At 43.8% G+C, this 72,089-nt stretch overlaps 1 protein-coding gene across 1 annotated transcript; it reads right to left on the bottom strand.

Moving 5' to 3' along the window:
• Positions 1-23,019: 23,019 nt before the first annotated feature.
• RAP2A (RAP2A, member of RAS oncogene family) lies at positions 23,020-53,664 on the bottom strand. Its single transcript, XM_040336124.1, has 2 exons — positions 53,095-53,664; positions 23,020-26,009 (listed from the first exon to the last, which is right to left on the bottom strand). The coding sequence occupies exons 1-2, from the start codon at positions 53,406-53,408 to the stop codon at positions 25,772-25,774; spliced, it is 552 nt and encodes a 183-aa protein (XP_040192058.1). The 5' UTR covers positions 53,409-53,664; the 3' UTR covers positions 23,020-25,771.
• Positions 53,665-72,089: the final 18,425 nt, after the last annotated feature.

Genomic DNA, 72,089 nt, shown 5'->3' with positions numbered 1-72,089 from the left:
ACAATGAAGAACGGGGAAGGTGTGTTTACACACACCTCTCCCCGTTCTTCAGCTCCGGTGACCGAACGCGGGACACCGGCGGCAATCGGGTTTCGCGGGTCCCACGGGCACGGTCACGGAGCTTCGGACCCCACGGCTGGGCACTTAAAGTGGACTACAGGTATGTGCTTGTGCCCAGCCGTGCCATTCTGCCGACGTATATCGGCATGAAGGGGTCCTTAAGTGGTTAAGGAGAAGTCGTCTGTACACATAGGCATGCACACAGGGTGTGCCTGGGCACACCCTAATCACCCTGTGTGGCGCAGATTCCTCCGGGTTTAAACCCCTGACATTCTGGGTCCCGGGGTTGGGATTGAGAAAATAAGATTCGGAGGGCCATTGGTTGGTCCAATTACATGTGACAGTATACTTGCGAATTATCATAACTGTTATCCGAGGAACAAAAACAGGTGATACCCTTAAAAACATCCAAGGCGTATATAACATTTGTGGTTGGTAAGTGTACATTTTGTACACACTGTGGTGGAGCACTAATTGAAGGAGTTTTTCTGCACTTAAAAACCAGAAGACACAGTGGTTGGAGATTCTTATAAAAGGACTATTCACAGTTTTTTTTTATGGATTTTTTTTCACTATCTACAAATTAATTGATGTATAGCACATATTATGTCTGTGTTTTATGTTGGATTTGCTTTGAGAATCTGAGGTTGTGTGACTTTCTTATTCACTTTTTTGTTTTGAGATTGGTATCCACTTAAAGTGGCAGCTTTACATATTTATTCTATTTAAGTTGGCACCACATTATACACACATTATTTTACAAATTTTTGGGGGCAAAGGCTGCCAGAATTATAGAAACTTCAGCGTCAGCAGGGGCTTTAATACTTTGTTGGCTGAGAGTGGAACATTTTGATTGTAGAGATTTGGCGGACCTTGAGGAGTGTCTCAGGCCTCGTACACACAACCGAGGAACTCGTCGGAAAAGACACATCAATTTCCTCGACGAGTTCCTTGTTAGGCTTGTCGAGAAACTTGACAAGCTTTCTTTGCGTACACACTGTCAAGACCAAATCTCCTCGTTCTCAAACTCGGTGACGTACAACACATACAACGGTAGGGGAAGTTTGATTCCACTGGCACAATCCTTGGGGCTGCTTTTGCTAATCTCATGTTACTGCGTGTTAAGTAAAAGTTTGGTAAGAGAAGATTTGCACTATTCAGTCTGTTACAGCGTGACAAATGTGCTATCTCCATTACAAACGCTACTTTTACCAAAGGTGCGCTCCCGTCTCATACTTTATTCTGAGCATGCGCAGGTTTCTAAGCATACACACAAACATGTTTCTAGTCGAAAACCAGTCCGACGAGGAACACGACGAATAAATTGAGACTCCCGTCGAGGAAAAAGAGAACTTGTTCTCTTTTTTTCTCGTCGAGTTCCTTGACAGTTTTCTCGATGAAAAACATACACACAACCGTTTTCCTCGGGAAAAAAGCTCTGCCACCAAGTTTCTTGATGGATTCTGTCGAGGAAAATGGTTGTGTGTATGAGGCCTCACAGATGAAGAAGGATGAGGTTGAGATTCATGAAGTTGTACTATTCTCAGAAATTAGATTTCTAACAGAAAAAACACTGCACAGAAACAATATAAGTGTAAATGCTGCCAAGTACCAAAAATTGTAGATACAAATTAAAGAACACGTGAAAAAGAATAGGTACAGCGCAAAAACTAATGGTGATTGATGGTGATACCTACGCTATGAACACAGGTATGTATATAAAAAACACAAACAATAAAAAGATTACATATGATTATGCAAAGTTTCCAATAGTGCAGGAAAACAAAAGTTCATAATGAATGAGAACTGTGTAAATAAATACAGTCCGTACATATATAGTGGTGAATAATTGTGAATAATTAGAAGATCCAAAGAGTGCAAAAATCCGATGTGAATCGCCAATACAATATTCAAGATGTGACATCCAAAATAATCCAAACGATCTATCCACCAAAAAACACCCATGTGATGAAGTGTTGTAATCTGCTTACCGAAGCTATTGACCACTACAGCGGTCAGTATGGGCCCAGGATATTTTTATAGTCTCCCAACGAGACTAAGGCCCCGTACACACGAGAGGATCCATCTGCTGGAATTGATCCGCGGACCGGCTCCAGCGGATAGATCCCCTGGTGTGTACAATCCAGCGGATCTGTTTCCGCGGATTTTTATCCCCTGGGATGGATTTCCAGCGGATAAAAATTTTAAGACATGCGTTAAAATCTATCCGCTTGAATCCATCCCAACGGATTGATCCGCTGGTCTGTACAGACTCACCGGATCAATCCGTCCGAATGAATCCCCCGCATGCGTCGTAATGATTCGACGCATGCGTGGAATTCCTTATATGACAGCGTCGCGCACGTCGCCGCGTCATCATCGCGGCGACGGCGCGACACGTCATCGCGATGGGATTTCGGCGCGGATTTCGATCCGATGGTGAGTACACTCCATCGGATCGAAATCCTCGAGAGGATTTATCCGTGGATCAATCCTCTCGTGTGTACCCGGCATTAGGGGTATCCGGTTCCTAGATCCTAGGTGGTGCCTTCAAAAGTGTCTCTTCTTTAATTTTGCCCTGCAAAGTGAAGTTTTTCTGCTTTGAAAGTGCCATTTCCTGTGCCTCCTCTCATTCATTTCCACCGGTTTCCCAGCCGTTTTTCAAGGTGGAAAGCATGACGTCCACAACGTGCTCGCCCCCTCTCTCTGCCTACGTGCTCCCGCGCCGGACGTTCTGCGCATGCTCCGTTCGCAATTTTCCCGACGTGCTTTGCGCGAACTTGCGCTGGCCCGATGTGTTTGTGAATCGCGACGTGCGTAACGTACTTACGCCGGAAAAAAATAATAATTCAAAAGCGACGCGGGAACGACGGCCATACTTTAACATGGTGGAGTCATTTTACACCATGTTAATAGCACACCTAACTTTGCGACGGGAAAAAAAGACTTGCGCCGACGTAACGACGGGAAAAAACCTTTGTGGATCGCCGTAAATCCTCATTTGGATACCCGATGCTGGAATACGACGCAAACTCCCCCCAGCGGCGGCCGAGGTACTGCATCCTAAGATCCGACGGTGTAAGTCAATTACACCTGTCGGATCTTAGGGCTATCTATGTGGAACTGATTCTATGAATCAGTCGCATAGATACACTATCAGAGATACACGGTCGTATCTCTTCTGTGAATCTGGCCCGCAGTCCTTTGCAGTGCAGTGTGAAATGTAAAAGGGCCCTAAGAATTTAAACATATCTGTTCAGTTTTCTGTGCTTACAAACAACAAAGCACATGTATCAGCATTTAATAGTCTAACCTCACTACACTGCTGAGGTTATTGGTTGCAAAGGTTTCTACATTTCATTATGCCATTAAATACATTCTCATTTACTTTTCAGCCCCCATTCACATCTTTGCACTGACAGCTTGTGGCAGTTGTCCATTGCAGCAGACTGCATTGTTCATCTGTTAATGTAACTTTTTGACTAAATTGATTTCAAAGCAATATATAAAATATGCAACAGGAAGGCAAAGCTGTCATGAGTTTATCAGTTTTATGTTTTAAAGTCACCGAAAGCATAAATGGTTTAAGTTTGCAGGGAAATTCTATTGAAGAGAAATACTTATGTAGGTTTAGAATAAACCTACATATCTGTTTAAGCCCAGGTTCACACTGGGCTGCGGGAGTAAAGCCGTGCAAGTTCAGCTGAACTCGCACAATTTCACTCCCGCTGGCAGTCCTGATTTCGCCCGCGATTATAGAGACATGCGTGCAGGTTTCGTAAATTTGTAAATCGCGTGCCCAAATCGCAAAAAGTAGTACAGAAACCACTTTTTGAAATCAGTGCAGTGCCGCAGATGCGGCGTCGCACCAATTAGGACGGTACCATTGCTGGCAATTTGCGGCAAATACCGACGTTTTGACATGCCAAATCGCATGTCAAAATGCACCAGTGTGAACCAGCCCTAAATTAGATCTTTAATAGGCTATATACTTCTCTATGAAAAGCAAGTAAATGGGAAGTTACTTGGAATGCCATACAACATACTAAGTAAATCTATGATTGGCGTTTAACATTGCCTATAATCTGAATGAATTAGACCACCTATGATTGTGCCGAACAAATATTTTGATTACTGTTAGTAGGTCAGTGACTTATGGGCAGATCGGACCTTAAAGTTAAAAAAGGAGTATGGGAAAAAAAAGAATATATACAGTATATTCATACTCACCTAGATGGCTGCAGCATTACTTAGCAGAGAGCCGGTGACTGTCAATCACTGGCTCTCTGCTCTTTCCCTCAAGCGTTTACTGAAGCGCCGGACTGTGGAGGGGGCAGGAGTGGCTTGCTCAGGCTCTTAGCAGCAGGCTGAGAGGCTAAACCAGCTGATGGACAGGCATCTGGGCAGAGCAGAGAACCAGTGACTGACAGTCACCGGCTCTCTGCTTACTGATGCTGCAGCCATCTAGGTGAGTATGAATATACTGTATATATTATTTTTATTCTCATACTCCTTTTTTAACTTCAAGCCTAAGGTCCGATCTGCCCAGAAGTCACTGACTTTGCTTTAGCCCACTGTCGGCTGAATATGGGTCCCAGAGTGCAGAACTAAGTGCACTCCTGTGATCCAGAGAAATATGGCCAAAATAGCTTGGGCCTTATAGTACTTTTACTTTAACCTGTGCCCAGAGCATTCACAACAAAGTAATTATATATTCTGAGCAAACAGTAAAAGCCCATCTGTAGCTATAGGCATTATGGAGGGATTCATTGTAAAAGTTCACAAGAGAGGCCCTTAAATATAAGCGCTTTCCGTGTTACTTTCTGTTGCTACAGAACCTTGGCAGTCTGTCAGCCCTTTAATGTAAACACACAACAGGTGTTTCTAAGCTGTTGGAACAGCTGAAACCTAATTTCAGAGTACTTTGATTTTCATCTTTAAACCCCTTCCATACAGGGCATTTTCACCACCTTCCTGCCCAGACCAATTTTTAGTTTTCAGCGCTGTTGCACTTTGAATGACAATTGTGTGGTCATGCAACACTGTACCCAAACTAAATCTTTATGTTTTTTTCCCCCCACAAATAGAGCTTTCTTTTGGTGGTATTTGATCATCTCTGCGGTTTTTATTTTTTGCGCTATAAACAAAAGAAGAGCGACAAGTTAAAAAAAAAACACAATATTTTTTACTTTTTTATTTAATAAATATCACAATTATACAGCGATTAATGCTATAAATATGCATTGATTACTGTGTAAATGTGACTGGCAGGGAAGGGGTTAACCACTAGGGGGCGTTGAAGGGGTTAATATGTTCCCTAAGGTGTGTTATAACTGTAGGGGGGAGGGGACTCTCAAGGGGAGGAGACCGATGTGTGTTCCTCTGTACTGGGAACACACATTGGTCTCCTCACCGCTGACAGGAGGTGGACCTGTGTGTTTACACACACAGATCCACACTCCTGCCGTGATTACCAACAATCGCGGGCACCCGGCGGCAATCGTGGGCGCCGGGCACCCGCGCCGGGTCACGAGCATCGCCGCGGGCGCGTGCCGCCGGCGGCGCCCACGCGCGCCCTAGATCGCCGGGAACACAGGACGTCATATGACGTCCACCCTGATCAGCGAGGGGTTCCTGCCGCCGTCATTTTACAATGACGCGGTATGGAAGTGGTTAAGGACCTTTGAAAAGGAATTATTCACAGCACGTGCAGCTAGAGAGGTTAGTTATGGCTTGTTTTTAATCTCTTCTACTGCTTTCTAAAAATATGTAACAACTTTCCTGTCCATAGTCTGGGCAGAGGTGCACTTTGGGGATTACAAATAAAAACCAAAAAAGCCCCACTCCGATCAAAAGTTTTGTTTTTTATCTGGATTGAGTGGGGGAGGGTGCAAATCTCTGTAAGATTTTAATACTGGCCGTTCCTATGCCAGCAATGGAGGTTAGAGGAAACCCTTCTAACAAAAAAATTAAAATAATGCATTTGGGTGGCAAAAATATGAATGCAATCTATTCACTAGGGGGAGAACCTCTGGGGGAATCCAGGATAAAAAAGGATCTAGGGGTCCTAGTAGATGATAGGCTCAGCAAAGGCATGCAATGTCAAGCTGCTGCTAACAAAGCAAACATAATATTGACATGCATTAAAAAGGGAAATAAACTCAAGAGATAAAGCGATAATTCTGCAAGACTCTGGTCCGGCCGCACCTAGAGTATGCTGTCCAGTTCTAGGCACCAGTTCTCAGGAAGGATGTACTGGAAATGGAGCGAGTACAAAGAAGGGTAACAAAGCTAATAAAGGGACTGGAGGATATTGGTTATGAAGAAAGGTTGCGAGCACAGAACTTGTTCTCTCCGGAGAGGAGACACTTGAGAGGGGATATGATTTCAATTTACACATACCATACTGGTGACCCTACAATAGGGATAAAACTTTTAAGCAAAAGAGAGTTTAATAAGACACGTGGCCACTTATTAAAATTAAGAGAAAAGAGGTTTAACATTAAACTGCGTAGAGGGTTTTTTACTGTAAGAGCGGCAAGGATGCGGCAAGGATGTGGAATTCACTTCCACAAACGGGGTCTCAGGGAGCATTGATAGTTTAAAAAAACTGTTAGATAAGCACCTAAACGACCACAACATACAGGGATATACAATGTACTACTGACATATAATCACACCTACTATGTAACTATGAGTTGGACTTTAAGGTACTTTGAAGAGAAACATTTGAATTAAAATGAACCAATTATTTGGGTTAATTCACTTGAAAGCTTTGACACCTTAGCCCTTAAAGATAAACACATATGAACTACATTGGTTTTATGACCGACTGAGGTTAAAACTGAATGTCTTACTTGCATTTTATTATAGAGAATGAGCACATGTCCCTGAATGCATAGGGATCTTGACTTACCTGTAAATTCCATATTGTAGAGTACAGTATCTGTTCACTAATGTATCTATTCACTATTCAAAACCGGAAAGCTTTTGAGGACACACCCTCCCTCCTATAATTCTTCCTCAATCTATAAATCTTTAGTTTTGTACAAAGCAATGCAGAGTAACCCAGGAATAAGGGGGAGGGGTTTCTGTGTCCTGTACTGTATTTCAAGATATGGAATTCACAGGTAATTCAAAATCCCCTTTATCTTAATCATACAGTACAGGACACAGGCTGAGTATTCATAACTCTGGGATGTCCCCAAGCAATGAATGAGAAGGGTGGCCAGCCAACAATTGGGCAAATAGAACTGTATCAACTTGCCAAACAACAAGGGTCAACATACCCAACTTCAGAGCCTTGTGGCTGAAAGCTGCATCCTCAGAAGACTGGACGCCCACATGTTGAAAATTGTATTGGTATCCACAGAGGACCAGGTGGTGGCCTTACAAAGTTGGGCCACAGAGGCCTGGTGCCAGAATGCCCAGGAAAACATTCAGGCTGTAAGCTCTTTGGATGTTGCTTATTCATCTAGCAATTGTAGACATTGAAGCAGGATGTGCCTTGCAAGGTCCTGGGGGTAGAGTGAATAGGGAGTCCGCTTTCCTAATAGAAGTTGTTGCTTTGAGGTAGACTCTGATAGCTTTGATTATGTCCAGGCAGTGAAGAGCAATTTCCTTTGGGTGTTTTGGAGCAGGAAAAAAGGACGCCTTCATTGAGGTGGAGAATGATACGCGCTGGGCCCGCTAATCAGCGGCCCCAGCAGACGCGATGTCTGCCGAGAACCCAGCGATCGATCGTAGAGAGCCAGAACGGTGGTAAACAAAGGCAGATCGCCATTGTGCTAGCAAGAAAGACAGAGATTTTTGGCCAGATCCACGTACCTCGGCGCATATATAGGCCTGGCGTAGCGTATCTCAGATACACTACGCCGCCATAACTTAGAGCGGAGGTTCCTTATCCACAAATAATTTGCACCGTAAGTTACGGTGGCGTTGTGTAAATGTGTCGGCGTAAGGGCGCGAAATTCAAATGACTAAGATGTGGGCGTGTTTTATGTTAATTCCTCTTGACCCCACGTAAATTACGTTTTTTTGAACGGCGCATGCGCCGTCCGTGGGGGTATCCCAGTGCGCATACTCGAAATCACGTCGCAGTCAACGCTTTCGACGTGAAAGTAATTTACGCAAACCGCAAACGACGTAAAACAACGGAAAATTCGACGTTGGCCCGACGTCCATACTTAACATTTCGTACGCCTCATAGAGCAGGGGTAACTATACGCGTAAATATGCACCTGAGATCCAACGGCGTACTAAGACGTATGTCAGTCGGATCTAGCCCACATTCAGGCGTATCTTGTTTTGTGGATACAAAACAAAGATACGCCAGCGCATCGTAGAACTTACGTGGCGTATCAATAGATACGCCGCCGTAAGTTCTTCGTGGATCTGGCCCCTTGTGTTTCTGCTAAGCAGAAATAATATGAATCATTGTCTTTCTTCAGTTAAGCACATCCCCCCACAGTCAGAGAACACTCAATGGGCACGCAGTGCGACTCGAGCATGCGCATCAGGAAACAGACTTTGAAGTCTTTCCCTTAGTAAGAATGCAGAGATTCTGTCAAAATAGCTAATTCATCAAGATCAACAATTATGTCACTTCTGGTTTCGGTAAACCTTCATTAACCACTTGCCGACTGTCGCACGACTATTTACTTCGGCAGAATGGCACGGCTGTGCAAAGGGACGTACCGCGGACTCGATGTCCATCGGGTGCCTGCGATTGTGTCATGGAGCGGCAGAGGGGAGATGCCCATGTAAACAAGGCATTTCCCTGTTCTGCCTAGCAACATGACAGAGATCTACTGCTCCCTGTCATCGGGAGTAATGATCACTGTCGTGTCACTTGTAGCCCAGCCCCCCCCAGTTAGAATCGCTCCCTAGGACACACTTAACCCCTTGATCGCCCCCTAGTGTTTAACCCCATCCCTGCCAGTGTCATTTACACAGTAATCAGTGCATTTTTATAGCACTGGTCGCTGTATAAATGACAGTGGTCCCAAAAGAGTGTCAAAAGTGTCCGATGTGTCGGCCATAATGTCGCAGTCACAATAAAAATCACAGATCGCCGACATTACTAAAAATTATAATAAAATGCCATATGCCTATTTTGAAGACGCTATGACTTTTGCGCAAACCAATCAATATACGCTTATTGCGTTTTTGTTTTTTTACTAGAAATATGTAGAAGAATACATATCGGCCTAAACTGAGAAAGAAATTATTTTTTTTATATTTTTGGGGGGATATTTATTACAGCAAATAATAAAAAATATTGCTTTTTTTTCAAAATTGATGCTCTTTTTTTTGTTTATAGCGCAAAAAATAACCACTGAGGTGATCAAATACCACCAAAAGAAAGCTCTATTTGTGGGAAAAAAAATGACATAAATTTTGTTTGGGTGCAACTACGCATGACCGTGTAATTGTCAGTTAAAGCGACACAGTGCCGAATCGCAAAAAGTGCTCTGGTCAGGAAGGGGGTCAATTCTTCCAGGGCTGAAGTGATTAAATGGAGATTTTGATGACTTGCCATTTTGACATAATACCGGCAAGCATGTACACAAAGACTATCAATATCCGCTCATAATCAGTGTTGCTAATCTTCCTTTAAAAAAGTAATTAGTTACAATTACAAGTTACTTGTCCGAAAAAGTAATTGAGTTAGTGACTCAGTTACTTTATTGGCAAAGTAACTAGTTACTCGGCAAAGTAACTGAGATTTTTTTTTATATTCTACAATGCAATTACGGTTAATCATATGCCTTTTTTTTCTTTGTGTGACTTTTCTACTGCAGGGCATGTTTTTTTAAAATCTATACCAAACCTAGAAATCTAGAAAGGATTTTAAAGGTTGTCCCGATACCACTTTTTTAGGACCGAGTACAAGTACTGATACTTTTTTTCAAGTACTCGCCGATACCGAATACCGATACTTTTTTTTAAATGTGTCCCCAAATACAGCCATGTCCCCCACAGATGCAGCCATGTCCCCCACATATGCAGCCATGTCCCCCATATGCAGCCATGTCCCCCACATATGCAGCCATGTCCCCCACATATGCAGCCATGTCCCCCACATATGCAGCCATGTCCCCCATATATGCAGCCATGTCCCCCATATATGCAGCCATGTCCCCCACATATGCAGCCATGTCCCCCACATATGCAGCCATGTCCCCCACATATGCAGCCATGTCCCCCACATATGCAGCCATGTCCCCCACATATGGAGCTATGTCCCCACATATGCAGCCATGGCCCCCACATATGCAGCCATGTCCCCCCACAGATGCAGCCATGTCTCCCCATACCTAGGTGACGCCGCCTAGTTAATCAGCATGCGGGGAACATTACAGCTTTCATTTGAATAGCTGTCTGTTCCCCGCCGCGTATAGACACTCCCCCTTGCTCGGGATTGGACTGGTGATCTGCACTTTGATAGACAGATCACCCGTCCAATCCCAAGCAAGGGGCACAGACGGCGGCGTTGCAGTATGCGGTGTCGGCGGCGCGTGGGGGGGGGAGTATCGGATCTGGCATCGGGGGCATTTGCGGGAGTACAAGTACTCCCGCAAATGCTCAGTATCGGTAATCTCGGTAACGCCGCCCATGTAGTGGGAACGGCGTTGCCGAGAGGGTAAAAGTAATCAGGTAGATTACTAGTTTTCCCTGCAGGAGGCCAATCGTTACGTAACGGCGTTTATTTAAACGCCGTTACTTGCAACACTGCTCATAATACCGTGTACCGGAGTGTATACGGTTTGCCGGTGTGGTGTCATAACAGCAAGTCCTCCAAATCTCCAATTACTGATGGTTTACAGTAACCTGAAGTGACGTAATTGGAGAGCTTGATGCATTGGCTATTTTGACAGAAAACCAAGTGTTGACATGCATTTTGATATGTTTCTATTGATTTTAATGGAAAACGCATCAGGAGAAAAAACACAGGTGTGCTTTGAGCATTATAGAGGCTCCGGGCTCAATTTTGACAGAAATTCCTGGCTCTGTTATTCCCATTTTAACAAACATAACAATAACAAGTGTGCCAAATCACCCAGTCCCCTCGGCTAAAATAGACCGTGTGGTTAAGAAAAAACTGTGAAAGAAAAGCGCCACTGCCTCTTATAGCAATGAGATTCCTTCTGACATTTTTAGCACAGGTTAAGGAATTAAAGGCAGCATCTTGACTGCCAGCAGGCATTTTCTTTTCAGATTTGTTTGAGACAAACATATATGATGACTAAAACAGCATTAACTGTGCTCACCAGTAGAATTGTCGTAGTAAGGGTTACAGGAGTCAGAAAATGCCCCATTATCAGATGCATGTGCAGTGCCTAATGCACAATAAATAGTTGTTGAAAGTAGGTGTCTGCACAATACAATTTTGCAGCAATTAGCACTGTTCATTGCCTCTTCATGGATAATGAATGTGCAATCACAGTACCCACGATTATCAGTAATAGTTCAGCTCGGCAAACTGCAGAATCACTCACCACATTTTTTTTCCATCTTATCATATTTCAATATAATATTGAATAAAGATCTATTAAAATAGGTGCTCTGTTCACAGTGAATGGCAATCTGGAAGCACCTGTTTCAACAGAACATATTTATATAAAGGTGGTTCATACAGGTGGTATTTGTAAACCTAGATACAAATGGATAGGAGCTATATATGGCAGGACCAGACAGACAAGCACTTTTCTTTAAAAAAAAATTATAGTAGTTTGGGGGTACAATTTCTTTTTTTTTTTTAAATGTATGTATTATTATTTTATTGTATACTAGCTGAATACCCGGCGTTGCCCGGTCTTCCTATCTTAACCTTTTGGGGAGGAAAATCATAGTAATATAAATATACCCATCTTTTATATAAGGGTGTAGGTAAGGGTTAATGTAACTGTCATATATTTTTATTTGGCATATAAGTAATATGTGTACCAGGTATTCATTCGGTTCATTCTCATTGGACCAAACCAACCGTGTGTACGGGGCCTTAGACTTTAGGAGGGCCGGATTGTGCCCAGCGGGGGCAGAAAGTGTCCCGGGCCCGGCATCAGTGAAAATAAATATGGCCTCAGGGTTGGTGGTCAATAGGAGGAGTAGTGTCCTTTATTGGTAAGAGGAGTAGTATCCCATCATTGGTACTGTTGGAAGAAATAGTGCTCCATTGTTGGTGTCAGTGGGAGGAATAGTGCCCCAATGGCCAGATAAAGGCTAGCAAAGGGCCACATTTGGCCAGTGGGTTTGCATAACAGCCATAGACATATTTAGAAGGAGAGAGAGAGAGAGCGGGACTTTAAATGAAGCATGTGCAGGGATCAGATTACAATGGATAGGGGGAAAATAATAAATCTGGAATAAGTTATAAGTTATTAATTTCAAAACTTTCAAATAATGTTGTTCCCCACTTCAGAAACATCCTGCGGAATGCCAATTACCATCTAAGGCTCCTCAGAAAAGTAAAACATCTATTCACCCAAAATAACAGATCACTACTTGCCCAGGCTTTTATCCATTCCCGGTTAGACGGGGCAAACGTATTCCTATTGGGTGCCCCGCAGAAATGGGCCCATAAGCTTCAGGTGGTTCAGAACCACACTGCTCGCTTTGTACTCGGTCTAGCGAGAAGAGACCATATTAGCCTGGCCAGGAGATCACTTCATTGGCTCCCTATCGAGCAGAGAGTGATCTTTAAAACGCTCTGCATCTTCTTCCGTGCATACTGGGGACAGGGTCCCAAGTACTTACACAGCTTGGCGGTGCACTATGAACCCTCGCGCCCATTAAGATCCAAGACCCAACATTTAGCCACAGTCATTCCATCTAAACTTTCTTCCATGGGAGGCAAACGACTCCAGAGTAGGGGTGCCATGCTGTGGAATGCCCTCTCCTTGGAACTTAAGATGACATCTAACCTGCTCCTCTTCAGAAAAAAACTAAAGACGGAACTGTTCATCCAGGCCTATGGTTAAATTTATATTCTTTTCCCTCTTACAGTCCGCCCCCTCATTGAAGGGGCCACTTGCCTCTCTAATAACTATGATGTCTTCTACCCCTCCTCTAGTATCCCCACTGTTCCTTTTTCTTTTATATTTTTTCTCATACACTTCACGGCTCTTTCCTCTTGCTCCCCTAAGGGCTGGATACCCTTTCCTTTTACCGCCCTCTCTTCTCTTTTCTCTCTCTTCTTCACCACGGATTGATTCAAAGTTACATCTCACCAGCGGCGCTTAGACGCTCACTTCACAGTGGGCATTTGGCGCCTAATTAAGCTCAAATATCAATCAATCAATCAATCAATCAATCAATAATGCACCATCCATGACTATATTGCATTATTAAAGAAATTTGGTAAACATATATACTTGACAGAAAAAAATGGGGTATTTAATACAGAAAGGGGGGGGGGGTTTATTTGGGGCTATAAATAAGATGCCTTTTTAGACAGATTGTAATACAGGTGAAACAATAAACATTTCTGACCAGGTTCATCCTTACCACCCAAACAGCAAGCCAAGTTCAACAGTCTAACTATGTATGTTAAAAGCAGAGGATTAGTTGCACGCATTTGCAAATACATGTTTTAAGCTGCAGAGCCGTCGCCAAGGCTCCCTGCGATTCTGGGGCTAAAAAGGCATCTTATTCATAGCCCCAAATAAACCCCCCCCCCTTTTTTCTGTATTAAATACCCCAGTTTTTTCTGTCAAGTATATATGTTTACCAAATTTCTTTAATAATGCAATATAGTCATGGACGATGCATTATTTGAAAGTTTTGAAATGAATAACTTATAACTTATTCCAGATTTATTATTTTCCCCCTATCCATTGTAATCTGATCCCTGCACATGCTTTATTTAAAGTCCCGCTCTCTCTTTCTCTCTTTATTATACAACTAGGGATGGAGGTGGTTTACTAACCACCTCATCTAAAGTCCCAAATTTAACCCTTAACCCCCCCCCCCCCCTTTCCATATTTAGAAGGAGGTAGCAACAGCAACGCCAATAATTCCTCTAGTGAAAGGTTTACTTTGCAGGTTCATTACAACCAAAAATAATGTTTTTGGCAGAGGTTGAAACTATCTGACAGCTGATTCCTGTCGGTCCTGACATTCTCTCAGGCCGCGTACACACGATCGGTCCAAACCGATGAAAACGGACTGAAGTTCAGTTTCATCGGTCCAAACCGACCGTGTGTACGGCCCATCGGTCTGTTGTTCTTCGGTCCAAAAAAAGAGAACTTGCTTTAAAATCGAACCTATGGACGGCTGACCGATAGGTCAAAACCGTTGGTTAGTACGCAAAAGCATCGGTTCAAAACCCACGCATGCTCAGAATCAAGTCGACGCATGCTTGGGGCACACTTAACCCCTTCAGCGCCCCCTACAGGTTAACCCCTTAACTGCCAGTATCATTTAAACAGTAATCAGTGCATTTGTATAGCACTGATTGCTGTAAAAATGACAATGGTCCCAAAATAGTGTCAAAAGTGTCCGATGTGTCCGCCATAAAAAAAAGTAAAAAAATACATAATAAAAAAAAAGGCCATAAAACGATCCCCTATTTTGTAGACGCTATAACTTTTGCGCAAACCATTTAATAAACGCTTATTGCTATTTTTTTACCAAAAATGTGTAGAACTTTTTTTATATATTTTTGGAGGTTATTTATTATAGAAAAAAGTAAAAAATATTTTATTTATTTTTTTAAATTGTCGCTCTATTTTTTTTTATAGCGCAAAAAATAAAAACCGCAGAGGTGATCAAATACTACCAAAAGAAAGCTCTATTTGTAGAAAAAAAGGACGTCAATTTTGTTTGGAAGCCACGTCCTGCAGAGGCGCATTGCGGGCGGTATGGTCGTGGTTTCCCATTGTTTTAAATGGGAAGGAGCGGTGAAGGAGCGGTATACAATACCGCTCCTCTCACCGCTCCAAAGATGCTGCTGACAGGAGATTTTTTTCTCTCCTGCCAGCGCATCGCCTCAGTGTGAAAGTCCTCTGGCTTTCACATTGAGGTTGCTGGGCAGGAGTTTTTCAGGTGGGATAGCAGCGCTATTTTTAGCGCTGTACCGCCTGAAAAACTCCTCAGTGTGAAAGGGGTCTAAGTATGATCCATTTAGATGAACAGTACAAAGTGGGAGAATCATTTAAAATGATATTTTTGCACACAGCTTTGTTAGCAAAGCAGGAATGAGCAAGTTTTTCATAGTGCCAGCGTGTATTATTCAGCTGGTCTTTTTGGGCTTGTGCACACCTGTTGTATTATGCTATTGTTCTAGTTATTGTTTTTGAAAACTGCATTAACTACAATTGCTGTTTATCCATACACATTTTCTCTTGGTCTTGATTGACATAGACCCAAAATAAATTAGGGAGAACTGCAGCACTCTATGCATGTCCCTGGCTTTTCTCTCCAGCTTGTTTTTTGAAGCCCTGAAACAGACCTATGCATACAGAACTATTGTCCACTATGGCAGGAGTTGCCAAACTTTCCAAAGAAAGGGCCAGTTTACTTTTCTTGAAAATCTAGGGGGGGGGGCAGACTGTGCCCAGTGGAAGTAAACAATGCCTGATCCTTGGTATTCGGAGCGGAAATAGTTGGTGTCAGTGGGAAGATTAATGCCCCATTTTTGTTGTCAGTGGAAGGAATTTTGCCCCATCGTTGGTGTCAGTGGAAGGAATAGTGACCCATCAGTGTCAGTGGAAGAAATAGTGACCCATCGTTGGTGTCAGTGCAAGAATTATGCTCCATTGTTGGTGTCAGTGGAAGGGATAATGCCTCAGGGGCTGGATAAAAAAAGAAAAGTGAAAAGTAGGGCTGGATAAAGGCAGACAAACGGCCACAACTGGCCCCAGGGCCACAGCTTCTTAGGCCCATTTTTTCTTTGTGTGTGATGGGATAAACAAGAGTTGTAGCCTTTTCCTTAAAATGTCAATATACAACTTTCATTATACCTCTATATCTTCATGTATTGCACGCTTCCAATGTATCAGGTGACTTGTATGTATATTTTTGTTACCAGTACAATGCAGACTTTAGTCACTGGCTTCAGTGAGTCACCATTTATTCCATATATAATCACAGCTTTAGATTTTCTAAGTGCCGTGGATTAATAAAATGAGACGCAAATTAAAACATAAGTGGTATGTAGGTTGTACTTTTGATGTGAGGCACTTCAGGCACAGAACAAATTTGGACAAAAAAGCTGTTTAAATCTGTGCTGAAACCAGACCAAGATCATGGAAAAAGGTACAGTACTGTATGTGTTTGTACCTCAGCTGCAAAATAGGTACAAGCAAAGCTTAAGGCTGGGTTCACACCTATGCAAAGTAGTTGCAGGTTTCCTTGCATCCAGTTTGCATGACAGGAGATTGTGAGCGGCTCTCTATGAAGCCGGTTTACATACCTCTGATGCGGCTGCGGAGCAGGTTGCACAGGAACGCAAATCAGGCAAAAATGCAGCCCTGAAACGGAGAGCAGGGATGCACCAGACCCCTGCTGCGAGCTGAATATGTCGGAGGTGTAAACCCAGCCTAAAAGGGTGTCTTTTTTTTGCATTGGCTCTGGTTGTTCTGTCCAGGTAAAATAGTGTACAGTGGAACCTTGGATTGCAAGTAATGCGATTTACAAGCGGTTCGCAATACGAGCTGTTTTAAAAAAACAAATCCTGACTCGCTTTGCAGGATTCAAGCCACTGGGGTGTGCAGCATTGCATTTGGCCAGAGGTGCGGGGGCGTCGGTGACGCTAAGAAATACTCCATTGCTGAGTGTCTTCAAGCGGTCTCCGAGTGTTTTTACAGGACCCCCGCACCTCTGGCCACATGCGGTACTGCATAAACAAACAGTGGCTGTGGATTGGATTATCTGAGTTTCCATTATTTCCTATGCGAAAACTCACTTTGATACACGAGTGCTTTGGGTTATAAGCATTCTTCTGGAACAAATTATGTTCGTAATACAAGGTATTACTGTACAGGCGGTCCCCGGTTATGAAGTTAGGGACTGTAGGTTTTTTCTTATGTCGAATCAGAACAGAACTCCAGCCTGTGCAGTGATGTGGGATGTTCCGGGTGCTTCTGCGCACACAGTCACGTTATTTGCTTGTTGCCATGCAGTGTGGGATGTGTCCGGCGCAGCAAAATGGTTGCTCGGCGGTATCCGGGACCAGTGTGGAGTGCAAACAGCCAGCAGTGATGTCACGTCACCTCCGTTCATAAGTAGGAGTTGTTTGCAACTCGGATGTTCGTAACTCAGGGACTGCCTGTATTGGTTTTCTTTGCATAGACTTCTGGCTGTCCTATTCACTTAAAAGCACTTGACCTCTGGAAGATGTAGCCCCCTTCGTGACCGGGCCATTTTTTGCAATATGGCACTATGTTATTTATAACTGATAATTACGCAGTCATGCAAAGTTGTACCCAAATAAAATGTATGTCCTTTTTCTTCCCCACAAATAGAGCTTTCTTTTGATGTTATTTGATCACCACTGCGGTTTTTTATTTTTTGCGCTATAAACAAAAAAATCACAAAGAATTGAAAAAAAAAACCCAATATTTATTACTTTCTGCTATAAAATATATCTAAAAAAAATAAACAAAATCTGATTTATTTAAAAAAAGTAGGCCTTGCTGATCCTTCAAAAAATGAAGGAAAATGGGTCCCCAGGTCTATTCCTGTCGATAGATGCCGAGAAGGCCTTTAGACAGGGTAGACTGGGGACTCATGTTACAAACCTTAGAAAACATGGGCTTCGGCCTGAGGATGCTAGACTGGATTAGAGCCCTTTATCGGTCACCAACGGCAAAAATAAAAGTAAACGGTAGCCTTTCAAAATCATTCACGATGAAGAACGGCACAAGGCAAGGTTGCCCCTTATCCCCACTTCTATTTGTATTATCTCTAGAACCTTTATTGGCTAGGATACGCAAAAACCCAAGCATAGAGGGAGTCAAAATCGATCAAGAAGAACATAAGCTATCTGCATTCGCGGACAATGTCCTCTTTTATGTTGTGAACCCTATAACATCAATCCCTAAGCTCCTGAACTTATGCAAGGAATATGGAGAAATCTCAAACTTTAAATTAAATCTTACTAAAACAGAAATCCTAAATGTAAACATCAATGGAATAGAGGAAAGACTGTTAAGAACGGTGCTCCGACTTCCATGGGTAAAGGAACTCAAATACCTAGGGATCCGGTTGGCAAATACAATCAGGAAAATCTACGAGATCAACTATGTACCTCTACTGGATGAAATTAAGGGTGAAATCAAAAGGGTAAAAAACCGACAAATTTCATGGATTGGGAGAATAAACTTCTGTAAAATGGTCCTATTGCCCAAAATCGTATACAAATTCCAAATGATTCCCATGGCCCTTCCAAAGCCGCTCCTTAATATGTTAAAAAAACGTATTATGAATTACATATGGAATTTTAAGAAGCATAGAATCTTCCTACAGACTCTAAAACAACCAAAAAATAAGGGGGGACTCGCAGTGCCGGATATAAAAAAATATTATGAAGCAGTGGTGATATCCCGCGTAGTAGAGTGGGCCAGAGTCAACAAAGAAAAAAGGTGGGTCAGTCTAGAGAGCGCACTATCTAAAGTGAGATTAGACACAATAATATGGAATCCCCCTCAACACAGAAAATTTAGCACGAAAATACACGTAATAACAAAAAATGCACTTAAAATCTGGGACACAGTAAATAAAAAAATGGACAGTAAGTATAACTCACCCCTTATAGCACTAAAAAATAACGAATACTTTGCACCAGGGAAAACACAAGTGGGAGGGAACTGGATAAAGAATGACACAGCACGACTAAGAGACGTAATTAAAGATGGACACTTGATAACATATGCAGAGTTAAAACGGAAAGAAACCCTGATGGAAATTAATGAGTGGAGATACCAACAACTCAGTCGGTTTGTCCTGAAATTACCATCCCCATTGAGAACAGGGGAACAGTTAACAGAAATGGAAAAATTATGTACAATGGAAAACGCCAAAGGCACCATATCAAAAATATATAGAATACTATTGCAGACCGACGAGAGGGAGATACCACCATTCATTGAAAAATGGGAAAAGGAACTCAAATCACAGCATGATAGGACCCAACTACAGAAAATTTTGAAACTGACACACTCCTCAGCAGTAGATAGCCGAACGGCAGAAACGAACTATAAATGTATGGCCAGATGGTATATAACCCCTAACAAATTAAGCAAATTTAAAGAGGACCAATCCGAAAACTGCTGGAGAGGCTGCGAGACCCTAGGAACCATGGCACATCTATGGTGGGAATGCCCTAAAGTAAAGATTTTTTGGGAGAAGATCTTGAAGTATATAGAAGAGATAACAAAAAATAAAATAAAAAAAGATCCCTGGACGGTTCTATTCCACGGAGGCGATATAGGCATAAGAAGATACAAGGAATCAATGGTGCCACACTTACTGAACGCGGCAAAAAGGTTAATCCCCAGAAGATGGCAAGAGACAGAATGCCCCATGATTTGGGAGTGGATTGACGCCGTTGAAGAGACATATAGGATGGAAGATCTAAGGAATGGGCTGGAGGGGAACAATATAAGTAAAAGTAAAAAATGGGATGATTGAAGAAAATTTAAGAGGTCATGGAGCTATGCCGAAAATCTGAGGGCCGGTACAGAAATCCCTGAGAAGACTTGATAAAGTGGCCATATCTGGTGAGGAGGGGGGGGGGGGGAATTAGGGGGAGGGAGGGTAGGGGGAAATTAAATAGAAAAATATATTTTGTCTGTATTCAAAATAATTAAATTATAATAATATACATAAACAAAATAAGGAAAAAAAAAAATTAAAAACAAGAAATAATATCAAGAAACTAAAATGAGCACAAAACAAATTAAAAGTCCCCCTTTACTAATGATGTAAAACCAAATAGAGACGCTATGTGGGCTGGCAAAAACGAAAGCTGAGCGCTCTAAAGAAACTCTAGGAGGTGGAACCTGAAGTAAAGGGAAAAAAAAAAAAAAAGTAGGCCAATATGTGTTCTGCTACATATTTTTGTCAAAAAAAATCCCAATAAGCGTAACTGGATTGGTTTGTGCAAAAGTTATAGCGTCTACAAACAATAGTATACATACTGGAATTTTTATAATTCTAATATAGTGATCCGTGCCTTGTTTACGTAGGCAGAGCTTTGTTCTGTGTCTCTGCCCGTCAATCGGTGCGTGCCAGCAGACATATAGTGCCCGGCGCCTGTAGATCGGCTTCTGCTGGGAGTGATCACAGCAGAAGCAGCCCGCCAGCCACCTAGGTGGAAGTGCAGAATGACGTATGTACACATGATTCTGCGCAGGAGGGCTACTCTGTAGCAGTATATCTACTATGAGGCAGTTCGGAAGTGGTTAACACTGTTCTTAGCCAAAAGTTAGTGCAAAATTGCCCACTTGAGTCCCCAGGGCTTTTTCTCCAAGTCCCAGAGCATTTTTAATTCCACCTATTATATCTTTTAGCATTTGTAGTCAACCCTAATGTATTATACAAGAGGTAAAACATCAGCACTATGGTAAAATTGACAGGCTGCTAGCAACATTAAAGGGGTTGTAAACCCTTGTGTTTTTTCACCTTAATGCGTCCTATGTATCGTACCATTACTAGTATTAGTATCGGGAACAATACCGAGCATTTGTGCCTAATCCGATACCTGGAACCAGAAGTCGGCGGGCGGAGTGGAGATCGGTCTGGCAGCGGTGGAAATAGGGGTAAGCTGGCTGGGGCAGGGTGCCACCGCAAATTCCATCTGAGTGTCGTGCTTGCCCCCTCCCTTGGACTACAGGAGAGTCAGGATGCTCTCTACGTTGCAGATAGAGAAAGGAGCTGTTTGTTAGTGGGCGTCCTGACTCTCCTGTAGTCCAAGGGAGGGGGCGAGCACGACACTCCACACCATGGAGAAAGCCTCACATTACTGCGTGTAGTTACAGACAGAAGAACAGGAAGTCAGGATTTCTCAAAAGAAATAAGGACATTTAAAAGCAAAATCAAAGGATGAGGTAAGAGAAGGAAGACTGCACTAAGGTAAAGGAAGCTAGTTAGGAAAAAAAAATTGTACCTTTACGGGACACAGGATGAAATATTCAGGTACATCGGGTTATCCTGCTGGCGTTAGGAGATTGCACACTGACAAACAAAGCAGTAAAGACAGCCCCATATAACATATAAAAAAAACATTTTTGACTTACAAGTAAATTCCATATCTTGGCATATAGTACATGAAAAAAGGCAACATATTCATACTTCATGTGTTGTAAGCGCATACCGCCAGGTAATTGGACACTGAGGACATGGCCCTTGGGGTGCCTCCTCTGTAACCCTAACCCACTCTGTGAGCGATGCATTTTGTAGCAAGCAATGCAGAGTAAACCAAGGAAAGCAAGGGAGTGTGTCCTGTACTGCACTCCAAAATATGGAATTTACAAATTTATAAAACATAACAAAAAAAACTAGAAGCATTAATATATATATATATATATATATATATATATATATACTGCTCAAAAAATCAAAGTAACACTTTTCAATGAGAACTCCTGGGATATTGATCTGGTCAGTTAAGTAGCAGAGGGGGTTGTTAATTTCAGTTAACAGCAAAGCAGCTGTAACTGATTAACAACAGGTGCACTAGATAGGCAACAATGAGACGACCGCCAAAACATGAATGTTTTTCAGGTGGAGGGGTCTGACATTTTTTTTCCTACTCATCTTTTCTGACTGTTTTTCTCTAGTTTTGCATTTGGCTAGGGTCAGTGTCACTACTGTTAGCACAAGGCAATACTTGGACCCTTAGCACAAGGCAATACTTGGACCCTATAAAGGTTGCACAGGCAGTCCAACTCTTTCAGGATGTCACATCAATACGTGTCATTGCCAGAAGGTTTGCCGTGTCTCCCAGCACAGTCTCAAGAGCATGGAGGAGGTTCTAGGAGACAGGCAGTTACTCTAGGAGAGCTGAACACAGCCGTAGAAGGTCCTTAACCCATCAGCAGGACCGGTATCTGCAAGGAGTAACAGGATGAGCACTGCCAGAGCCCTACAAAATTACCTCCAGCAGGCCACTGGTGTGAATGTCTCTGACCAATCAGAAACAGACTTCATGGGGGTGGCCTGACGTCCTCTAGTGTGCTCACTGCCGGACACTGCAGAGCTCGATTGGCATTTTCAATTGAACACCAGAATTGGCAGGTCCGCCACTGGTGCCCCATGCTTTTCACAGATGAGAGCAGGTTCACCCTAAAGCATATGTGACAGACGTGAAAGGGTCTGGAGAAGCCGCAGAGAACTTTATGCTGTCTGTAACATCGTTCAGCATGACCAGTTTGGTGGTGGGTCAGTGATGGTCTGGGGAGGCATATACATGGAGGGACGCACAGACCTCTACAGGCTACACAATGGCACCCTGACTGCCATTATATATCGGGATGAAATCCTTGGACCCATTGTCAGACCCTACACTGGTGCAGTGGGTCCTGGGCTCCTCCTGGTGAACGACCATGCCTGGCCTTGTGTGGCGAGAGCATGCAGCCAGTTCCTGGAGGATGAAGAAACTGATACCATTGAATGGCCCCCGCGCTCACCTGACCTAAATCCAAAAGAACACCTCTGGGACATTATGTTTAGCCTCCTAAATATTCTGCATTTCATTTTAGTTTGATGTGCCTGATTTGAACAGATACTGTATTGCAATGCATAACAAAAAAAAGTCTGAACTTCTACCATAGGGGGTGGCGGTGTTCTCCTTTGCAAGATATCAAGCGAAGACAAACCCTTTAATATTTGATAAAATTATACAAACACATCTAATAACATGTTATCATGGCTTTTCAAGATTTATTTTACAGCTTTCTGGATTTGGCAATTAAAACAAAGGAATGTGGTTTATTTAAATGGAAACAAGCAAAACCAAGTTAAATATATAGTTTATTGCCAGCTGTCAACAATGGTACTGCATAAACCAGTAACAGCTGTTTCTCAAATGATTTTATGAACACTGACATCACCGTAATTTCTTCCCTTACACAATCTCCAAATTAAACAGACTACTTATAATTCTGCAGCTTGGCGCAAATACCAGGATCACTGCCCAGGCTCCCAAAATAGGATGGTCAAACTATCCCACCTTTTGTTGCTTGGGCCATGTAGTCAAATTATTTTACCCATTTGCACAAAAACAAATGAATGCAGCTCATTAGCAGTCATCACCAGGCTGTATTTTCCAACTTACCCAGTATTAATGCAGCCCCACTGAATGAATTATTATTCGGCACTGATCTTGTCTTTGGACCAAGTCATGTTGTCATTCTGGACCAGTATCAACCTAAAGGCCAACAATTTGGTAGCACTAAGGCTGGATTCACACCTATGCATCTTTAGTGCTTTTTGCACTACAGAATGTGACCCATAGGAAACCATGTTAGATGGACTGTAGCGCAAATCTGCAAAATGCACTAAAAATACATACAGCCTTAGGATCCCATTACTCAGTCATTCTAAGCAGAAGACAAAGTACAACTAAACCCTCTAGCCGTACCATTTCCACGAAATGACTTAACTCAAAAAAGCATTATTGTATTAGAAAAAAAAAATGCACATTTACTCACATTTGAATAATTTTAGTTGTTAGTGCCAAACACAGCGCTGCTGCTCATTGCCACACCTTCCAGTAGGAGCGTGGACTCATGCATGACATTGAAGAATCAAAAAATCTAACCATTCTCTCTCCAGGATGCCTTGCCAATCATATCTGTAGTGGGCAATCCCGAGTGGGGTGTTTCAGGATTGCAGTAAAGGATGACGCTTACTGTATCAGCAGTTGTTGAACCAGCACATCCTTTCGTGGTCCACCTTTGGAACGTTCATTTAGTGTGACAGCACTTCATTTAGAGCACTCTGACACAAAATGTGGCCTGGGGCACTTTTAAAGTTTGTTTTTCTTTTTAAACAGACACTGTGGGCCTGAAGACAAAAAGACATTCACATACAAGGAAAATAACTTTTTGGGCTTTTTTTTCAATGAGGGTTTAGATGCACTTTAAAAAATAGAGAACTTTGTTTTGTGTTTCATGCCCATCCTACATTCCATATACTGAATTATGGATTACAAAAAATGCACTTTAATATAACAAATATTGTGTTTTTAGTAAACTTTTTTTCCTGTTTACGCATTAAAATATCTTCAAGAAAAGTTCATACAGAGAATAAATCAGTGCTTTAAAATGACTTCAATGTTGAAAGGGAGATTCTGTTACATGTGCAAAATACAAGATGTGACTGTAATGTCTTTACACAAAACAAAAAGTACATAGGCAAACAACAGTGTATATTTTGTTAAGTTTCACCACACTGTTCAAAAACAAAATGCAAAAAATGTAATAAATTATTACTGGTGATTTGATGGGACTCAGTAGACCCATCAGAGAGCAAAACAAACTGTGTATATTGAAAAACAAAAGAAGAATTCTAAAATTTGTTAGATACCTACATCCTTGTCCAGGCAGATATGAACAAACTGTGTGCTTGTTCTGTGTACAAGAAGTAGCACATTGTATTAAGTCACATAAAAAAAAAAAAAAGCACTTTTTTTTTATTCTGGGATAATTCAGTGTATATATTTAACGCTGTGGAGCAAATACAAAGAACCACAGCTCAAATACAAGAACTGGAAACCAGCATACATAGTTACTGTACATTCACACTGCTTCTCACTCCCACAAAAGAAATGGACACTATTTCTATCAAATATTCAGAATATGGATCTTATTTTTTTTTTTCCCATGACGCTATAGAAGACTTTTTTGGGGTTTTCTGATCTCAAATTAGAAATCCTTTAAAATGTTGTTTTGTGGACGCATTTGTGCGCAGCTGCCCATGCAAATAAGTATACTTGGTTCAATTCATATTAAATGCCAGGACATCAGCACCTTGTCACAGCAACATTCACTTCACAATAGCCTAATCAGCATTAGTCAAAAATAAAAATAGTCGGAACTGAACTTTTGAATCAAATTGTTATGCTAAAGTATAATAAGCCAATAACATTTTCTAAGAGTTTATTGAGGTCCAATGATTGTTAGGAAGCATGCAGAAATTGACAGCTTGCTCCCTCATCTAGATGAAACATGGCTTCATTTTCCAAAACAAGACTGCGTGCATTTCCATTTCTTCATACATATCCAGCTGCATCTCCTTGTTGATGTCTTGGTAGGCAGGGTTTTTTTTTTTTTTAATGGTTGTTTTTTTTTTTTTTTTTTGCAGATGTACAGGCGTTATTACGTTGTCCAGCTGTCTGCCCAACGCTGTCCAGTTCAGGAAGAAAAGAATACTTTAAAAACACTGGTGAAATCTCAGTCTAGTTAGTGGGGTTGAAGTTTCGAAAGCCTTTTATTGAATAAAAGACAACTCTTTCCACTGTAATGTGGCAAAAAGATGATGGCTGTGACAGCCACAAACACAATGCCACAAGTTACATATTAATGTAGCAAAATGGTGAATCTTAAAATATTATTTTTGACAAATCATACTTCCATTTCACAACTTTTGCAAGGGTTTCACTCAATGTTTCTCTTTGGGAAAATCACAGGAAAAAAAAAAAAAAACTTTTTTAAACCATTGGTGCTAAAATATAGTCATGTCTACCTAAAGTTACATAAAAGCGCTATTGTATATTGCACGCAGAACAGCAAGGGTCATCTTTATCAGGCTGGGCTGCATAGTTCATTTGCCGAACAATCTCTGCAAAAAGCTCATCCACCATTGTTTTACTCTTTGCTGATGTTTCCATAAAAGGGCATCCCCAGTCTTCTGCCAAGGCGCGTCCCTCGTTAGATGACACTTCACGCTCACTTTCTAGGTCAACTTTGTTGCCAACCAAGATTACTGGCACCTTTTCATATCTGCGTAAAAAAAAGAAAAACACATTAGCAAAATGTACATTACTGTTGATTATGCAATTTTTTTTTTTTTTTTAATGCGCATACATTTAAAGGGGACCAGTAATACAGGCTTCTACTTATAAAAGATGATTCCAAACAGGAGACCAATGGCTTACTTCCTCAAACTGGCATATTATATTGAATTAATTTAGTCTCTAGTGCTAGTAGAGAGCCTCAAACCAACAGGTGATCCAGAATAACATTTTAATTGTCTGGCTCAGAAAAAAAAAAAAAATCACTGGTGGAAGAACTCAAAAACCAAAAAAGGACAGAATTGCAATAAACATGATTATTTTCTGTACAGAGATAAGGGTAAAGGGACATACTCTATTAGGGTTCTCATATATCCAGATCATGGTATAAATAATAGTTAATAACATTCAACAGGACATTTTCTTTAACGTTGATGATATTTCACTACTTTTCCCGAATAACTTTGGATTTGCATTTTACTTGGATTATGTAACTAACAAAACAAGGTGGGTTCACAAATTTTCCCATCTTGTTTGTGGCCATTCATCATCTGCTTCGATACATTCCACTGTGAATGGATTAAGATATCTAAGTTATCCCTGTGGCTATAAATGCTTGGGTATACTTGTGAGATGTAGAACTAAGGAAGTTACTTGGATGTTTAGAACATCACAAAATGATTCAAGTGGAATGTGACCAAAGCTGGCCATACACTAATATATTTGCAAATAAAAGCTTGGACATTCCGACAACAAACCCGTGGATACATTTTCGATGGATGTTGGCTTAAACTTGTCTTGCATACACATGGTCACACAGAAATTCTGAACATCAAGAACGATGTGACGTACAACACTACGACGAGCCGAGAAAAATGAACTACAATGATTCCGAGCATGCGTCGGACTGATTCCGAGCATACGTAGAAGTTTTGTGCGTTGAATCGTGTACACATGGTTGGAATTTCCGACAAGAACTTTTGTCGTCAGAAAATTTGAGAACCAGCTCTCAAAATTTTTGTTGTCGGAAATTCCTGACAGCAAATGTCCGATGGAGCATTCACACAGTTGGATTTTACAAGCAGCTCACAGCGAACATTTGTTGTCGGAAATTCCGACCGTGTGTACGCGGCATTAGTAGATTTGATGACTTGACAAATGTCGTCCGACAGTATGTCAAGATTGTGTTTGTTTTCAACATTTGATAATAGAACAAATTGACTTTTCTGGATGAAAATCGCATTTAATGTCAAAAACAATTGTTTGTTTTCACCCTGCTACTTAAAATTTTTCTTCTCTCTGTAGTCCAAATTGGACATTGATTTGCCACCAATAATGATTAGAAAAATGGTCACGCATTCTTAAAATTAAAAAACTTGGAAGTAAATTCTACTGGTGTATAGCTAGCTTAAGGGTGATGTCACAAAGGCAACTAACCAGCGCTACCTTCACTTTGCTACCCATGAGGAATCACTTCCTCACAGACCCTGAACGTTGACTAATTTCGCTCACTAGTGAGCAATATCTTGCGGTCCCAGCTAAAAAGGGAGCAATTTTATACAGATTGGCTAAAAGGGATGGTCCGGAACTCAATGGGGGCTATGGAGCATTACCATGGCACCCCAGCTCCATGTGCAGTAGGTTGTATACACACACAGGAAGAGCAAATAGCTTTTTTTGGTAGCAGAGACACAAATGTTTCTTCTACCAAAAACACTTTAAAAATGCAACTTCAGACAAAACCTACTAGATAAAAATTAAAAGCTCATCGAAAAATAAAATTTAACTAGCCGCCGTAAGTTAAGAGGCAAGTGCTTTGTGAACACAGCACTTGCCTCTCTAACTTACGGCGGCGCAGCGTAAATACGATACGCTGCGCCGCTGTAACAATAGGCAAAACTACCTGAATCTAGCCCTCTGTGTCCAGGGTTGCATGTCTGAACAAGTGTTTGCAGCTACTAATGTTTATCTATATACAGCCACATGTTCTTTATGCTGTATGGCCCTCATTGTGGCAGGGTGGATGAGAACTTAAAAGAGAAGAAGCAGCAGCACAGCGATGTCCTCAGCCTACGGTCACTCTGCTGCTTGTCAGATGGGTTCCTTGTACTGCTTCATTCTTTCATACTCCAGCCCCATTGTACAGGGACTGCAAGAGGCTGACATCAGGTCAAATTCAGGTACTTACAATGCTGAGATTTAACGATGTAATCATGATTAAAAAGCTGCATTAATTTGTGTCAAAGTGCCAGGCTAGATGTAGTAGTTAGAACTTAGTGACAAAAGTCATTTCTAATATTCCAGTGTACACTAGACTATCAATGGGCATTTGCACCTGCGCGTCACAGAACAGGAAAGTCCACTTATATCCAGTCTAATCATCGAATCCCCCACATTCTACCAGTATTATGCTTAAACCAGTGTCATTACTTTTGTCTCCAAAATGCCAAGCCTTTAATCAATTGTGGAATGTGCTACGAATTACCACAATAATACTAAGCTTGGGTCTCTTTGGCAAAGAAATAAGGTCCAGACAGGTTTCCACATGCTAGCAGGTTATTATGCAGTACTTATCTCAGCGCTGCCCATTACTGCATTGAACCTACAGTGGACATAAAAAGTCTGCACACCCCTGTAAAATGTCAGGTTTCTGTGATGTAAAAAAAATAAATAAAAAACAGACAAAAGATAAATAATTTCAGAGCTTTTTCCATCTTTAAACACTAAAGGACCGCCTCCCGCACATATACGTCGGCAGAATGGCACGGCTGGGCACAGGCACGTACAGGTATGTCGCCTTTAAGAGCCCAACCGTGGGGCGCACGCCCGCGACCCGGTCCGAAGCTCCGGGACCTGATCGCCGCCGGTGTCCTGCGATCGGTCACAGGAGCTGAAGAACGGGGAGAGGTGTGTGTAAACACACCTTCCCCATTCTTCACAGTGGCACAGTCATTGATTGTCTGTTCCCCGATATAGGGAAAGACGATCAATGACGTCACACTCCCCGCCCCCTAGTTAGAAACACACATGAGGTCACACCTAACCCCTACAGCACCCCCTAGTGGTTAACTCCTAGTGGCCCCCCCGCCAGAACACCCCGATCAGCGCTCTCTGCCATTGGCTGAGTCGGTTGGCTGCTGATTTTTTTAGCATGCAGGTCCGACAGAAGACACTTCTGTCAGACAGACTGACATACACACGGGCCCAATGTCAGACTTTTGTTTTTGTAAAAAAAGACAGTGGAAGCCCCTTACGTGTACAGTTTATTAGAAGAGAAGGTCTAAACAAGCTTTTATTGTAGAGGATTTCTGCTGTTTGGATAGCACACTGCATTCCTTATGCATGGTTGCCTACAAAAATAGAAGTCTGGGTTGCTTTTGTATTAGTGTCACAACTTTAGATACAACACGACTGATTCTCAATCTTGGATCCCTACACTTAAAACTGCACTATAATATTTACAATAGGAGAAAAGGCATTTTCTTGGTGAGGATATACAGTGCCTTGGAAAAGTATTCACACCCCCTTGAAATTTTCCACATTTTGCAATCAAAAAACTTAAATGTATTTTATTGGGAATTTATGTGATTGTTAGTCTATCACATAAATTCCCAATAAAATACATTTAAGTTTTTGGTTGTAACATGACAAAATATGAAACATTTCAAGGGGTATGAATACTTTAAGGCACTGTATTTAAAGTGTTAGTTCACCTTTACAGAGAAACTGTAAAACATGTCATAATACTGGACCCCCTCCCCAATGTACTTACCATTGGCGATCATCAGCTGTCAGGACGCCTGCACCCGCTCCACTGATCCAGAAGCCCTGACAGCTGCAGATCGCCAGCATTAAGTACAGCAGGGACCAGGGTGGGATGGGGAGGGGGTCCAGTGTTAGGTTGTCTTTACAGATTTTCTATAAAGGTGAACTTTAACTTGCTTTGTTGTCCAAGACTTTACCCTGTCAGGACTGCAGAGTGGGTGGAGTTGGGAATCCTTGGTTTTTAGAATCAAAGATTGGATGTTCTCAGAACACAAGGTTACTGGAACCCTGAGGACACTGCACTAAATACCATTCAGGGATGAAAAACAAAATACGCACACAGAAAATAGGCGGTGCCCTCTGCATTTCCAGCTAAAAGCTCAAGTGTGCCTAAAATGCATTGTAGATGACTACAATAATATTTTAGTGAGCTGGAACATGAGTCATAGGAAGATCAAACAGCAATGTAAAATTAGTGGGTGGAAGGAGCTCCTTCCTTATTGTTTAAACGTTTGAAGCTGTGCTGTACCAAGGAAAACAAAGTTATAATTAGCATATACACTTGTGTGCCCAGCAACACCAGCTTTTCAGCCACTGGATATTTTTAATACAAATACAAGCAAAGCCATGCCTTGTATAATTACAATAGTAACCACTGAGCTCAAACTATAACAAGAACGAGCCATGGCACTGTGACCCTAAAGAACGAGCAATGGCACTGTGCCCCTCCACATATCACTTGAAGATTGGGATACTCATCATGTTTGGGTCATGGACCACCACTTCCTGCCCATGTAAAAATAGACAAAATGTAGCCATTTATTATGTAAAATTTTACCAGCCATTAGCCTCTTGTAACTTACTGTACTGCAGGACCAAGACAAGGAGACAACGGACCGTACTGTAGTGCTCATGTGCCAACAAGGAACATGTTGACAGTATGAGAGACCTGAATGACACTCAGTCTCCTGATGCTCCATCACTGGTTGGGTAAGGACAAACCTGCAATTGTCTTTGTACATTTCAGCAGTTTATTTGTTTGCTTGGGGTTCAGTTTTAAAGATGCCTACAGACACTAGATCAGTGGTCATCAACCCTGCCCTACAGGGCCCACTAACAGGCCAGGTTTGCAAGATAACTGAAATACATCACAGATGATATCATTTGCTGCTCAGTGATTGCAGTATTCTAGAATGCATCTCCCCAAGGTAATACATAAAACCTGGCCTGTTAGTGGGCCCTGAAGGGCAGGGTTGATGACCACTGCACTAGATGACCAAAAGTGTAATCAAGATCCAGCTTCCAAGAGATCTTTTGTATAAAAGGGCTTTCCACGAATCCGCCATTGTCGTGTCTTGAAGGGAAGAGATAGTGATCAGAGGGGTTTAAAAAAAACAAAAAAAAAATGTATGTACAGTGCCTTGCGAAAGTATTCGGCCCTCTTGAACTTTGCGACCTTTTGCCATATTTCAGGCTTCAAACATAAAGATATAAAACTGTAATTTGTTTTGAAGAATCAACAAGTGGGACACAATCATGAAGTAGAACAAAATTTATTGGATATTTCAAACTTTAACAAATAAAAAAACGGAAAAATTGGGTGTGCAAAATTATTCAGCCCCTTTACTTTCAGCGCAGCAAACTCTCTCCAGAAGTTCAGTGAGGATCTCTGAATGATCCAATGTTGAACGAAATGACTAATGATGATAAATAGAATCCACCTGTGTGTAATCAAGTCTCTGTATAAATACACCTGCACTGTGATAGTCTCAGAGGTCCGTTTAAAGCGCAGAGAGCATCATGAAGAACAAGGAACACACCAGGCAGGTCCGAGATACTGTTGTGGAGAAGTTTAAAGCCGGATTTGGATACAAAAAGATTTCCCAAGCTTTAAACATCCCAAGGAGCACTGTGCAAGCGATTAATATTGAAATGGAAGGAGGATCAGAACACTGCAAATCTACGAAGACCTGGCCGTCCCTCTAAACTTTCAGCTCATACAAGGAGAAGACTGATCAGAGATGCAGCCAAGAGGCCCATGATCACTCTGGATGAACTGCAGAGATCTACAGCTGAGGTGGGAGACTCTGTCCATAGGACAACAATCAGTCGTATACTGCACAAATCTGGCCTTTATGGAAGAGTGGCAAGAAGAAAGCCATTTCTTAAAGATATCCATAAAAAGTGTTGTTTAAGTTTGCCACAAGCTACCTGGGAGACACACCAAACATGTGGAAGAAGGTGTTCTGGTCAGATGAAACCAAAATCGAACTTTTTGGCAACAATGCAAAACGTTATGTTTGGCAGAAAAGCAACACAGCTCATCACCCTGAACACACCATCCCCACTGTGAAACATGGTGGTGGCAACATCATGGTTTGGGCCTGCTTTTCTTCAGCAGGGACAGGGAAGATGGTTAAAAATGATGGGAAGATGGATGGAGCCAAATACAGGACCATTTTGGAAGAAAACCTGATGGAGTCTGCAAAAGACCTGAGACTGGGACGGAGATTTGTCTTCCAACAAGACAATGATCCAAAACAAAGCAAAATCTACAATGGAATGGTTCACAAATAAACATATCCAGGTGTTAGAATGGCCAAGTCAAAGTCCAGACCTGAATCCAATCGAGAATCTGTGGAAAGAACTGAAAACTGCTGTTCACAAACGCTCTCCATCCAACCTCACTGAGCTTGAGCGGTTTTGCAAGGAGGAATGGGCAGAAATGTCAGTCTCTCGATGTGCAAAACTGATAGAGACATACCCCAAGCGACTTACAGCTGTAATCGCAGCAAAAAGTGGCGCTACAAAGTATTAACTTAAGGGGGCTGAATAATTTTGCACGCCCAATTTTTCAGTTTTTTATTTGTTAAAAAAGTTTGAAATATCCAATAAATTTCGTTCCACTTCATGATTGTGTCCCACTTGTTGTTGATTCTTCAAAAAAAATTACAGTTTTATATCTTTATGTTTGAAGCCTGAAATGTGGCAAAAGGTCGCAAAGTTCAAGGGGGCCGAATACTTTCGCAAGGCACTGTATGTATGTATGTATGTATGTGTATATATATATATATATATATATATATATATATATATATATATATATATAAAAAAATCCAGCTTGGCTGATTCACTTTCCCATGGAGATGGCTGGACCTTGAGTTAAGGCTTGGCTGGATCAGACAAAATGTATTTAATATCTGAAGGCACCTTTAAAGCAGACCTTGAATCAAAATGCACATTGTGCTTATTGTTAAGATATCGGTCTCCCAATGCCCCGTCCGCCATGAATTTCATGTAAACACTGATTTGGGGGGGGGGGAATCTTAACATTTTCCTATTCTATGAATAACACAGGCTCTTTGAATGGAAGGGGCAGAGTGTTGATGGGGGAAGTAGAGGGATTTTCTTTCCTGCAACCCGTGGTTGCAGGAAAGAAAAAGATAAAAATAAAAATCACATAATCCATGGTCTACTCAACCTAGTTATTGAACCTTCTGTTTTTAGTTTTGGCTAAACTTTGTCTTTAATACAATTAGCTAATACAATTTTCATTGTTCGAGAGAGCATGCCAACTGTCTTGGCAGGAAGAGCACTAGACTAACGTAATTACTTTCTGTCCGTGCTATAGCCAAAAGATGGGTACAGAGCAGGCTTCCAGTGCCAGGAGGGTGTCAATAGATGTCCTTCTCTGCTCGCATGGCTGGCGCGCTCTGATCTTCACGTCCTTTGGGCTCGGCTGATCACAGAACAGGGGAACGGGCCAATCGCAGCAGCCTTAAACATGTGATCAGCTGATAATGGAAGTAATTTTTGGCTTCTGTTACAGGGACATTAGTCCCAATCTGTGCCCGCCAGTGCCAACCATGCCCACCAGTGTGGCCCACTAGCGCCACCCCATCAGTGAATTAGAAAAATTACATATTTGCTAAATTGTATAACAAAACGATAAAAAAGTTTTTTGTTTTTTTTAATTTTGTAAAAAATACAGTGTTTATTAAATACCACCAAAAGAAAGCTCTATTTGTGTGAAAAAAAATTATAGAAATGTAGTTTGGGTACAGTATTACATGACCGTACAATTGGCATTCAAAGTGCAACAGCACTGAAAGCTGGCCTGGGCAGGAAGGGGGTGAAAGTGCCCTGTAAGCAAGTGGTTAGAGCTGAAGTTTATACTGCTTATATATTGCCTAATCTAAAATGCTAAATAGGATGCTTAAATAAAACTTTATTTTTTTTTATAGTTCTTATTTTAAACCCAGTGATATCACTGGGTCTCTGTTTATACAATAAAGACATACCTGTATCATGGCTGGTGGGAGGCAGCATGGCTTCCTAAAAACATCAGAGCTACCCTGCCTCAGTACTGCTCTCCTTAGCCCTAATGCAAGCAGCAGGCTTACATAGGAGGAGCTTTGCAAATATCGAAGTACCTTCAGGCCCTGTACACACGATCGGACAAAACCGATGAAAACTGACTGAAGTTCAGTTTCATCGGTCCAAACCGACCGTGTGTGTGGGCCCCATCGGTCAGTTATCCTTCGGTCCAAAAATTTAGAACTTGCTTTAAAATTCAACCGATGGACGCCTAATCGATAGGTCAAAACCGATGGTTAGTACGCAAAAGCATTGGTTCAAAACCTGCGCATGCTCAGAATCAAGTCGACGCATGCTTGGAAGCATTGAACTTCATTTTTCTCTGCACATCGTTGTGTTTTTTACGTCACCGCGTTGGACTCGATCGGTTTTTTAACGGATGGTGTGTAGGCACATCAGACTATCAGTCTGCTTCATCGGTTAACCGATGAAAACGGTCCTTCGGACCGCTCTCATCGGATGGACTGACCGTGTGTACGCGGCCTCAGAGGTGGATGTCAGTCTGGTGGCATGGGGCTTTCTAGGCAGACTGCATTTGAATACAGATCACCCTGGGTAACACAAACACACGTGCTGTGCAGCCTAAATGGTTGAAAGAACTGAAATCCGATAAATGGAAGGGATAGGCCAGGGCCTGTAAGGCTGGGGAGAGAGGTGCTAGATTATGCTGGACATCCACCACCCAGGAAACGAGGCAGGCTCCGAGCTGTTGCATCTACTAATACCCACTATGAGAAGCTCGATGTGCAATGAACTTGGAATAAGTATTTTCAGTTCACGTCCGTTTTCAATAGTATTTAAGAGTAAAAATTATATATAAATAATACACAAAATCGATTTATATATTTTGGGAAAATCCTCTTCTTCCCCCCCCCCCCATCTCAGAGATGCAACAGTTAGGGCTCCTTTACACTTGCAGTTGGAGGCATAGTTTTACGGCCCAATTAAGCTGCGAAGGCAGCCAGACCGGGCTGTACACGTGCAATGCTACTCCACCTATTATTGCAGCAAAAATTATACCCCAACGCATAGGTGTGCACCCCAAAACACAGACATGTGTGTATATATATATATATATATATATATTAGTGCTGTCAAATGATTAAAATTTTTAATCGTGATTAATCGCATTAATGTCATAGTTAACTCACGATTAATCTATCTAATTTATGACGAATTTCCCCACAAATATCGCACAATTCTGCAAGTGATTATAATTTATGATCGCTGTTTTCTAGCTGATCTAAAACCATTTTTGACATAAAGGGACACTTTTGGACAATCTACAGTTTTCAGGCAGAAAGAATAGTTTTTATTTTATGAAAGTACATGTAGGACACTGGGCAGACCACTAGGGACAAGGGGGGGGGGGTGTATTTTTTACATACATTACTGTAATCTATAAGATTACAGTATACTGTGTGTATTGTGTTTGTTTACTTTTTTGAATTTGGTGCCGTTCTCCGCTCCCGTGCGTCGTAACGTCGCAGGGAACAGAGATTGGCCGCACACAGACACTGTGAATCGAGCGAGGAGGACCCGCCGAGCGAGGAGGACCCGCTCGATCACACAGCGGGGTGGCATCGCCGATCACACAGCGGGGTGGCATCGCTGGATCCAGGGACAAGGTGAGTAACTTGCCTGTGAATCCAGCGAGAAGGTAAGCCGCGCCGCTGCACACTCTGCACGTCCACCCCGAGCGCTCCCGCGTTAATCGTGCGATAAAAATATTGACGGCGTTAACATGGGTTTGCGTTAACGCCGTTAATATCGCGTTTAACGCACAGCCCTAATATATATATATATATATATATATATATATACACACACACACACACACACACACACACATACACACACACACACACCATACATTATAACACACTATAAATAAATGTAAACAATTTAAAATGTAGTAGGGTAGTGGATGGTGTCAGTAGGGCAGAGGTTGGCGTCAGTAGTTTTTTATTTTTATATTATTTTTTACAATTTTATTTATAAATTTTATTAAACTATTTTTTAGAAGCTTGGGTAAAATATCAGCAGGTGGAATCTGCGCTGCACAGGGTGATTAGGGTGTGCCCAGGCACACCCCCTGCGCACGCCTATGACCGGACGTTTATGACGGCAGTAGTTCAAGAGATTGCGGCTGCGTCACAACCACAAAGCAAATAGCCAGACTTGTATTTCCAGCACAATATTCCCATTAAAGAACCTGTACAACAGTCAAAAAAACAGGCATTCAAGAAGCAGCCGTATTACCTCTTGAATGCCTGTCAGCCACACCAGTACAGCTGAACAGCAATCCACTTCGGATCCCCTTTTCAGTCTAAGATCACACTTGTGCAGGTCCTGCATGCAGCATTTTTGCAGGCACAGCAGCCCATTCAAATGAATGGGCTGCTGTACCGATAGTAAAAAGCTGCCGCATAGAATGGTATGGTGTTGTGGCACCATGCGATTTCACACACCTGTAAAGTGTCAAAAATAAATGCACATCTGAAAAAGAGTAGTGCTTCGTGCCTGCGTGCAACTATGCATGGTTCCCCACCCTCACAGATGAAGCAAGCCTCAGAGAGCAATGCAGGTATAAGCGCGAAAAGTAACGAGAATCTACTCTCCCCCTCCCACGTACCCTTATGTTTACCCAGCTGAATCAATCCCCATGTCCTGCCTTGTTGCTGAGATGCAAAAATTGTTGGTTTTCACTCCTGTAATGCTGGGAGTGAGCGTACAATGGTTTTCGCATCCTAGCAACAAGGCGGGATGTGGAGATTGCTTCAAATTAATACACATTTTACAAAGCTGCACAGTTTTTAGTGCCTACTGGGGCCCCTTAACGGCATAAACCATTTTCTAGAAAAAGGTGAACTTGGCTTTAAATGGTGTTAGCAGGCGTTTGGGTTTAATTTGTTTATCAAGCCCACCTAAACCTAAAATAGACACCCCAAGACAGGAAGGGCGTTACTGGCATACAACAAGCTTTTTTGGATAGTCGTTCTACCAAGATACAGGGAGGGAGATTCCCCAGTAAAATTAGGAATCAGCAAACAGTAATGTAATAACAGGATTCAGCTTTAGGTATGACTATTGCATATCCTGGTATCTGCAGTGATTATTGTGGTCATCATTTATAGCTTCAAGCCCCCCAGAGGTGGCAGGAAACCTCTTCGCGATCGCGTCGGGCCTCGCCGGACGGTAATTGAGGCCTTCTGCAGGCCTATGCTTCCTTCTATGATCTGGCACCATCTTGTGGTGACTGTTGGCGTGACAAGACTAATGGAGCTTCCTCTGTGTTTTCACTGCCATCTCCTTCCCTCTAATTGGAACCCCCAAACATTATATATATTTTTTATTCTAACACCCTAGAAAATAAAATGGCGGACGTTGCAATACTTTGTCACACCGTATTTGTGCAGCAGTCTTACAAGCGCACTTTTTTAATTAAAAAATAAGACAACAGTAAAGTTAGCCCAATTTTTTATATTGGGAAAGATAATGTTACGCCGAGTAAATTGATACCCAACATGTCACGCTTCAAAATGGCGTCCGCTCGTGGAATGGCGACAAACCTCCATGCCACCATAGAAGTAAGGGAATATCCATACATCGTGTAATGCCACTTTATTGGAATTGAACAACAAACTATCCCCAAGGTGCTTACATTTGGTAACCAAAACAATTTTGTAAATATTCAGCCCCCAGCTCTTTCCAACATAATGGTGTGCTCCCAATTGGTAGAAGTGACATCGTGGGTGTAGCCCCTGCCAGCACGTTTCGTCTGCTGCACAACTTCAGGGATATTTAATGCACATTTTTTTTTTTTCATCAGAAGCACAGACTTTCTCCAATTCTGTTTATCACAGGTTAACTTTAATTTCTTGGGGGTAAAAGGAAAATGAATAGACTGAGACAACACAAAGCAATAATATACATTAGCCGCCCAAGAAAAATAAAGTAGGTTAAATTGATACTAAACACAGGCTGTTTAATTGAAAAATAAAATAAAATTACATTTTCATAATCCTATATACAGCTGCGATATGACCAAGCTCTGTCCTAGTCCATTTGCAGTGAAACATTGATGGGGCGAGCTTCTAGCCCTTTGCTGCTTGTCATATGTTAAAAAAAATCAGTCTTTGAAATACATAATATCAAATGTTTTAAATTGTAATACAAATATGTATTTGAACTTCATTATTTTGTGCAAAAACATGGTAGGGGTGGGGGAAAGGGGTTCTGTCAATCACAGCCTGTTTCACGCCCCCTCCAACCTGTCTCTATTTTTTCTATGTGCTTATAATTACAGGGAGGTGCTGTCTCCATCAATCAAATGTGAACTCTTGTGCCCATCAGTGCAGCCTCATCACTGAAGGAGAAAACTTACGTCTTTACAAAATTTTATAACAAACAGAACATTTTTTTTAAATTTTGTTTGATCAAATACAACCAAAAGAAAGCTCTATTTGTGGGAACAAAATTATAAAAATTTAGATTGGGTTCAGTGTAGCATGACTGCGCAAATGTCAGTTAAAAAGCGACAGCGCTGTACCGGACCACGCTATCTGGCTCAATCAGGGGGTAAGGTACTTGTCAGATGTTTACCATGGTACCATTCTAAAATCATTCCAACAACTTAAGGACGAGTTCGCTCTCCCTAACTCTATGCACTTTCGTTACCTCCAGCTCCGCCATGCTCTCCAGACGCAATTCCGGGATGCCCCCCTAACTTAGAACAATTGGATATTTTTCTTATTATAAAGGGACGAGACACCCGTAAACTTATCTCAGTATTTTATGACTCCCTTATTCGTCCTGTTGCAGCGACTCTGGCTTATAGGGTGAAAGATAGGTGGTCTGGGGGTGTGGGCGGACTGGAGGATGACGAATGGTAAGATGCACTTGATGCCTGTAAAAAGGTGTCTACCAGGTTGTCCGACCGCCTCACGCAACTTTACATATTACACCGTTCATACCTGACTCCTATCCAGCTTGCCAAATACAAACCTAATTACAGTCCACTATGCCCCAGATGCAACAGCCCCTCCAGTACGTTCTTTCATCTGTTGTGGTTGTGCCCAGCAAAACAAGACTACTGGACTCATGTTGTTAGGTTCATTCATGATGCGACCGCATACGTGAGTAGAGCGCCGGCATATGAAAGTGGTGTTCAAACCACACATGTGAGGTATCGCCACGATTGGTAGAGCGAGAGAAATAATTCTAGCTCTAGACCTCCTCTGTAACTCAAAACATGCAACCTGTAGAATTTTTTTAAACGTCGCCTATGGAGATTTTAAAGGGTAAAAGTTTGTCGCCATTCCAAGAGCGGACAATTTTGAAGCGTGACATGTTGGGTATCAATTTACTCTGGGTAACATTATCTTTCACAATATAACCAAAAATTGGGCTAACTTTGTCTTATTTTTTTTATTTTCTTAAAGCGGTAGTTCGGCGGGATGTGGGTTTTTTTTTTTTTAAATAATGTGCAGCCCTTACCTTTCCTCCTTCCCTAACAGGGTGTCCCACACGTCCAGCCGTCCGATGCGCTCTTTTTCGGAAAAAGATCAGTTTGATTTTGCTGCGATGGACGTTTCCATCTTGCCTGTGGGCATACTGAAGCCGACAGGGTCTTCTTCCGGGATGTGCAGTGTTGACGGCGAGCGTCGGCGTCAACACTGCATGGTTGCTATAACAACGGCTGGCGTCTGAAGTTCACGCCCCGTTGTATTAGGAGATTTCCGTGATTACGAGGAGATGTCGCGCGATTACAGCTGAGCGCGTCGACAGAGGAGTTACAGAAATGTGAGTGGCAGGACGGGGGAGAATGGATTGACACGCCCATTCCCCGCGGGAGGACATGATTGACAGGTGGGACGATCGACCAGGAAACAGGTAAGGAGCGCATAAAAAAAAAAAAAAAAAATTTCGCCGGGTCTATGTTCTTTAAAAACAGTGCTAGTGGTCACAAGTTGTCAAACAGGGTGAACTACCGCTTTAAGTGTATTTTTACCCAAAAAAGTGCGCTTGTAAGACCGATGCGCAAACACGGTGTGACAGAAAGTATTGCAATGACTCCATGTTATTCTCTAGGGTGTTAGAATAAAAAATATATACAATGTTTGGGGGGTTCTAATTAGAGGGAAGGTGATGGCAGTGAAAACATTGAAAAACACATTAAAACTCATGTTTTACTTGTAATGCCAAACGGCCAGCAAAAGATGGTGCCAGATCACAGAAGGAAGCTTAGGCCTGCAGAAGGCCGCGGCCTCAATTACCGGCGGGCGTGGGACCACCGCGATTGGGCGGCAGGGGAGCGCACGGAGACACAGGATCCTATGTCCCCGTGCGCCCCCACCGCGCAATTGCGGCGGGCCCGCCGGTAATTGAGGCCGCGGCTTTGCGGCCTTCTGCAGGCCTAAGCTTCCCCGGGCGCCAGGTCACAATTGCGACCGGGCGCCCGGATTTTGTCGAGGCCTGGCATAATTCATTGCATCTCACCATGTCGTAGCCAACAGAACCCAATGTCACTTTTCAATAAAGTTTGCACAAAAAAGTAAAGTAGTAAACCATACGACGTGCTGCAAGTGGCAGTATGGTAGTTCACACTGCTGGTGTGGACAGGCCTTGAAGACAACGCGGCAGAAGGTCAGGCAGCTGACAGAGCAAAAACTGTCAGACTTCAGATGACCTCCAAACTGTAACCGAATTCAACCCCCTCACCATCTCCGGGTTGTCTCTTGTAGACCAGTGTGTTACCCAACTAAAAAGATGGCAGGTGTCCAAAAGCCATTAGGAGTCTTTTGGACCCTCGATACCTCCTTTGCTCTTAGTCCAAGCAGCTTGGAGAAAGTCTTCTGCTGGGATTCTGACAACTGCGCTCTGCCTCAGGGAGAAGTTTAAATGTACGTTGACCATTTTCATGCTGCTCTGTACCCCGATTCTTTGTAGTTGTCTGGGGCGCATAGACGTGACAAGGGAGTCTGTGGACCACTATGGAGAACAGGAAGAAAGAGCAGGCCTTGCAGAGGCTGGGTCAATGCCAAAGGCAGCCAGGCTCACACACCAAAAAAAAGGTCTAGGGGAGGACACGGTAGGTCATTACTATTATGGGTAGCCTTACTGGCCAACAGGAAAATGCAGGTGGTGGTGTGAACAGCACTCATCAGAAGTGTCAAAACTGTTGACGGATTTGACACACGCAAAAAAAAATCATCACCATTTGTTGCCAGCATAGTAGCGCCTTAAGGCTTTACAACCACTTTAATTTATATAAGCCCTGTAGTAAGACCAATATGACAGCTGCCCCCTCATTCTAAAAACGGTAGTTACCAGGCTATTGTGCCGATCCAGCGCCTTCAGCAAGTTCTGAGTTACTGACCTGGAACAAGTATGGAAATGAGGAATTCTGACTTCACTGCGGCTTTTCTTGCTGCACACTTGTTCTGGTTCAGTAACTCTGAAATACTGAATCCAGAGATAGCCAGACAACTAACATTCCTAGAAGGTCTGTCTTGGCAGTCGCACTATTCCCCTCAGCATAGTTTTCTTTTACGTTCTGCTTCAACAAACATTGTTTGAGAAATATGGAAGCCACCTCTGCTTCCATTCCTTTAAAAATGCAAATTGCTTGGATTTTTTTTTTATCAATATTTTTAACCACTTCCATACCAGGCACTTACGCACCTTCCCGCCCAAGCCAATTTTCAGCTTTCAGCACTGTCGCACTTTGAATGGCAATTGCGCGGTCATGCTACACTGTACCCAAACAAAATTGGCGTCCTTTTTTCCCCCACAAATAGAGCTTTCTTTTGGTGGTATTTGATCACCTCTGCGATTTTTTTTTGCGCAACAACTAAAAAAAATTTTGAAAAAAAAATGACGTTTTTATTTTTTTTTGTAAATTTTTTTGTAAATAAGTACGTTTTCTCTTTCAATTACGGGCACTGATGAGATGGCACTGATGGACATCGATGAGGTAGTACTGACGGGCACAGATAAGGTGGCACTGATTGGCGGCGCTGGTAGTTGGCACTGATGGGCACACATAGGCGGCACTGATGGGCACACATAGGCGGCACTGATGGGCACACATAGGCGGCACTGATGGGCACTCGTGGGGTGGCACTGATGGGCACTCGTGGGGTGGCACTGATGGACCCATGTTGCCAGTCAGTGCCCATTTGTGGGCACTGATTGGCATCTTTTTTTTTTTAATGCTTTTTTTTTTTCAGACTTTTTTTTTAGTTTTCCCTTCCCTGGTGGTCCAGGGTGGGCTTCCCTGGTGGTCCAGTGTGGCGATCCGAGGGGGGCTGCGCTGATAAACAGTCAGCGCGAACCCCCCCCCTGTCAGGAGAGCCGCCGATCGTCTCTCCTTTACTCGCGTCTGTCAGACGCGAGTGAGGAAGAGCCAGCAACGGCTCTTCCTGTTTACATCGTGATCAGCCGTGATTGGACACGGCTGATCACGTGGTAAAGAGTCTCCGTGAGAGACTCTTTACCGAAATCGGTGTTGCGGGGTGTCAGACTGACACCCTGCAACAACGATCGCCACGATGCGTGCCCCCGGGGGCGCGCAGCGGCTCAGAATCCTGAGGACGTCATATGACGCCCAGTCAGGATTCTACAACCACTTTGCCGACGTCAATAACAAGTGCGGTACTGAAATCAAAGCATCAGTCTGGCAGCCAGAAGTTTCAGGAAAAGGTCTATAATGGCCGTTCACATCATTCTTGTATAACAACTATTTATTATGGATATCTGTTATAACGTGTGTACAATCAGGCAGTTTTGAAGAGCAACAAATACAGAAATGCAGATTACTTCTGACCCAACTCGCAAGTCATGGAATAAGTTTAAGACAAAGCACGTAAAGTGTATGTAAACCCACTCTCATCCTTTCTAAACGACTGCTGCTGATCTATAAGGATATAGATGCCTCCCCTCTGTCTGTTATAAGAACTGAAAAACTGCAGATTCTGTGGGTGGATCGGTTGTCTGGAGCTCAGTGGGTGGAGTTGTGATGTCAGTAGACTCCCCGCCCACCTTTACACTCCCCTTGTCAACATCCATTTTCTCCTGTGTATTCCTTACACTAAATTCTGCTAGGATCACCAACATCCAGTCAAAATCCAGAAAAGTAACCACATGAATTCAGAAAAGGAGTGGGGGTGAGAATTAAAAAAATAATGCCCGTCTCAGGCTAGTGCATGAGATATGTAAATAACCTGTCACTCACAGCAAGGGGGAAGAACAGACAAAAGTTTTCTCCCGATTTATTTGTTCAGTGAAATAAACAGACAAAGAGGATTGCTCAGAGCTGGATTAACTCTTTGTGGCAAGACTGGGCACAGATCATAGTAAATCTTTTACTCTACATTGTGACAGCAAGAAAAAAAAAATTTGGGTTTACATCCACTTTAATAAGGGCGCCAATACAAATATTTCATAAGCACTTTTGGACAGACAGGAGTAAATACTTCTGCCAAGATTTGTTGTCCATTACAATGATGGGGGAGTCATTGTTTTGTTGCAGTTTCTGTCTCTAACGGAAAGATTTACCCTCATTTCCTGCCCTGACAGGATCCATCCCTCTCTCTCTAAAGCCTCGTACACACGATCAATCCATCCGATGAGAACGGTCTGAAGGACCATTGTCATAGGTTAACCGGTGAAGCCGACTGATGGTCCGTCGCACCTACACACCATCGGTTATAAAACTGATCGTGTCAGAATGCGGTGATGTAAAACACAACGACGTGCTGGAAAAAAAACGAAGTTCAATGCTTCCAAGCTCGCGTCGACTGTATTCTGAGCATGCGTGGATTTTTAACCGATGGTCGTGCCTAACAATCGGTTTTGACCCATCGGTTACATTTTAAAGCAAGTTGGCTTTTTTTTTAACCTATGGTTAAATAACCTATGGGGCCCACATACGGTTTTGACCAATGACGATCGGTTTTGACCGATGAAAACGGTCCTTCAGACCGTTGTCCTCTGGTTAACCGATCCGTGTGTACGAGGCCTAACACACCTTAAACCAAAAGATCAAACTCTAAAGCTAAACTCTGCAACCAGCTCTACCAACTGACAAGTCAGTCGCTCCCTTATTGCCTTATTCTCACAGGCTTTCCCTTATTAAGCCATTCCTCTTCAGCTACTCATTGGGTCGCAGGGTCTCCGATATTGTGTCTAACACAGGACCAGTGGTCCTGCCTGTGATTGATTTGGAAGGCCTGTCTACAAAGCAGGAACGTTGAAGACAGGATAAGAGAGATGTCTAATGATAAAACAAGGCATTAGCCTAGTATGGTATAGCTACTTATTTGTTTTCCCCTAGAGGAAACAAGCAATTAACCACTGAAAGTCCAAATACCTCAAGAGACAGAATGTTAATTGTCTGAATAGTGACTTCACCATAAGTTTGAGCTCTGCATGTCCCCCGTTTTGCAACGCAATGAACATAGAAAATCAAGCACGTGATTTACTTTAAAGTATAGCTAAAGCCAAATGGAGTAGGAAGTGTTGAACCCCTATCCCTGTATATTGCTGTCTATGTCCCTAGTAGGAATATTTACCCCGTTTGTCCTGGGACAGAGATTGATGGGAAATCCTAAATTATACTTGTTCTGGTGACAAAATACCTATACTTAAAGGTCTATAGTGATATTAGAGCTGCACGATTAATAAATAATAATATGTTCAGTTGTAGCAAATCTTGAACCACTAGCCGGCCACCCACCGTCAAATGACGCCTGGGCGGTGCGGCTCTCATTCAATCAGTGCCCACAAGTGATGCCAGTCAGTGCTGCACATCAATGCTGCCTATCTGTGCCCACCAGTGCAGTATATTCATGCCTCATCGGTGCCACCTAATCAGCGCCCATCAGTGAAGGAGAAAAATTACTGACAAAAAACGAAGAGAAACGTATTTTTGAAAAATAACATTTGGGGGGGGGGGGGGGGGGGGGATTATTTTTTATTAAAACCTAGGAGTGATTAAGTACCAACAAAAGAAAGCTCTATTTGTGTGAAGAAAATGATAAAGATTTCACATGGTTACAGGGTAGAATGACCACGCAATTCTCATTCAAAGTGTGACAGCGTTGAAAGCTGAAAAATGGCCTGAGCAGGAAGGGGGTTTAAGTGCCCTGTATTGAGGTGGTTAAAATAGGAAAGTTATTCAGAATTGGGTCTTTATTCTAAGAAAAAAAAAAGTGATTTTCATTTTTTTCCAGAATTGTGCAGCTCTAAGTGATTGTAAATGATGAAGGTTTTTACCTTTCACCTTCAAGCACTACCTGAGCTTCATCGCAATCCAGCGATGTGCACGACAGCCCCAGCTCTCCCTCCTTGTTGGCTGAGGCAGCACTCCTGCTGCTGTAAATCATAGCCAATAAGGAGAGGAGGCGAGCCACGGCTGTATGAGTGAATGGACACCCAGAGTCACAGCTCGGTGCCCCATAGCAAGCTGCTTGGTCTAGGGGGCACTGGGAAGGAGGAAGGGGCCAGGAGTGGCGCCAGGGGACACGAGTAGAGGAGGATCTGTGTACAACCACTGCACAGAGCAGGCAAGTTATGACATGTTTGTTTTTTGTTGTCTTGTTTTTTTAAACAAGTCTTTACTATCACTTTAAGAGCCTATTCATATCAATAGTTTGACGAAAATTCTACTAAAAAAACATGCATGTAGCATTTCTGACAGTGCACTGCAGATTTGTTGGCAATATGCAATGGGATGTGCAACGCAGCACAACAGTGTAAATGGGCCATAATAAAAATGAAAGTTTTTATCTTCTATCCCTCAACTTAAAATTACTGAGTGCAGTACCTTAGCCTATAGAGCGGGGTTCTCTAAAGCTCATTTTTCTGTCTAAAAATCACACCCGATACACTTGACTCAAACATACTGAACTGCTGGAAAGTGACAGTTAGGGCTAATTTACACTTGGTTCAAAACTTTGTTAAAGCTCTCTGAACGCCAGGCAAATCCCCCGTCACTAAATACAATGGTTAGCTTACAGTCCTGTTTACACCTTGCTTTGTGCTTCGATGAGGCTTTGTGGGAATTCAAGCAAGCTTTGCCATAGACGTCTATAGAGGCTTTGAAGCACAACTAACGTGACATGGGTTATAATTTTTTAAGCAAAGCAAAAACAAGGTGTAAACAGGACTGCAAGCTAACCATTTTATTTAGGGACAGGAGCTTTGACTGGTGTTCAGAGAACTTTAACAAAGAGTGTCTGAAGCAAGTGTAAACTAGCCCTTAGGCTGCATTCACATCTAGACGGACGAAATCGCGGCGTTTTGTCGCCGCAAATCGTGGTAAAAATAGCGGCGTTTTGTACTGCGATTTGCGGCGACAAAACGCCGGTATTGTCCGCCTAGATGTGCCCCAAGATGACCCCCTCTATGGAGATGATTGCCATCTCCTAGCCGAACGCTCGAAGACGCCTGAAAAAAAGGTCCGGGACCTTTTTTCACGCGGCAGGCGACAGGCGTTCGGCGTGGAGATGTGAACCATCTCCATAGAGGGACATCTGTTTTCAGCCCTCTGGCGGCAGCGGCGTAGCGCTACAGGCGTAAAAACGCCTAGGTGTGAATGGGGTCTTAATGTGTGTTGAAGCAGAAGCAAGTGTAAAGAAGCCCTTACTGAACTTTACTGGTTGTTGTGGGGCTCTGAGCACAGTTTTTAAAGTGGAACTAAACCCATCGATTTAAGTTTCAGAAAACATTTAGATTCTCAGTACGTGTCGGGAATGCAACTGTCACATTGGTCGTTATTAGTATAACTTCTGACAAGCTCTCCGACAACTGTAATGAAACCAGCCTGAATTGTGTGCCAGGGTGGGTGCTATAAATAGATTAGCGGAGAGATGGTCAATTCACAGCACAGCTCTGCAAGTCTCTCCTAATTGGACAGGGGGCGTATGTCTTTCCTCCAATCAGCTGTCTCATAGTATATGGCAAGACTCCCCTCCCCCTGCTGAAACAGGAAGAGAAATTTCTAACAGGACATGCACCTTCTAAAACAGTATATAAAAGCTGAAGACTGCAGATATACAAATAAAACTTAAATAGGGAGATTTGTTTCATCCCTGTGTATCATTGGAGGCTGTTGACTGCACTGGATATATGTGAGAGTTTACATCCACTTTAAGTGTACTCCTAGAGCAGTGATGGAGAACCTTGGCACCCCAGATGTTTTCAAACTACATTTCCCATGATGCTCATCTCCACTGCTGAGTGCATGAGCATCATGGGAAATGTAGTTCCAAAACATCTGGGGTGCCAAGGTTTGCCATCACTGTCCTAGGGAATGCTTTCTAACTGTGTAGGGGATGGACTGACTGGAGGAAGAGAGACATCTGTGCTCTTGATTAGCAGGAACACAAGATCTGGCTGCTGAACCCGCCGATTGGCTCCCGCTGTGTCCAATCACAGCAGGAGCGGGCCTCTGGCGGCGAGCCCTCCCCAGACCCGGAAGACAAAAAAGGTACGTTTGTTTCGTGCAGCCGTGCCACAGTATATGAGTGGTGGGCAGTCCAGAAGCGTTTAAAGTGGAACTTTAATCATGCGAACGTAAGCCCATGCATGAGATACAGTGGGCAAGCATGCCCGTGGACCCAGCGGACTATGTACGCTAGCCACCCACGATCACAGTACAGAGAGGCAGAACGGGAGATCTGCCTATGTAAAGGCAAATCCCTGTTCTGACAGGGAACAGCGATCTCCGAGTTGTCTCAGTAAGGCCATCCCCTAGAGAACACATTTATTGATTGCCCCTAGTGTTAACCGCTTCCCTGCCAGTGTCATTTATACATTGATCAGTGCATTTTCATAGCACTGATCACTGCAATAATGTCACTGGCCCCAAAAAACTGCCACTTGGGGTCAGATTTGTCCACCGCAATTGTAGAGTACAATCTGCTGACAGCCTTATTAGGTGAAATTAAACCCTTCTTTCCTTTACAGCCAAGGAAGCTGCTTCACTTTGATCTGCAACTGCCATGGTGCGGCACATGTGATCAGTTAGGCCACCAGACATACGTTTTAAAACCTCTCCTGAACGATTTAAAGTGGTAGTAAACTCTGTACTACCACTTTCACTTACAGGCAAGCCTATAATAAGGCTTACCTGTAGGTATAAAGAATATCTCCTAAACCTGTACGGTTTAGGAGATATTCCCCTTGCAATGCGCCGCTGACTGCAGCGACGCATGCGCAGCGGGGATCTTCGGCTGAAGGCACGGCAGCCGCCGGACCTTGCCGGAAAGAAGTCTCCTGCGCGCATGCGCAGCAGGTTTACTACCGCTTTAACTTGACAGATAGTAACCAACGTTTAAAAACGTCAGTATTGCCGCGTTTACGTTTAGAGGCCTTTTTCTTCCTTCAAATAGTCAAAAATGTTATCCATTAAAATCGCCCGTGAACGAAACGCGGAAAAAGACGCGAGCTACCGCATTTACAAGCCGTTACAGGCATTTTAAAAGCCTCTGAACATCCGTCCTAAACGCTTTTCTTGCTTTCCAAAAAATGCTTTTAAACTCAACTGCCTATAAACGACCCGGAAAAAAAAAATGCTCAATTGTTTCTAAACGTCTGTTTACCAGCAGCAGTGTACATGAAGTCTTAGCAAGCTCAGCATTCCAGGAATGTAACCGATTTTTTAAATAGTTAAATTGACGGGTTTAGTTCCACTTTATGATTTACTGCTGTTCAGGGGCTCTGAGCTTCAGCAGAACGGCAGCCTCCAGCAAGAAGAAACAGGAGTAATGCTGGATACAATTTACAGTACACACCAATTGTAGTAGCATAATTAATGTGGAATGTATGTCCCTTGCGAAAGAACATTATTTATCAAGTTGTTATTGGTAAAGTTCCGCTTTAAGATACCTCTGAAAGCGAGTATTTTTTTTTTTAAACCTGTAAAAAGTGACAGCTATTTAACCTGACTGGTTGCTGAAAAGCCCTGAGTACAGTTTAACTACTTGCCGACCAGCCGCCGTCATTTTACGGCGGCAGGTCGGCTCCCCTGCGAGAGAGCCCGTAGCTATACGTCGGCTCTCGTGCAGGCCACTAGGGGCGCGTGCGCCCCCCACTCCCGTGCGTGGCGGGTTATGACCAAGGCTGGCCGGAACGCATAAGCCTCCTATCTTTCTGTACTGTACCTGCATTAATAAGGTTAGGACTAAGGCCGCGGGCCAAAATGCTTAAGCCTCCATCTTTCTCTACTCTACCTGCATTAAGAAAGACCATTATATTCGGCTAACGTGTTGCCAGCTTTACATCTTCATCTCATGCTGTGGTCGGGTGTAAAGGAAGACACCATTAGGCAGTGCACTGTGTACTCACCTCCCCCAGGGAATTTGTCTAGGCATTGCCCTTTTATGTTATGCAGTTAGTATAGGTGTTAGACTGGCCATACATTATACAATTTTATTATTCAATTTCCTTTAGATTTACTGTCAACTATGTAGTACAAGGGCCTTCCTTCTTGCATACAAATTGAAGGTTGCCTCATATTATATGGCTTTGGTAAATCTAAAGAAAAATTTGAAACAAGAAAATTGTATAAATGTACGTCCAGCCTTATGCCGCGTACAGACGGTCGTTTTTTGTGATGAAAAAAAAGACGTTTTAAAAAACGTCATTTAAAATGATAGTGTGTGGGCAAAACGTTGTTTTTTGTCTTCAAAAAAAAAATTGGAAAATGCCTGCATTTTTTATGTCGTTTTTCAAAACGTTGTTTTTTATGTCATAAAAAATGACCGTGTGTGGGCAAAACGACGTTTAAAATAACGTTTTTAAAACCGCGCATGCTCAGAAGCAAGTTAGGACGCGAGTTTGAATGGAACAGAGTGCCGTCGTATGTGCTGAACGTTACGCGCTTTGCTAGAGCTTTTGGAAAAAACGATGGTGTGTATGCTACGTCGTTTTTGAAAATGAAGTTTCAAAAACGTTGTTTTATTTCATGATTTAAAACGTTGTTTTTTTTCATCACAAAAAACGACCGTCTGTACGCGGCATTAGGAGGGGGAGTGGGGGCAGTTTTACGATTAGATAGTGTTATCCTGGAATTGCACTTTAAAATGCCACCAAGCCCACATCATCATGCAAAAAAAAAAAAAAAAAAACACCTGGTTGAGTCTATTGCTCTATCTCCACCTTCTGTCCATGTCCCCGATGCAGTTTGGGATTTTGAAGAACAGTGTTGACAGCTACTGCACATGTTCAGTTTTTAGTGAGTTTCTAAGCTGAGCATTTCCTCCCTATTACATCTGAGCAGCCCATGTGACTATAGAGTCACACATGTGGATTTATACACATGGGTAAATGACAGCCCACTCCCTCCATCCTCCATGTCCACTACCCAGCAAAACACAATAGGGCAGAACATTACATGAAGATTGTTGGAGGCTTCATCTCCCTCTTATTCTAAGACACAGGCTGGAGGGGCGTGACACAGCCTGTGATCGGCAGAAATACGACCACGCTATGTTATTTCCCCAAAATAATAAAGATTCTTTTTAAATATATATATTTTAACACCAATTTAAAACAGTTTATTGATATTTATTCTTTCTGGTAAGACTTTAAAGTGGGATTCCACCCGCAATTTTTTATTTTTCTTTAAGTCAGCAGCTACTAACACTGTAGCTGCTGACTTTTAATAAGGACACTTACCTGTCCTACTCGCCCGAGCTAGCTGATGCCCCCCCCCGATCCCTTGATCGATGCAGGTCCCGCGCCGCCATCCACACTAAGCCCCCATTCACACCTAGGCGTTTTGTCGCCTGTAGTGTGACGCCGCTGCCGCCAGAGGGATGAAAACACATTGCCCTCTATGGAGATGGTTCACATCTCCATGCCGAACGCCGGACGCTTGTCGCCTGAAAAAAGGTCCCGGACCTTTTTTTCAGGTGGCTTTCGGGAACCATCTCCATAGAGGGGCACATCTAGGCGGACAATCGCGGCGTTTTGTCGCCGCAAATCGCGGTACAAAACGCAGCTATTTGCCGCCGCAATTCGCGGGACAAATGCTGCGATTTAGTCCGCCTAGATGTGAATGGAGCCTTAGAGAAACAGGCAGTGAAGCCTTACGGCTTCACTGCCCGTTTCCTACTGCACATGCGCGAGTCTCGCGCCGACGTGTGAATGGACAGCTGCTCTCTGGGATTACACACAGTTCCCAGAAAGCAGCGCGCCCCATTCACTAGAAGAGGATGCAGAAGAAGACAGGCCGCGGTTACGGAAGAGGCAGATTACGGATTTCCGCATAGCAACAGGTATTTCGGGTGAGTATAAAAAAAAAAAAAGTTTGATTTTTTTTAGGATTGTTTGTGAAAAAAGATAAAAATTCTGTGTGGGACTCTACTTTAAAGGCATTGATATGCATTAAAGGGATTATAAAAGGCAGAAGTTATTTTTTTTTCTTTATGCATTAAGATAAAAAAGCCTTCTGTGTGCAGCAGCCCTCCTAATACGTATGTATCTGAGCCCCATCTCTGTCCACATGTCCCTCGGCCGTCCGGGACTCTCTCTCCAGATTGGCTGAGACGCAGCGGCGTCATTGGCTCCCGCTGCTGTCAAAGTCAGTTGGCCAATCAGGAGAGAGAGGGATGGGACATAACCGAAGCTCGGTGTCTGAATGGAAACACAGAGCTGCAGCTCCACTGTCCTCATAGCAAGCTGCTTGCTGTGTGGGCACTAAACAGGAGGGAGGAGCCAGGAGCACTGAAGAGGGACCTGACAAGAGGAGGATCTGAGCTGCTCTGTGCAAATCCCCTGCACAGAGCGGGCAAGTAAAACATGTTTGTTTTCTTAAACAAGACTTTACAAATCACTTTTAAGCGCAGTTCCGCCTGAAAAAAAAAAAAATAAAAGTCACCAGCTACACATACTGTAGCTGCTGACTTTTAATATAAGGACACTTAGCTGTCCAGGGAGCCTGCGATGTTGGCACCCGAAGCCGACCTGTCCCTCAGCTCTGGGTACAGGCATTGGCATCCTTACCAAGGAAAACAGGAAGTGAAGCCTTGCTCCTACTGCACATGTGCGAGTAGCGCTGCGCTTTCTGAATGGCCCCTGCTGTCTTCTGCGACCTGTGTCTCCCAGAAGAAAGCTGGGGGGGAGGGGCCGGACATTGCAGCGAAGAAAGTGGGAGTAGATAACTGGATATGACAGGTATCCGCCCCCCCTTGAAAAGGTACCACCCCCCTCCGGCGTATCAGGCCGGCCTCACACTCTATACCCCACCCCCCTCCTTTTCCTTCCTTTTTACTGGGCCCCGAGAACGTCACATCACACCTGTGCCAACCGGAGGGGTGGAGGAATCTGATCCGCGGAAGTTCTATTTCTGGGTGGAACTCCGTTTTAAGATAATAAACCTTCTGCCTTTAGAAGCACTTTAATATGTGACAGGAGCTGCACTCACTATCTGAATACTAGATCTAGAAAACAGGTATAATATAAGTAAGCATCCACGTATATGCAAATAATAAGAGTGTATGCTGTGCGTACGAGGATTGTGGGCATTATTGATTGAATATATATGGATGCCCACTTATATTATTTACCAATTGCAAAAAGAAAGCAACAAGTCTAGGAAATGCAAGCAAACTTTTGACCAACAGTCATGCACAATATGGTCCAGCAACAAGTCCCTGATAAAACTTCTAGCATCGTCACTGCCATGCAAGGAACAAGACATGGGGGTACACAGGGGAGGAATTGGGGGGGGCCCCCCCATGATAAAGTGCTATAGAGCCAATCAAGGATCAGGAGATCCATGGCTGAGAATAGATCCAGTGTAGGCCCTGTAGATGGAATGCTCCCACTCACAGGCAGTGATCCCCCCCTCCTCCCTGTGACAACGCCCTGGCCCAGTGATATGGAGCCCCCCAGCACCCCGGATCCCCCCTCTCTCTCGCCTTTTGACGCGGATGATCTGGTCCCTCATGGGTTTGATGTCCTGGAAGCTCTGCTGGTTGACCATGCTGTAGACCAGGATGAAGCCCTGGCCGTTCTTGATGTACAGATCCCGCATAGAAGCGAACTGCTCGGTGCCGGCCGTGTCCAGGATCTCCAGCACGGAGGGGGACGAGTCCACCTCGATCTCCTTGCGGTAGAAGTCTTCGATGGTCGGGTCGTACTTCTCGATGAAGGTGCCCGTCACGAACTGGACGGTCAGAGCCGACTTGCCGACCCCGCCGCTCCCCAAGACCACCACCTTGTACTCGCGCATCGTCCCCCTCCGCTCCCCGGCGGCATGCAGCAAGGCTCCTCACAGCTCGGCGCTACTACTCCTCCTCCGCCTCCTCCTTCGTCTTCGCCGCCGCCCCTCCGCAGCGGCGTCCCGAGGCATGGGAGAGAGGCCGGGCTGTATGGCCCGGTATTCGGCGGAGACCTACCCACCACTACGGAGGGGAGAGAAGCCTGGCCGCCCCCCTCCGGCGTATCGTGCCCGGCCTCACACTCTATTCCCCACCCCCCTCCTTTTCCTTCCTTCTCGCTGGGCCCCGGAACGTCACATCACACCTGTGCTAACCATTGGCTCTCGCGTCTATCGCCATGGCAACTGTCTGTCCTCCCGAAACCTGGGCGGAGACGACGTGTGACAGGACCAACCACCGCCTCCTCTCTCCGGGATGATGGGAAAAGAGGAGCGGACGGCGGCCAATCCCTGCAATCCGTTACGCACCAATCCGCGCCCGCGCCGCCTTTCACGTCATGTCGTCGCCCACCTTCTTGTGCATTTTGGGGGAGATGCAGGCAGATGATGTTTACTGAGGGGGAGGGGGAGAACTGAAGGGAATGGGCTTTTCACGACCCTACTCTGTAATAAGCACCCCCTGACTGTACATACCCTACAACACTTTACACCAAACATGGTGGACCTGGCTGCTCCATCATGGTGGACCTGGCTGCTCCATGATTGAAGGGGTCCTGCCATAGGTGTGTGCCAGGGCACACCTTAATCACTGTGTGTGGTGTCCATTCTCTCCCTGGCTGCTTCATTATTGGAGGGGTCCTGCCATAGGCGAGTGCCAGGGCACACCTTAATCACTGTGTGTGGTGCCCATTCCCCCTTGTTGGCCCCCCGCCCTGTAGTGAACTTCTGGCTTCCGTCCTCTCCTCTCCCTGGCTGATTCATGATTGGAGGGGTCCTGCCATAGGCGTGTGCCAGGGCACACCTTGATCACTGTGTGCGGTGCCCATTCCCCTTTGTTGGCCCCCCCTGCCCTGTAGTGAACTGCTGGTTTTCCTCCTCTCCCTGGCTGCTTCATGATTGGATGGGTCCTGCCATAGATGTGTGCCAGGGCACACCTTAATCACTGTGTGCGGTGCCCATTCCCCCTTGTTGGCCCCCCGCCCTGTAGTGCTGCTGGCTTCCCTCCTCTCCCTGGCTACTTCATGATTGGAGGGGCCCTGTCATAGGCGAGTGCCAGGGCACACCTTAATCACTTTGTGCGGTTCCCATTACCCCCTTACTGCCCAGGCTTCCGCCCTTGTTGGCCCCCTGCCCAGTAGTGCTGCTGGCTTCTCTCCTCTCCCTGGCTACTTCATGATTGAAGGGGTCCTGCCATAGGCTTGTGCCAAAGCACACCTTAACCCCTTCCTCAACCCCTAGTGTTAACCCCTTCCATGCCAGTCACATTTATACAGTAATTAGTGCATTTTTATAGCACTGATCGCTGTATAAATGTGAATGGTCCCAAAATTGTGTCAAAAGTGTCCGATACGTCCACCGCAATATCGCAGGCCTGACAAAAAAAACGCAGATCGCCACCATTACTAGTAAAAAATAAAAAACAAATCATAAATCTATCCCCTATTTTGTAGGCGCTATAACTTTTGCGCAAACCAATCAATATACGCTTATTGCGATTTTTTTTAAACAAAAATATGTAAAAGAATACGTATCGGCCTAAACCGAAAAATTATAACAAATTTTTTTTGTTTATAGCGCAAAAAATAAAAATCGCAGAGATGATCAAATACCGCCAAAAGAAAGCTCTATTTGTGGGAAAAAAATGATAAAAATATAATTTGGGTACAGTGTTGTATGACCCCGCAATTGTCATTCAAAATGCGTCAGCGCTGAAAGCTGAAAATTGGTCTGGGCAGGAAGGGGGTTTAAGTGCCCAGTAATGAAGTAGTTAATCACTGTGTGCGGTTCCCATTACCCTTACTGCCCAGGCTTCAGTCCTTGTTGGCCCCCCGCCCAGTAGTGCTGCTGGCTTCTCTCATCTCCCTGGCTGCTTCATGATTGAAGGGGTCCTGCCATAGGCTTGTGCCAAGGCACACCTTAACCACTTGAGAGCCGAGCTATAGACGAAAGTGTCCACAGCGCGGCTCTCAACTGCCGGATGGACGTCCCTGGACGTCCTTTTATGTGTATTCCCCACGCGCGCAGCGAGGAACCACTGTGCCCGGAGCATCGATGAGATGCCAATGCGCGTGCCTGGCGGCCGCGATGTCCGCCAGGTACCCGCAATTGGTGGTGACAGCAGGGACGTGGAGCTCTGTGTGTGTAAACACAGCTCTAAGTCCTGTCAGGGAGAGAGGAGACCGATGCTGTGTCCCTTGTACACCAAACATGGTGGACCTGGCTGCTCAATGATTGAAGGGGTCCCTTGTCCCTTGTGGACCTGGCTGCTCCATGATTGAAGGGGTCCCTGCCATAGATGTGTGCCAGGGCACACCTTAATACTGTTTGCGGTGCCCATTCCCCCTTGTTGGCCCCCCACCCTGTAGTGCTGCTGGCTTCTCTCCTCTCCTCTCCCTGGCTGATTCATGATTGGAGGGGTCCTGTATTAACAAAGAAATTTGAGTGTTTATGGTCCTCCAAAGTATAATTTCTTGAGGAACTCTGATTTTACATATTGTATTGGAGATGTGGACCTGAACCTCCTTTTCTCCCAATTAGTTAGTCAAATATTTTAACAGGGTAGTACATTTCCTAAATTCCCCCAATTTTTTTTTTAGAGTGTTCATGGTCCTCTAAAGTCCCATTTCTTGAGGAACTCTGGTTTTACATATTGTAGGTATGTATATGTCACGCCCGAGATGCACTGTGGACTATGGGATTTGTAGTGTGCACGACTTCAACTAAGGCCCCTTTCACACTGGTGCGTGAGGCGAAGTGGCGGTATAGCGCCGCTAAAAATAGCAGCGCTATACCGTCGGAATTGCAGCGGGACTCGGCCGCTAGCGGTGCGGTATTAACCCCCGCTATCGGCCAATAAAGGGTTAATACTGCCCACAATGCGCCTCTGCAGAGGCGCATTGCGGGCGGTATTACCGCAGTTTCCCATTGTTTTAAATGTGAAGGAGCGGTATACACACTGCTCCTCTCACCGCTCCAAAGATGCTGCTTGCAGGAGATTTTTTTCTCTCCCGCCACCGCATCGCCCTCGGGCTTTAACATTGAGAAGGCTGGGCAGGAGTTTTTTAGGCGGTATTTAGGCGCTATTTTTAGCGCTGTACCGCCTGAAAAACTCCTCAGTGTGAAAGGGGCCTAACCTGTACTGCTTATTCCAAACAAATGGAAGGTAGCAGGAAAAGAGAGGTTCAGGAGCGAACAGAGGCTGTCATAAGGAAACAGAAAAACACTAGATGTGCGGTTCGTTTTCTTCCGAATAGAAATTTGGACAAAATTTTCATTATTCTGAGATTCAGATGTATCTAAATTTCTGAATAACAATAGTAATGAATGTTAAAGGAATCCGTAATAACGAAACAAAATTTTGTCCGAAATAACATTTTATCCAAATTTGAATCGAATTTAAAACGAAATTAAATTAAAAATCAATTTCGAAATGTAAACATATTGCTGACTATTGCTGATGTCCTTCAAAGACTCTGGGCTGGATTCAAGAAGCAATTGCGCCTGTGTAACCATAAGTTACACAGCGCAATTGCTTACTTGCCCCGGCGTAACGAATGCTCCTGATTCAGGAACCTCGTTACGCCGACTGCAGCCTAAGATATGCGCGACATAAGGCTCTTATGCCCACATATCTTAGGCTGCATTCTTGCGATGGCCGCTAGGTGGCGTTCCCGTTGTGCTCAGCGTATAGTATGCAAATTGCATACTAACGCCGATTCACAATGTTGCGCGAGCCCTGCGTACGCAATTTACGTCGCTTCTGTATGGCGGTTTTTGCGTAAGGCTGCCCCTGTTACGTATACCCGTCGTTCCCGCGTCTCAAAATTTGAAATTTACGTAGTTTGCGGAAGTGATTCGTGAATGGCGCTGGACGCCATTCACGTTCACTTTGAAGCAAATGACGTCCTTGGGACGTCATTTGCCGCAATGCACGTCGGGAACGTTTCCCGACGGAGCATGCGCTCTACGATCGGCGCGGGAACGCGCCTAATTTAAATGATTCCCGCCACCTCTTCGCAGCTGCCCATTCAGTTCACGGGATGGCTGGGGGGGCAGAGACTAGAGGTCAGCTGACTGGTGAGGAATGTGAAGTGGGAGGGGCTGGAGGAGACCCTATCTCCTGATTTCAGCATAGGTGTTACTGCTGCGGGACACTACAAAGTCGGAGACACAGTGAGTAACATTACCTGTGATTATAGTTGCCATTAAAAGTCCCCACTACAGTTCTAAGATCAGCAGATGACCTTGATCAAGAGCACCAAAGTTGGCTGACCAGAACGCCCCTTGCACCGCCACTGATCCCACCCTCCCTGCACTATCACTGATTCCACCACCCCCCCCCCCCCCACCAAGGAGTAAGAGAAGGAATAAAGAATACATGAACAGAGGGGGAGGACTGACTCCTTTTGAAAGCCTATGTAGAGCTAGACCCCATTCCCCAGGTACGATATCTTTGATTTATTCATCTATAATTTCCACTAAGACACCTCCACTTAGGGCCTATCATTCCCAATGGGAAAAGGAATTGGGGAGACAGTTGGACCTGGAGGACTGGAGGGCCATGACTATGGCCCTCTCTAAGTGCTCTAGAAACGTCCTTATATTAGAGAATGCCTATAAAGTGTTATATCGGTGGTACTACACACCAGCTAGATTGGCTCGATTCATTCCAACCTATTCCCCGCTTTGCTTTCGAGGCTGCTCACAGGAAGGCTCTATGGCACACATTTGGTGGTCTTGCCCGAGGGCGTGCAGACTATGGGTCAGAGTTTATACCATTCTTCGTAACATGTTTCATATAGATCTTTAAAGGGATACCTTTGAAGCCCTCCTCGGGAAACCTATTGTGGAGTTATTACGCCCAGAGCGGCAATTGGCTCAGCATCTTTTTACTGCAACTAAATTGACCATCGCGAAAGCTTGGAAATCCCCAGCGCTCAGTTATGAAGCGGTAAAGAATCGTATGAATGAGGTCATGGTGAATGAAAAATTGACTGCTATCCTCTCAGATACGCATGACAAATTTCTCAGAGTCTGGCGGCCATGGCTCGCATACTCTCAACCCTCCCGATTTGATGACACGCTCCTTATGATTTGATGCTCACCTGTGTGCACGCCCCGTGGACCCCTCCTCTCTTTCCTTTCTCTTCCCCCCCCCTTTTTTTTCTTCTTTCTTTCTCCTTTTCTTTTTCTCTCCTTTATACTGGACCTTACTTCCCTTTTCATCGTTTCTATCTTCTTTTACTTTTTTCTAGGCATTCTTTCCATAATTTTATTTGGCCTTCAGGTTTTGGCAGAGCTGAGTTGGTTGTAATTGTAATCTCATAGTTATTGCACTTTATTTCTGATAATTCTTTATAAGGAATTTTGCCTGAAGGAGACTTCTTCAGTCACACAGCTTTACTGACATGATTAGGCGACTATGCTGTGGTTTTTTGACCGTGGTCACCCTATCCACCCAAAAAAATTTGGATGGGTAAACCTTGGTTCTTTGTTTTTCCATTTCATTGTATGGGACATTAGGTTTGTTACCAGGGTCTGTGATACGGGTCTTTTTGTGTCGTTTTGTATTATCGTTTTTCCATCATCTTGTTTGTTTACTGTACGATGTAACTATCTAAAGAAATTGTCGTTATATGTTGGATTTTATGCCAATAAAACTTTTTGTAAAAGAAAAGAGGGGGAGGAAAAAAAAAAAAAAGGGGGAGAAAAAATAAGAGAACATGAAAGACGGCTAGAGAGAGGGATGGGGGGGAAACAAAGCAATCAATTAGGATAGAGAGATAAAAGGGAAAAAAGGAGAACAAAGAGAGAGTGGTTCATCCTAAAATGTACCTTAAGGGGTTTTAATACTGTACGAGTGGAAAGGACTCAGGGATCGCTAAATGTCCGTGGGATAGAGGCGCAAATTACTTGTCTTGGCTTAGGTGCTGACCACCCACGATACGAAAATAATTTTACTGTTATGCCGCGTACACACGATCGGTTAAACCGATGAGAATGGTCTGATGGACCGGTTTCATTGATCAAAACCGATTGTGTGTGGGCGCCATCGGTTAAAAAAAAGCCAACTTGTTTTAAAATTAACTGATGGATTCCTAACCGATAGGACAAAACCGATCGTTAGTAGGCACGACCATCGGTTAAAAATCCACGCATGCTCAGAATCAAGTCGACGCATGCTTGGAAGCAGGCCCGGACTGGCCATAGGGCATACCGGGCATATGCCCGGTGGGCCGCGGCGGCCCGCGGGCCGGTAGTGGCCCGCGAATGGCCCTTGGCGGCCCGCGGGCCGATCGCGGCCCGCGAACGGCCCTCGGTGGCCCGCGAACGGCCCTAGGCGGCCCGCATGTCACTTCTACCCAGAGGTGTACCAAGGCCCTTGGGGCGGACTGGGCTGGGTTGCAAGAATGCATTTGCCCCCTGGGCTGCTCTAATGTCCTGCAAAAAGGCCACTGAGCTGGCCGAGTGCGCCACATGCCACAAGTTGTGGATTGTCCACTGGCCACGTCACCTGGCCACGTCACCTGCCACGTCACCTGGCCACGTCACCTGCCACATCACCTGGCCACGTCACCTGCCACAAGTTGTGGAATGTCCACTGGCCACGTCACCTGCCACGTCAACTGGCCACGTCACCTGCCACAAGTTGTGGATTGTCCACTTGCAATGTCACCTGCCACGTCACCTGCCACATCACCTGGCCACGTCACCTGCCACATCACCTGGCCACGTCACCTGCCACGTCAACTGGCCATGTCACCTGCCACAAGTTGTGGATTATCCACTTGCCAAATCACCTGGCCACGTCACCTGCCACGTCACCTGCCACATCACCTGGCCACGTCACCTGCCACAAGTTGTGGAATGTCCACTGGCCACGTTACCTGCCACGTCAACTGGCCACGTCACCTGCCACAAGTTGTGGATTGTCCACTTGCCACGTCACCTGCCTAAAGTTGTGTATTGTCCACTTGCCACGTCATCTGCCATGTCACCTGGCCACGCCACCTGCCACAAGTTGTGGATTGTCCACTGGCCACGTCACCTGGCCACGTCACCTGCCACAAGTTGTGGATTGTCCACAATGCAATGCAAACAATTACATTTTTAATGTTTTTTTTATGGTTTTTCATAATTTGCCATAATTTTTGAGATTTCTAATGTAAAAAAATAGGTCACCTTTAAAAACGCCTATAAACGAAATCGCGGCAAAACGCCGGTACCACGTTTTGCCGCGTTTAGCAGCGATTTGCCGCGATTTGCGTCTGAAACGCGAAAACTTTTGCGTCTGAACCCAAAATTTTGCTTCTGAAAAAAACGAGCCTAAACCCAACTGCTTTAAAACGCAAAAAAAAAACGAATGTGTGCATGGACACATAGGATAACATTAAATGTGTTCAGGGGCAGTTGAAAAAAATGCCCAAATGGCCTGCTGGCCTGCATTTGATGGGACAAAGTGGCTGCATTTGATGGGACAAAGTGGCTGCATTTGATGGGGCACAGTGGCTGCATTTGATGGGACACAGTGGCTGCATTTGATGTAGCACAGTGGCTGCATTTGATGGGGCACAGTGGCTGCATTTGATGGGGCACAACGGCTGCATTTGATGGGACAAAGTGGCTGCATTTGATTAGCACAGCGCCTGCATTTAATGGGGCACAGTGGCTGCATATAATGGGGCACAGTGGCTGCATTTGATGGGGCACAGTGGCTACATTTGATGGGGCACAGTGGCTGCATATAATGGGGCACAGTGGCTGCATTTGATGTTTTTGTTCAGTTCGATTGCTTCCCCCCAAAAAAATGTTGAGCAACAGTGTGAGCCAAAAGGCTTGCACTCACAGATACTCCACTGAAAAGTTATCAATTCTCATTTCACTTTTCAGAGGCATTTGACAGACAGTAAGGAGGTGATGCCTAATTTCCTCCCTGCCTGTTTTAACCTCAGCCAGTCCCTCCAGATATTTCACTTTGTACTCCACCTTATTTTCATTACTCTTTATAGGTATTAGATGTTCTCTCACCTTATTCTTTGCACATCTAATACATAATGAGAGTTCTGGAAATAAGGTGGAGTTCAAAGTGAATTTCTAAACCTAAGTTGAGAACCCCTTTCTGAAGATTTGAGGATATTATTAAACTCAGAGACTGGTGGACTTAGGCCATCATAAATAGATTGAAAATCTGCCAGTTCAGCAGAAATTTCAATCTATCAATGTGCAGACTGGTTATACAGACTCCGATCTATCAACTGACTTCAGTACAACAATGGGAAATGTCCAACGATTTCTCTCTGTTCCAGCAATGTGGAGTGATTTCTCTCTGTGCCACAAATGTGGAGCAGTCTCTCTCTCTGTGCGGGCATTCCATCATTAACCCCCACCGCGTGCCCCCCCCCCCCCCCCGGCTGCTCAGTCTAAAATGCCCGGGCCTATTTTTTGTCCCAGTCCGGGCCTGCTTGGAAGCATTGAACTTCAGTTTTTTCAGCAAGTCGTTGTGTTTTACGTCACCGCGTTCTGACACAATCTTTTTTTTAACCGATGGTGTGTAGGCACGACTGACCATCAGTCAGCTTCATCGGTTAACCGATGAAAACGGTCCATCGGTCCGTTCTCATCAGATGGACTGATCGTGTGTACGCGGCATTAGGGTTCCCCACAACTTGGGAAATTTTATCAAGGGGTCACGGCCCTAGAGAGGTTGAGAACCTCTGCTCTACAGTGTCTCCAGGAGCAGCAGAGTTTGGCAGGAAAAAAAAACTCTTGATGCCTGTAAACATGTCTAAACACGTGTTAACGCTAGTCACGTTTAGCACTTTGCTGTTAATTCACTTCAATAGTCAGAATAAATTATTTATTCTGGCCAATGAAATTAATTAATGGCCAAGAGTTTGACGCCTGTAAATGCTGATGGCTTTAAGGAGAGTTTCAAAAAGAATAGAATATAATAGAAAATAAAGGAATAGCATAAAATAGAATAGAAAATAAGAGGCTAAAATAGAATAGAAAATAATAGAATAAAGCAGAATTAATATAGTTGTCTTTTGAAATTTTAATTTCAAATAGAATAAAATATAGTCTTCTTCCGAATTTCTAATTTCTAAAAGAATACAATAGAATAAAAAAGCATGGGATAAAACAGAAGAGAATATAAAAGAATAGACTAGAAAATGAAGGAATTGAATAGAATAGAAAATAAAAGACTAGATTGAAAATAATAGAAAATATAAAAAAATTATAAAACAGAAATAATATAGTTGTCTTTCGAAATTCGAATTTCAAATAGAATAGAATAAAATAAAAAAGAAAGAATATAGCCATCTTCTGATGGAACAATAGAATAAAAAAGCATAGAATAAAACAGAATATAATATAAAATAATAGACTAAGAAATAAAGGAATAGACTAGAATAGAACAGAAAATAATATAATAGAAAATAAAATAATAGAATAGAATAAAATAGAAAGAATATAGCCATGTTCAGAAATTGGAATTTCGAATAGAATAGAATGAAAAAAGAAAGCATACAGCCATGTTGCAAAATTTGAATTTTGAATAGAATAGAACCTGCTATTCTTAACAATGAATTTGAATCGATTTGATATTTTTGATTCTAATTCGATTAGAATACTTTGAATCCATTGGAAAAATGTAAATCGAAAACAAATAAACAAAACAAAACTAAACTAGACAAATTTTCGACAAAATTTACCTGAAACTAAACAAAACACATTTTTTCATTCTGCGCATTTCTAAAAAACGCAGTAATGCTTTATTTACAAGCTCTGCTGATGCTTTGCTGTTCAGTCCTCTCTCTCCAGTCCCACTCACCATTTACATGTTGCACACCATGTAGGGTGACCACATTTCCAAACTGCCATTCAGGGACACCCCTCCTTCCTGAAAAATCAGCTTGTGCTGTAACGAATCACAGCCCCCCAAAAAGGCCGCCGCACCGCCACTTTACTCACTGACAGTACTTTTCCTGGCCAGCCGAGGCCGTTTGACCTTGTTCCAACACTGGCTCTACAGTGATTAGACTAGGGTGACCACATTTCCAAACTACCATTCAGGGATACCCTCCCTTCCCAAAAATCAGCTTGTGCTGTAACCAATCACAGCACAATGATTGGACACAAGAGGCGGGATTTATGATTTCTCCAATCACAAGCAGGAGGGGGGATTGTGCTCCTCCAGGCATTCCCGGCCAGGACAAGTACTGTCAGTGAGTAAAGCGGTGATGTGGCTGCCTTTTTTGGGGGCATTAGATTGGCCCGGGGGGTGGCTGTGTCAGTTTAATTCCAGGACACTGTATAGTCCTGGAATAAATGTGCCCGGGACAGACCTGCAAAATGCGGGACTGTCCCGGGCAATCCGGGACACGTGGTCACCCTAACACCATGTGTGCCGTCTGCTAGTTGCTCTGCTGCAGCCTGGACCCTGCTCACATTCTTGCTGCTCCATGTTGAACACCAGATTTGAAGTCTGCAAAGGGTGGTCACCTCATCCCTGTAAAATTGAACGCGTATTAATTACACAGGTTCTGTGGCTGATTAAGGTAGGAATTAAACTCACTTGGTGCCTTATCGGCATTAAATCAGCCTCAGAACATGTGTTATTCATATGTGTTCGGGTTTAACCCTCCTAGCGGTGTTCCCGAGTCTGACTCGGGGTGAGATTTTTTGGTTACGATCGGTAACCCCGAGTCAAACTTGGGCTCGCCTCGCTGAATCCACAGGCTTGGTTTACTTACTTTGTCCCTGGATCCAGCGATGCCACCGTGCTGTGTGAGCGAGCGGGGGACCTCGCTCGATTCACACAGTGCCTCTGTGTGCCGCCGATCTCCGTTCCCTGCGACGTTACGACGCACAGGGGCGGAGAACGGCGCCAAATTCAAAAAGGTAAACAAACACAATGATTGGACACAAGAGGCGGGATTTATGATTTCTCCAATCATAAGCAGGAGGGGGGATTGTGCTCCTCCAGGCATTCCCGGCCAGGACAAGTACTGTCAGTGAGTAAAGCGGTGATGTGGCTGCCTTTTTTGGGGGCATTAGATTGGCCCGGGGGGTGGCTGTGTCAGTTTAATTCCAGGACACTGTATAGTCCTGGAATAAATGTGCCCGGGACAGACCTGCAAAATGCGGGACTGTCCCGGGCAATCCGGGACACGTGGTCACCCTAACACCATGTGTGCCGTCTGCTAGTTGCTCTGCTGCAGCCTGGACCCTGCTCACATTCTTGCTGCTCCATGTTGAACACCAGATTTGAAGTCTGCAAAGGGTGGTCACCTCATCCCTGTAAAATTGAACGCGTATTAATTACACAGGTTCTGTGGCTGATTAAGGTAGGAATTAAACTCACTTGGTGCCTTATCGGCATTAAATCAGCCTCAGAACATGTGTTATTCATATGTGTTCGGGTTTAACCCTCCTAGCGGTGTTCCCGAGTCTGACTCGGGGTGAGATTTTTTGGTTACGATCGGTAACCCCGAGTCAAACTTGGGCTCGCCTCGCTGAATCCACAGGCTTGGTTTACTTACTTTGTCCCTGGATCCAGCGATGCCACCGTGCTGTGTGAGCGAGCGGGGGACCTCGCTCGATTCACACAGTGCCTCTGTGTGCCGCCGATCTCCGTTCCCTGCGACGTTACGACGCACAGGGGCGGAGAACGGCGCCAAATTCAAAAAGGTAAACAAACACAATGCATACAGTATACTGTAATCTTATAGATTACAGTACTGTATGTAAAAAATACACATCCCCTTTGTCCCTAGTGGTCTGCCCAGTGCCCTACATGTTCTTTTATATAATAAAAACTGTTCTTTCTGCCTGCAAACTGTAGATTGTCCATAGCAACCAAAAGTGTCCCTTTATGTCCAATTTTTTTTTAGAGCAGCTAGAAAACAGCGATAATAAATTATAATCACTTGCAGAATTGTGCGATAGCGATTTGAGGGGAAATTTGTCATAAAAAAATAAAAGTAATGACAGCGACAATTCTGCAACTGAGCAAATTTCAGTGATTTTGAGTTGATTACATTATTGAATAATTTTTATTATACTTATATTATTATATTTTTTATAATTATTTATTATATTATAATTTATCATTTTGTTTTTAAAAAAATTTCATACCCGGGATGCCTACAAGACTCTTGTTTGGTCAGATTTAAGTGAGTTATTCCTAAGGATTACAGGCCTACAGTATAAAACGTCAAATTTCCTTGCAAATAATGGTACCGCTTTCAGCACCTTTTTTCTGAAATAATCATACCGCCAGGGAGGTTAAAGGGATGAGGTGGCAACCCGCTGTCTGCACCGGACAATTTCAGAATATACTGTATACATGAACAGAAAGTGTATATCTAATGAAAGGAAGTGGTGCTTACTTTGTTCGTAAAGTGATTGATGAGGTTTAGTAGACCAAAAAAAACAATGTCAACAATGTACAACACTAAATATGGATCCAAAAACAAATAAGAGATTTGCAAGCATAAGGTCAGTTTGTGATGATAATCCCAGGGTTCCCAGGGGGAATGCATACACATGCAGGAGTTTGTTCTGCGTCAGGACACCGGATGTGTGACAGGGAGTCAATTTTATACATCCTAGCTCTATCCCGAGGGACCATTGGAGTGGAGGGGTGTTGGCAGTGGGACCAATCTGGTTTTCCAAATGCGCATTTTGACCATCCCCTAAAAAGGGGTCAAACACTTATGCCCCATACACACGATCACTTTTTCTCATGAAAGAAAACAAAGTTTTTCATCATGAAAAAAAAACGACGTTTTTCCAACTTCATTATAAAAAAACGATGTTGCCCACACACCATCGTTTTGGAAAAATGATGAACAAAGCGCGGTGACGTACAACACGTACGAAGGAACTCGAAAGGGGAAGTTCTATTCGCCTTTGGGCTCCTTTTAGCTGATTCCTTATTAGCAAAAGACGATTCACGCTTTTCTGTCTGTTACAGCGTGATGAATGTGCTTACTACATTATGAACGGTAGTTTTACCAGAACGAGCGCTTCCATCTCATAACTTGCTTCTGAGCATGCGCGGGTTTAAAACGTCGTTTTAGCCCACACACAATCATTTTTTACAACACAAAAAACGACATTTTCAAAAACGACATAAAAAATTGAAGCATGTTCGAATTTTTTTTTTGTCGTTTTCCAGAAGACGGAAAACGATGTGAAGCCCACACATGATCATTTTAAATTACGTTTTTAAAAATGTCATTTTATTTCATGCCAAAAAACAACCGTGTGTACGCGGCATTACAGTGAGTTGCCACCTTCCCATTGAGCACCCGTGGTGGAAGTACCAGTTACCTATATAAGAGGAGCATCTTGTTTTTGGTGTTGGGATTATCTTCACAAACTGACTTGTTTTTGATCCATATTCAGTGTGCATTATTGACATTGCTTTTTATGGTTTACTAAACCTCATCAATCACTCTATGATTCATGATTCTATGATTCATTAGATATACACAATACTCTTAGATGATCAGTTCACCTTAAAGGGGTAGCTACATTTCTGTTCACCATTTTAATTTTATTTATATAGGGCGCCAATCCTTGGCAATTAATACACATGAACAGGGAGTAACTGCTGATGCATCCTGGGATATCTCATACCTGCAATGCCTCCAAAACAAAGCATAGCTGAAGCTGAAAAAATTATATCAAAAGCTGCAGGTGCTGTAAGCGAGCATTGTCACAGACTTCTATGGAGGCTTTGAAGCACCTGGTGCTACAGCTCCAAATTCCCCTATGTTAATCCGACCCTGGGTCCTACCTATACAGAAGAGGTGTCCGACTGGAGGCCTTCATCTGTATAGCTATCTACCTATAGAAGTCTCAGAGTCTGCCAATTATCATTGCATCTACTTAAGGATGTCTTAGCCCTAACCCTCTCTCCCACAGTTTTGTTCAAGAGACAATAAATCTCTTTTCATTCAAAAAGTGTCTGGCTGTCCCTGACTCTGGAGGTCACCATTAGGCTGCCCCTGACCTTGGAGGTCACCATTAGGCTGGCCCTGACTCTGGAGGTCACCATTAGGCTGTCCCTGACTCTGGAGGTCACCATTAGGCTGTCCCTGACTCTGGAGGTCACCATTAGGCTGTCCCTGACTCTGGAGGTCACCATTAGGCTGTCCCTGACTCTGGAGGTCACCATTAGGCTGTCCCTGACTCTGGAGGTCACCATTAGGTCACTCAAGGGAACCGGCACTTCGCTACAAAAAAATTAAAAAAATGTATTTGTAAAATAAATGAATAAATAATAATAATAATAAAAGACTGAAACCATCCACTGCTCTACTGACAACATCCACTGCCCTACAGACACCATCCACATAAAAAAAATAAAACTGTACAAAATAATAGAAAATAAAAACAATAAACTACTGACACCGTCCACTTCCCTACTGACACCATCCAACTGTCGATCCTTCCCCTCCCCCAAAGTTTTGTGAAAAAATCCTCTTCTGCACATACTACCCGCTGCCATACACGTCATACACCTCTTCTGCACATACTACCCACTACCCTATAAACTCTGCACTCCTCTACTGCACATACTATCCACCGCTGTATACTCTACACTCCTCTCCTGCACATACTATCCACTACCCTATAAACTCTGCACTCCTCTACTGCACATACTATCCACCGCTGTATACTCTACACTCCTCTCCTGCACATACTATCCACCGCTGTATACTCCGCACTCCTCTCCTGCACATACTACCCACCGCTGTATACTCCGCACTTCTCTCCTGCACATACTTTCCACCGCTGTATACTCCGCACTCCTCTCCTGCACATACTATCCACCGCTGTATACTCTGCACTCCTCTCCTGCACATACTATCCACCGCTGTATACTCCACACTCCTCTCCTGCACATACTATCCACCGCTGTATACTCCGCACTCCTCTCCTGCACATACTATCCACCACTGTATACTCCGCACTCCTCTCCTGCACATACTACCCACCGCTGTATACTCCGCACTCCTCTCCTGTACATACTATCCACCGCTGTATACTCCACACTCCTCTCCTGCACATATTATCCACCGCTGTATACTCCACACTCCTCTCCTGCACATACTATCCACCGCTGTATACTCTGCACTCCTCTCCTGCACATATTATCCATCGCTGTATACTCCACACTCCTCTCCAGCACATACTATCCACCGCTGTATACTCCGCACTCCTCTCCTGCACATAATACCCATCGCCGTACGCCGCACGCCACACTCCTCTCCGGCACAATACCCACCATCATACACTCCACACCCCTCTCCTGCACATACTACCCACTGATGTACATTCCCTATTTAACATGACCACATTCTGCACTATGCAAGTCATTTCTGACAACACCCCCTTTAAGCCACGCCCAATATTTAGCGCAATTTAAACAACACCCACTATTTACATTTTTTTTTGTGCATGCCTAGGACCCACTTTTAATCTTGCACATGGGCCCACTGGTTTAATGATACGCCCCTGGTTGGTGGTTAGTGGTTATGTCTCCTTTCACATAAGTGTCACTGATGTAAGGTGGCATTTTACCACTGACCACTAATGTAAGTGGGGTTTGGTACATGCACCCTGGTGTACATTACATGCCACAAGCTGCTGAACCCTGTATGTCAAGCTGTACTCTACATAATCTTAACAGCTGCATATGTATGCTGTGCTGTACATTATATACTCCTAACCAGTGGCGGGCTGTGTGTCTGGAATCCCGCACACACATAAAGGGCCATTATTTTTTTTATTTTGTTGTGTTGTAAGTTGTCCCTTTAATAAGGTTAATTTCTGGTTTTGGAGCCCTTGGTAACTGCTTGGTGATTTTATCAGGCTCAGAATTTCTGCCTCCATGTGCCTCCATGAGTGCTGCCTGAGGTGGCTGTGTTGGTGGCATAATCCTGCTTTCATATTTGAGAGGAACACTGGGGGGGGGGGGGGGCATTCAACTAGCTTAAATAATTTACTTCACTATGGAAAGAAAGATTCTCCCCCCAACAGGTACTTTGGTAATAGAGGGAATTGAAAACAGATGTCCAGCCTCATTTCCTGACATTCAAATGGTATTTGGAAGCAGTTGGCCAGGTGTACTTGAGAAACATACACTACACCCTGTTACAGATCTAGCAGAAGTTGCAGGAACATTAAAGCGGAGGTTCACACAAAAAGTGAACCCCTGCTTTTTGGATCCCTCCCCCCCTCTGGTGTTACATTTGGCACCTTTCAGGGGGGAGGGGGGTGCAGATACCTATGTAGCGCCCCCTTACTTTCAGTATGGGCACTACGCTAAAGTTAGTGGGGAATGGGAGAGTTATTTTGCTCCCATTCACAATTTGCTAAATTTTGGGCTGCTGTCATTCCTGAACTGTCCTGTAGGTCAGTCTGCGCTCCAGGAGTGTCGTTTCCACCCCTGAGCGACAGGTGGCGCTAGAGGGGTTCTGGCAAAGCCATTTTTCCCCAGCAGCCAATTAGAGGAGTTTTCCCTCGCGGGGCATGCTGGAGGAGGGTATATCTGTGGCAGACGCCATTTTGTGTTGTTCTTTGCGGGTTCCAGGTGCGGCACCCACCTTTAGGGTGTGCGCATCCAATAGACCCCGGTGATGGCCTTCCAGGCCGGGGTCGCATTCTACGCGGAGCTCCATGTTGCTGAGAGGGGCCCCAGTGACTTACTGGGTCCCCCACCTTACTGAGAAGATCCCAGGCTGGGTGCCGTTCGATGGGGGGTCGGCTTGAGGAGAACCCAGAGGCAGGTTGTCCAACAGGGCTTGAACGAACCATCGGGGATCTGGTGACCGGAATGTTGACAGGTACACTTTCGCTGTCATTCGGTGACCGTTACTTAATCTACTGGGAGGATTCGCTCAATCCGTCCATTTAGCTCATTCAAATAATAGGCCTGTGGCAGGGGCCCTAGAGCCAGGTCTGTGGCAGAGGCCTGTTCCTTCCAGCAACCTAAAGTGACACTTTGGCTGCCAGGTTTGTGGCAGAAGTCTGTCCGGGGGCACTTCACCCACTCTGGCTAGAGTGGCGACGAACTGTATTTACTACTACTGTGCTACTGTGCAGGACTGCTCTGTTCATATCCAGGCCTGATACCGCAAGTTCTCTATCGCTTCATCAACCTTTCCTTCCTACACCTAACTGTATTTTCATTTGAGTCCATCTGATCATCCCCCACAGCTAACTACCCTTTGTTCCACTTGACCCTCCCTTCTAGATTATAAGCTCTAACGACCAGGGCGCTCTGATCCCTCCTGTATTGATTTGTATTGTGACTGTACTGTCTTCCCTGATGTAAAGCGCTGCGCAAACTGTTGGTGCTATATAAATCCTATTTAATAATAATAATAATAATAATAATACTCCATGTTGATGTTGGCTATGTTGGGCCAGAAATAAAGCATTTGAAAACCTTTATTTATTGACTGGACATTCGCTCACTATTCTACTCTACTCCACTCATCAATTACACCCCTAGACAACACTGAGGTAACAATTGGTTGTGAGTGTCACCGGCGCAAAAGAAAATAAATATGCGTCCTGACGACGCAACTAGCGAAACGCGTAGAGGCTGTTTGGACACACACATTGAGGGTGCAGCACACCAGCGCGCACGGACCCCTTGTAGCAATACATGCAGAGCACAGCGGGGCAAGCACACCTCTTAGGACGCCACTTAAATGCTGGTCAGCGGCTTTTAACGGTTGACACTGCCAAAGACACTCAGTGCCGGTCAGAGGCACTTTATATTGTAAGTGTTATATTTTTTTACCTTTTTTAAATAAATACATATTTTAATATACTACACCATGATGAGCCCCTTGTTTTTGAGGAATTGATGACACCTTGTAAAAGGGAAAAGGAGGCAACACCCACTGACCGACAAAGAAAAGACACCACTTTGGAGCCTAATAATATCTGGGGTCTGGTGAGTGTTGATTTTAACCATTGGTGATGGTGGCACATCTTTGTCGGGTGGAAGAGATAGCGGCACTTTCCTGTATACAGCATTACCAACATTGAACCTTGTGTTTGCTGGAACCTATTGTATAAGAGCAAGATTGCCTGTCATTTGGACTATTTTTAAGTGCAGCCAGCACATTGCACATTTGTATGGTTGTTTGATAATTATTTCACTTTTATTGATATTTATTTTATTTTGTTCCAATATTGGTTATTGGACAACTCACGGTGCAGTTGGCGTACCGCATATTGGGTTTTTACACACACATATATATATATATATATATATATAATATATTTTTGTTGTAATATCTTTCGTATTGTTTTCACTATTTGGTTGGTCAGTAGCAGCAACAGCCATTTTTCTCATAGAAGCACTGTGGCATATGGATTGTATGCTGACACACTGATCTAGATATATGATTTAAGTTTGGAATCACTGTGTCACATTTGTATGTCTCATATATTTCTTATATTTTTTATTGTTTGTATTCAGGTTATTCACACTTAAGA

Source organism: Rana temporaria, chromosome 2, assembly GCF_905171775.1.
Source record: "Rana temporaria chromosome 2, aRanTem1.1, whole genome shotgun sequence".
NCBI classification, from domain to species: Eukaryota; Metazoa; Chordata; class Amphibia; order Anura; family Ranidae; genus Rana; species Rana temporaria.
This window is presented reverse-complemented; position numbering and strand designations above follow the sequence as displayed.

Excerpts from the sequence above, each read along its gene's own strand:
- RAP2A (XM_040336124.1), bottom strand. The coding sequence starts at position 53,408 with ATGCGCGAGTACAAGGTGGTGGTCTTGGGGAGCGGCGGGGTCGGCAAG. Across the intron at positions 26,010-53,094 it reads CAGATCATCCGCGTCAAAAG|ATATGAAAAGGTGCCAGTAA; the intron begins GCGAGAGAGAGG and ends TTTTTTACGCAG.